The following is a 72,089-nucleotide window of genomic DNA, read 5'->3' on the forward strand; positions in this document are numbered from 1 at the left end:
GGTGCCTACATCCATTCAGCTCTGCTAGAGGGCCTCTTAGTAGCAGTTGTCTTTATAAAGGTACTGCAAACAGGAAGCCAAAGAGAGATGCTGAGGTCCCATAATCTCTTCCAAAGTCACATCTCTAAAACATGAGTACCCCTTGACAGGCTCCACTTCTCAAAGGTTTTGTCACTTTGAACAGGTCCATTTTGAGAACCACACTTTCAATTGTGATAGATCTTTTATGAACATGATTAAATAATTGAATGACATTCAAACCATAGCACCCCCATAGTACAGTTTTATGTGAATTTTTTCTATTCCTACTATTTTCAGGTTATCAATTTGAATAGGTATGGCTCCCAAAGATTCATATTTGAATGTTTGGACCATAATGAGTGGCACTATTAGGAGCTGAGGTCTTGTTGGAGTAGGTGTGGCCTTGTTGGAGGAAGTGTGCCACTGTGGAGCTTTTAGCTCTCACATATAAGCTTAAGCTACACCCAGTGGGAGAAGATCCTGGCTGCCTTTGGATCAAAATGTAGAACCCGTGGCTCCTCCAGCAGCACGTCTGCACAATGCCATGCTTGCCATCATAATGATGCTGGACCGAACCTCTGAAACTGTAAGCCAGCCCCAGTTAAATGTTTACAGAAGTTGCCTTGGTCATGGTGTCTCTTCATAGCAACGAAATCCTAAGACATGATTATAGAGATCATATTCTAGTAAATGCATATATAGTCTCTATGGTATTTTGATTCTGCTAAGATTAATAAGTGTGCAATTGACATTATTATTAATTACACTGCTTATTTATTTATTTGGACAGGGTCTCACTGGGTAGTCCTGGCTTACCTGGAACTCACAGAGATCCACCTGCCTCTGCCTTTTAGATGCTAGAATTAAAGACCTACATCACCACAGCCAGCTGATTAGCCACATTCTTGGCAAGACATTTATTTAATCATTAGAAACAAATGCTCTTACAGGTTTCTTTGGAGATTTTTGATGTTATTTAGTTGATAATTTTTAAAAAAGAACAATCTTACAAATGTTTGTACTGTCTGGTCTGAATTTTGGGCAGAGTAAATGTGGGGAAAAGGAACCAAAGAAAAAAAATCACAAGATTGATTGACCTACTTGACATAATTAGAAAAAGTCTTCCCAAGGCGGTTGACTAGTTGGTCTCTTACCCACGTCTCCCTTAGGCATGAGCCGTTCAAGTCTTGGTGATGTAAATGTGAAAGGTTTAAATGCTGGGTCTCTACGTGGTAGCACCATTTTGGGATGGTCTAGAAACCCAAGGTGGTGGGGTTTAGCTGGGATAAATAGGTTGCTGGTTATTGGTCCTGGTGGTTATCTGTTCCTGGGCCCTTCCTGACTCACCCTGAGCTTATGATGAAGCCTTAGTCACATGAGCCCACAACTATGACAGTCACCAATATTACAGACCCAGAAGTAACAGAGCCAGCCATGGTGGAGTAAATAGTCTGAAACCAGGAGTCACTCAGTGTCTGTACTAAATGGGTGTCTTAACGTCATGACTCCATGCTCAGGTCCCCCAGGACCTCTAACCTTCCATCTTCCTCCATGTTCCTCACTGACCTAGCTTCCTTTTTTGTTGCTGTGATAAAACACTCTAACCAAAAGCAGCTTAGAGGAGAACTTATTTGGCTTTGACTTCCAGGTCAAAGTCTATCATAGAAGTAAATCAGGACAGGAACCCAAACAGGAACTTGAAGGTAGGCTTACTTGCTAGCCCATGCACCATTTCTTCTAATCAGGGAGCTCACTCACAGCCAAGGAACCATGGAAGGCTGCTTACTGGCTTGCACAGACTCACGTTCAGCTGGCTTCCTTACAGGACTGTCTACCGCAGAACTCTACCAGCTACAGTGGGATCATAGGACCCTCCTATGTTTTTTTAAACAATGAAAATAATCCCCTACATGCATGCCCATAGGTCAGTTTGATCTAGGAAATTCCCCTCTCAGGTAATATATAGGTTGAGTCAAGATGACAGTTAAAGCCAGCTCAGATAACCTCTTATTAATGTCAACTCTCCTAGGGTTTGAGTCTCCCACTGACATCCTCTCCTTCCTACCTCCCCTGAGTCTCTGCTCAAGCACTTTTCAGCACAGAAGACACCTACTAGTCAGCCGGATTCTCCTATACACATTAGCTACAGCTTTGCCTCACATCAACCTAAAGACAGAGCATAGATCTTTAACAGACCCTCTCCTCTCCAGGTAACTTCCTAGTCTTTACAAAGTCTTAATGGCTTCCAAAAAGAGGCCTATTCTAGGTATGACCCCAACGGTTTCATTCTATAATGGATTTCTCTCATGTGTGTCACCTCTTCAGTCTCCCTCTATATTAGTCATTCCAAGAGAGTGTTTGTCCTTTCTTGTTGCTGGGCACCACCCTTTATAGCTTCCCCTTCTTTCAAGCTTGTCAGATACATTTCTGTCAGAGAACGCAATGCTTTTCCCAAAGGACACTGTACCAGCAATAAAAACAGTGAGTAGACCTTTTTGTTTCTGGGGTATGGGTTCCCTCGACCCCACTAATCTTGGACATTTCCTCACTTACCAATTCATTTCAGTTTGTCAACTCATGGGCTCATTAGAAAGAATGCAACGTTTGCCTGGTGGTCTTACATTTTTCTTCAACTCATTGTTACTGGTGAGCAGAATCTAACACTGTTCTGGGATTGCATTTGAAGACAGGCGGATAGCATCCTTCTAGGAAAATATGCTACTTAAATGGGGCATTAATATCTGCTAGTAAAGAAATTGAATAGACACTTAACAGGATGCACAGTGCCAGCTTTATCTTGATTATTTTGATAAATTCCCCAAGAGTCTAAGGGAAACAGCAGCTATAGCCACGAATGTGCTTCAGAAATGTATTTTTGTAATTGACTCACATAATTATGGAAGTTCCACAGTCTTCCATCTGCAGGCTGGAGAACCAGGAAGGCTGGTGGTAAAACTTGGTATAAAGAGAAAGACTTGAGAACGTGTGCAGAGTTTGGGGAAGGGTCTACATTGGTGTGGTCTTGGTCTGAAGAAATCAAGACCCACGAGCTCCAGCATCCCAGGCAAGGGAAGGGATGTGTTGGCTTAAGAAGAGAAAGCAAATTTGCCCTTTTTCTACCCTTCTGGTCTATTCTGTTTCCCAAATGATTGGGCAATGATGTTCAGTTCTCTGCTCAGGCTCCTGATTGAAATGCTTAATCTCTTTCGGAAATACCTTGGCAAATGTAGAAAGAATATTAGGGATCTAGACAAATCCCAGTCAAGTGAACAAAAAAAAAAAAAAAAAAAAATTACCACCATATATGGAACTCCCAGAAGGCCCCATTGACCTTGACAGCATATGAAGAAAGGTCTGATTCTTCAGTAGGGCAACAAGCTAAAAGGACTATTTTATTTGCTCACAGCAGCAACTTAATTGTAAGAAGAAATTTTTCTCTTCTCAAAAAAAAAAAAAAAAATTCCATCTGGTATAATGACCTCTATGGCACCTGCAGTCTGATGACCAGAGCAGTGATGGCACGGTACAGGTAGAGGTGGTACTGACTGAGCTTAAGAGTGTGGGTTTTGTGCAAACCGGCCAGCTTTACAGCTTCGTTTTGGTATCAGAATATCTAAATCGGTCTGGGAATTATCTGACTGTAGTGACAGAAACTAACCCTGGCTAACTTTTCAAGAAGAGGAGACTTACTTAACATTTAGGGGGTGGGCATCCAAACTTGTCAGACAGTCTGGAGAGCCTGCTCAGACACTAGACATCTAAGATGACACCAAAATCACATGTCTGCATGGTCCGAAGGCCGATCCCTGGCTGTGTCCTTGAGCATTATGGGTGTGCACAAGGTCATTTTTGCTCCATTTGTCTAAACCCCCAGCCACACTGAGATGTCTGGGTCTCTGAGTTAACCATCTAGAAATGTCATATTCCAATATTTGTATGAACATTTCAGTAGATGAGCACAAATCTCCTCTGTGAGGATATAAACCGTCACTATAGATAAATAAGAAAAATGGAATATAAAAATCACCTAAGTCTTAAAAATATCAGAGAGACATGCTCAGACCTGATGGAGAAAAGTACCACACAGTGACAAAAATCATTAATCTGCTCCTAAATCCATTCCCATAGGAAACTCTGATATGTTGTCATTTCTTTCTGGCTTAATGTTGGGCAAGTCATCAGGATGGTCACAACCTGCTATTTGCACATTAGCTCCTGACCTTGCTAAATCAGTAGGTCATTATCTGAGAGTGCTGAGCCCTCTGGAGAGGCTGTGGGCATGGTTTCCAGTTCCATTCAGAATTACCTTACTGGTTTGGCAAATAAACCCACGGATAGACGGGGCAGAGTCAGCATTAAACGAGCGGCAGATGCAGTTGGAGCTGGTCTGCTGGAGCTGGCATCCGCTTCCCAACTGAACCACTGAGATGCTTTTCACATTTGCCAAATTCCAGAATTAGAAAGCTCAGCCTGGGCTCCTGTTGTCCAATGAATTTAGCGGACGATGGCTAGATTCGAATGCGATTCAAACACTTCAGCACCCAAGCATGCCATTGGGAGAGCAGATTCTGTCACACGTGGGATTTTCCATTCTACTTACAAACCATTAGTGAAATGTATTTACCGTCTTGCAGATGGTAAACAAATTCAAATCTTAATTTTCATGCTACAGTTGGATGCGGGTGAAAATAGGGATAACTGTTCCTCCCAGATTGTCACGTCTGCATCTGTGAAGCACCAGAGAGATCAGAAGAGGGCAGGAAGCCAGACTGCTTCTCTGGATGGCAGTTCATTTGATGCTTAGAATAGGTTTGTTACGTTTGCTTCCCTTTAACCTTGAAACTTTACAGAAAATGACTTTGAACTGGTCATAAAAAATAATAGCAATCAGGCAATTTCTGATACCACAAAGGCTGAACGTATCTTACAAAACTAAACAAACTATGGCTTATTCATGAATACAAATACAAAACGCCTGTATTGGGGAAAAGATCTCTATCCAGCACACCTAATGCCCACAAATCAATCAGATATTGACCTCATGGGATTTCTATTAGCTTGGCAAACCCTTTGGTGTAAATCAGAAAAGGGGAAAGGAGGGAGTGATTGATGGGGAGAGGTGTAGTTGGGAGGGGGCAGTGCTTTTAGGTTGCCAAGGCCTTGAAGAAATCATCTCTTCATTGGAATAAAGGTGGCTCATATGGCATGTTGTGCTGTCTCTACCACCTTGAGCCAGTTACCTAGGGTCATCCACAGACTGAGCCTCAGGTCAATCTCTTTCTTTCTCTCTCTGTGTCTCTCTGTCTCTCTCTCTCTCCCTTCCCTCCATCTCCCTCTTTCCCTTTCTCTCTAAGATTTATTTTTTTTTTAATTTGTATGAGTATTTGCCCAAATCTATGTAGGACATGCATGCATCATATATATGCATGCCAGGCACCCATGGAGGCCAGATGAGACGTTGGATTCCCTGAAAATGGGGCGTTATAAACGGTTATGACCCACCGTGTGTGCTGTAACTGCTCCTGGGTTCTCTGCAAGATCAGCAAGTGCTCTTAACCTTTGAGCCATCTCTCCAGCCCAAGGGCGCTCTCTCTCTCTCTCTCTCTCTCTCTCTCTCTCTCTCTCTCTCTCTCTCTCTCTCTCTCTCTCTTTCTCTCTCTGTTTCATTTGTTTGAGACAGGGTTTCTCTACATAGCCTTGGCTGTCCTGGTACTTGCTCTGTAGACCAGGCTAGCCTTGAACTGACAGAGATTCCCCTGCCTCTGCCTCCCCAGTGCTGGGATCGAAGGCACCACTTCCCATCAAGACCAGTTTCTTGATGGGGTTTCGTGATCCTTCTCTGAAAGATGACTGTGAGGATTGAAGCCCATAGGACTATTTCATGGGTTTAGATTGTGCTCCCAGTGTTTACAAGAGTGACCTAATTTAGAAATGGGATTGACCAGTGATCAGAAAATTAAGATGAACCCAACCTTCTTTGTCCATGTCCTCAAATGAAGAATTTGGACACAAAGGGAGACACAAAGAAGATATACAAGGTGTTACAAGAGAGAACTTGAAAAAGCCATTCTGCCTTTCTCCTCCTCCCCCTCTTCCTCCCCCTCTCCTTCCCCTCTTCCTCTCCCTTTCCCTTCCTCCCTCTCCCCCTCCTCTTCCCCCTCCCTCTCTCCATCAGAGAGATCACAGCACTGCTGACAGGCTGCTTTCACAGTTTTAGCCTAAAGAGACAACAAGCTTCTATTATTTAAGCCAGCCAGTTTGTGACACTCTCTTAGAACAGAACCAGAATAAATAAATAAATAAATACATAACCTGGAGAATAACACCAGAGGTCAGCAGCAGAAGGCAGCACTGCCCAGGTGTGACCTTAGTCAGGGACTCAGCAGAAGGTAACACCAAGCATGACCTTTAGTCAGGGGATCAGGACTCAACAGAGGTCATAAAAGTTTCCTGAGGCTGTAGAAACAGCTGAGGCATAGAAAAGTGTTGTAGGAAGGTCTGTGTGCGTGCAGAATTGTGAAGATCACTCTGAAGGAAGGCAACAGGAACTGATGTGAACTGGAGGGTCTGCAGGCTCAGAGCCTTTGAAGAGAGCATTAAGGACACCTCATGCTAACACAGCCATTACTAAATGAAGGGGGCAGTGTCTAAAGACAAGGGTCAAGGTTAGGAAAACCATGTTTAGAGTCAACCAGTGGGAGTGAGCCATTAAGAGATGGAGAAAGTTCAGATCCATGACATTAAAAGGAAGCAGAAACACAGTTTCTTAAATATAAAAAATACTAATATTCTGTCAACTTTACTGCATAAAAAAAGTAATAGACAGGAAAATTCAAACAGGTTGCAGACTGGAGGATGGTCCAGTGGTGAAGAAAACTGGCTATTCTGCCAGAGAACTTGAGGTCAGTGTCCAGCACCCACATGGCAGCTCACAATTGCCTGGAACCCAGTTCCAGGGGATCTGACTCCTGATTTCCATAGGCACTGGACATTCATGTGATTCACAGATGTACATACAGGTAAAACAGCCATACACAGTTTTTTTAAAGCAGCAAATGTATTAATGGTCATTCCCTGGGTGGGTACAGTTGTTTTACTGTGTATAGAACCAGTAGAACATTGAAGGTCGTTGGAGGGTTTTCAACTCGAGGCAGAGAAGATAAGGAAATACCATGTTTCTATATGCATGTGTCACACAAAAGTTTAATTGGCCCCTTTACACAATATTTCTGAATGTTTTCTGGTCCCTGTGGGTAAACACCAAACTGTAAATGCCAAGCTGGATGAGAACCAGCAAATTCATTGAGTCTTATGTTACACTTGTGGAAAAATAAATAAACTGAGCCCTCGAATAAAATGGAATGAGGTTTCAGAACAGAAATAGAATCATGTGGAAGCTCTGCCCGCCCACCCCCCACATCTGAGGAGAAGCAGAGGCACCTTGTGTTTATTTCTATTTATCATTCTTGACTTAGCCATGCATAAATGAACTGGCTAACTGCAGTATAATCACAGGGTCCCAAGTGGGTCCATTTTTTCTAGACAGCTTCAAATCATCTCATAACCACAGTCCGTCTAAATGTGCCTTTCCTATAATCCTTGAGGGGGATGTCACATTCCCCTGTCACACAGAACGTGAATATTTTCCAGGCCTCTACATGCTTGAGACCATCCAGATGTTTGTCACTCTGAATCCGTCAAGTCAGGGAAACACACACTTCTTTTGTCTTCTGGGGAAAACTGTTTCTGACTATTAGAAGACAGAGTCATAAACATACCACAGGCTGCAACAACAAGAGCCACAGAGCCATTGGCAGCACAGATAGTGACACGAAATGCTATCTCCCAGCATTTTTTGCCACAGCAGAAAAGATTTCCTGACACGCTTGCAGCATTTATCTTCTGTTAGACGTGAAATCGGTCCATTCAATGGGTCCCTGAAGAGTGTTACCTGGGACTTTTGTGATTTCCCAGGGGTCTTAAGGAGGCCAAAGGTCACCAAGAACCTATAGAGGATGGTAAATGCTTTGTGTTACTGTTTGGGTAGGATGAAAGGTGCTTTACAAATCATGATGCTGTGACTGGGTGGGACCACCAAATCATTCAGCTGGGACACATTTTAATTAGTGCCCAGCTAGGAACCAGTCTGACCTTGGTGTTGAAAATAATGGAAACACTTAATTGAGCACTTGCTAATCTGCTGTTCGCTACCATGAAGACATGAAAAGGATTACAGACACACACACACACACACACACACACACACACACACACACCAAACTCAACCTGTGAGACAATCGGATCGGAACTAGTCTGTGTCACAAAGGATATAGGGACATGGTGACAGCTTCTGTTGAGAGGAAGAATGGGGGGCTGGGTGTTGGGGCTGGCTTACATTCACCATCCCCTTCTGTCCCCAGACTCTGAGGGGCAGATGTTCTCTGTGCTTTACAGTTAAAGGTTGGGTGCTGAGGACAAAGCCCAGCAAACTGCTTTCCATCAGAACTGTGACGCTCTGCCCAGCGCACAGAGAGTAAGTACCCAGAGCTTCAGGCCTGCAGAAGGCTCAAGACTGATGCAGGCAAAGGCACAGCAGACAACGCGAGCTTCGTGCACAAGCCAGTTTGTTAGTTATTGTGCCCAGCCTTCCCAGCGTGCTCAGGACTGTTTCAGTGTGAACACCGAAAGTCCTGGGCACCCTAGGTCGTCGGTTGGTCACTTGTGTCCCCCACCCTGGGCTCCCACTGTGAGTCCCATAAAGGCATCAGGGAGCAGCTCTGGAGAAGAATGCTCTCTCAGTAGGCCTGACTCACGGCTTAGAAACCTGAGATTAGAAGGCCGAAACTTTATAAAGTGCTTCAAAATAAACACAACCAGCTTTTGCCCTGAAGGAGGCTTTTAAAAAATCATATATCCATCCATCCATCCATCCAATAACTCATTTACAGTAGTAACTGGTCTTACCCCAGTAGGTGATGGTGGGGACAGTGTGTGTTGGCGTGCACATACTCATGTACGTGTGTGTGTGTGTGTGTGTGTGTGTGTGTGTGTGTGTGTGTATGATTTGTGTTTGTGAGTATGGGCCTGTTTACTTGGATGTCAGAGGACAATGGTTGGAGTTGGTTCTTTCCTTTCAGCTCTAGTTCCAGGACCCGGACTCAACCTGTCTGTCTTGGTGGCAAGTACTCTTACTAATGAGACATCTCACAGGCCCAGGAGTTAATATTTTTAATGTCTACTTTCACAAAGAAATCTTCCCACCGCTGAGGAACATGTTGCCTCACCTTATAAAGACTGCAAGCATCCTTGAGTAGATGCAGAGGCTGCCCCCAGGACGTTCAATATAAGGCCCTCATGGACCATTTGCCCCCAAGACGTAGGCTAGCTCATAAGACTGTGTTCTATTTGAAACTCTTCATCTGGGGAACCATATTTGCTCCCCCACCTTTTAAGTCATCCTCAGGCTTATAGACTTAAAGCTGAATGAAGCAGGCTTTGGTTTCTGTTGTTGTCTGGGGAGGGAGCTTTTCTTTTAATTCAAACTTTGAACTCTTAGTCATATATTTAATGTATGTTACTGTCCATATCACCTGCATTTGTGGGATAAGTTTGTCGGGATGATACTACATTATAAAATAAAATGACTGGGTTAGGTGAGTTAATTGTCTTCTAGAAATCCTATTGCTCTCCTTTATCCTTGTCACCACCTGGGATTTTATTTCTGCTGGAATGTGCAGCAAAATGGGAGTGTGTGTGTGTGTGTGTGTGTGTATGTGCATGTGTGTGTATGTGTGTATATGTGTGTATGTGTGTATGAGTATATGTGTGTATGTGCATGCATGTGTATGTGTGTATATGTGTGTATATATGTGTGTATGTGTGTGTATGTGTATATGTGTATATGTGTATGTGTGTATGCATGTGTGTATGTGTGCATGCATGTGTGTATGTGTGTATGCATGTGTGTATGTGTATATTATGTACGTGTATATGTGTGCATGTATGCGTGTACATGTGTGCATGTTTTTTCATCCATCCAGAACAAACTTGAGCTATGGATTTTAAATCTAGGGTAATTTAAAAAACATGTTCTATTATCTTTTAAAAGTAGCTAAGATTATTGCACTGAAAACCCATTTTTCACAGAGTTTTATTATTCCAGGCAGTTGTTGACCACAGCATCAGATGGGCACAATTATTTAGGCAGATTTTTAAAGTCTTTTCCCCCAGTAATTTCCAGATAAAATTTCTTTTGCCTTTTTTTTCATGGTTTTTTTTTTTTTTTTTTTGGTTATTTTGGTGTGTGTGTGTGTGTGTGTGTGTGTGTGTGTGTGTATGTGTGTTCCATTTGTTTGTTTTGTTTTGTTTTTTGTTTTGCACAAGGTGCCAGTCTGGTGCAGATATTAAGCTTGCTTTTAAAAGTTTATTTTCATTTCCTTTTTGGGTGGAACTAGTTCTTTTATCTGTTGCTCTCTGAAGATCAAAGGAAAAAGAGCCAAGGAAACAAGCAGAGACAGAGGTGTATATAATGAGTCTCTATACTGACTCCATACTGACTGACAGTTGCCCTTAAGGACACTGTGGCCCCGCGTGTCCCGGACAAAGCATGAGAGCATGACAGACACGGCTGAGCCTTTGAGAGAGTTGATGATTGAGACACCCTTGGACCTGAACCCAGACGCCTCATGGAGGTGCACTTATGACGGCCTCACCCGTCTGACACTACCAGACAGGTCATGGGTTGTGGTGATTAGAAGCCAGGAACAGAGGTATTTCCAAGTCATTCAAAACATCAGCACCACCTGCAAACTTTCTTCTCTGATGGGTGCCCTTGGGAGCCCTCCGTTTCAGTGTATGAAGGAGAAGAAACTCCACAGGGAGCAGGGCGGCTTTTGACAATGACAGGCTATATGTCCCATCTAAGCGTATTCAAGCTCAGTTTTAGCCAAAGATTGTGGCCTGGCTGGAGTCTGATTTTCACTATCCCCCCAGGCTACCTCACACTCCAAGATGTTGCCTGGTACTTTAGCCGAAGTCAGGAAATCCCCATGCAAAGCCTTGCTTTGGATATTTGATTAGGAAAGGTGAAAATATGACTTGGTCTCAAGTGCAGTTTGGCAGACAGATTCTTTCAAAACATGGACTCTGTGGGACAACAAACAATAGGAAAGATACTGGGTGTTTTTTCCAAATGAGTCAGAACCTGGCGCTGGAAGAGAAAAACCAGATCTCACTTGGATCATGAAAGAGAATTTAATAAAACCTGATTTCCCATAGCCTTTTCCCCCCAGAAGAACTACTCTTTTGAGACTCGAAGGCCCTGTTTTCTACTGCCTGACACAAAGCAGACACACAAGCCTCGTTGACATTTCTAGTTCCAAACTCAATGGACGCAGGCACTGAACAGCGCAGGGGATGACAGTCTTCTGGGAGATTTCCCTCTGGCTCCGAAGCAAGGATGCTGGCATTTCCAGTGGGCCCACTGTTCTGTGTGGTTCGCTCTTGAAACCCGCTCCCCTCCTATGCCTCATCCTGGACCCCTCCCAATTCCCAGTTTACACAAAGCATTCTGAGATGCTGCTCCCTTCACCCCCAGCTTCTCTCCTGCCCAGCTTCTGACATTTGCACCCTCTATCCAACCTTTCCCATAGCTCAAGATCCCTCATCTTGGCATTTCTATTTTCTTGGAATATGTTTTGATACCAAAGAACCCTTAAACTGACTTTTACTAACTGCTCGGTGACCAGCATGGGTCACCGTCATTTTCTGAAGTGGATTTTTAGGAGCGGGTATAGCTGGCGTTCCTACTGTCATTTCTCCTGTACTTCTAAGGTTTAGACACTTTCCTCTAGTTCCTCGGCACTGCTGGCAACACACAATGATTTTGTACCAGCTGTATACCATGTGATCTGGATACAAACCTCCTGCTCTCCTGATCCCTAATCTTTCGGAGGGCAGAAACCGAAAGCTAATGTTAGCACAGGTTAGCCAGTGAGAAGTCCATTTAGGGGTTGGTGGTAGACAGCTAAAACTCTCGCCTTGACTGTTGCACATTTAAGACCCGAGGCTTCTAATTTATGCCTGTGATACCAGAAACATCAAGGTCCCCTCCTGGGATTCTTAGTGTCATTAATTAGAAGAATTCAACAATAGACTCAAATGGAAACCCAAAGATGGTTTTATTAGCTTTTCAAACAAAAAGAACCCCCAGGACAGGCAAGTTGTGTATCTCAGCAGCTGCCCAGAGATGAGAAGCCAGCACAGAGGTCAGCCACATGGTGGGCAAGCAGGCACAGGGAAGGGAGGGAGGGAGCCTTAAAGAAAGACAAAGTACCGGAAAGGGCACACTGGGGCTCTGAGAGCATCCAGAGGAAAAGGACAGAAGAGAACAGTTCTTCCCCTGTGCGGGAAGACAAGCAGACCAACCCAACAGGACCTCATGGCGACCGTAGGGACCTTGCTAAGAGGCAGGAATTCTTGGAAGAAAACATACAGGGTCTCATTAAAGGTATGATTACTCCACCTGTGTCTTTAACGTGGCTTAAGTGAATCTGCCTTTTGAAGCATGGCGATCAGAGAGATAGCCCAAGAAAAACACGGTTAGTCTTTTGCCTGGTATCAGACATAAGAGGAAACAGAAACATGTTTCTTGCCACACTGTGGAATTTGAGCCCAGAGGGCACCCAAGTAGAGACTCTTGTGTCTCCTGATTGTTGTCATGGTTAGAAATAAAAACAGCCTATAAAGAAAGGGAAACACTCCCAGGAATGGGTGGACTAAGGAAGGGAAGGGCCTCCGGCCCCCAGAAGCTGGACCTGTTAGGACATTTATAGAGCATCCTTGTAACCCCGGCTTTTCTTGGGCACATTGAATGCATTACAAGCTCAAGGGTTCTAGTCTTCCTTTGAAAACTGCATTTGTCCTATGGAGGCCAGGTCATGAAAGGTTTCTGGATCTTTCTTTGCCACCTGGATTCTTCCATGTGCTAACCCTTCACTAGCCTCTACACTTCCATCACACTTCCAGGCATGGGGAGCTGAATGAAAGGACTGTTCTCATACATACGGTCAGCTCATGATTGAGACTGTATGAGAAAGAAGTGTTTCTCATATGCTTGATCATTAGCTCCCAGAAACCAGGCTCTTGGGTGATATACTTCACTAACTCCATTAATAACGGGACATACAAAACTTAAAGCTAGGAGGCTGGAGAGATGGCTTTATGATGAAGACTACTGGCTATTCTTCCAGAGGACCCAGGTTCGAGTCCCAGCCACACATACAATGGCACACATAGCCATCTGTAACTCCATTTTCCTCTTCTGGCTTTCTAGGGAACCAGGCATGCACATGGTACAGAGACATGGGTGGGTGGGCAGAGAAGGAAGGAAGGAAGGAAGGAAGGAAGGAAGGAAGGAAGGAAAGAAGGAAGGAAGGAAGGAAGGAAGGAAGGAAGGAAGAAAGGAAGAAAGGAAGGAGGGAAGGAAGGAAGCTTAAAACTTAACTGCATATCTAAAATTCCAGCACTCAGGAAAAGGAAGATCTCAAAGTTCAGGATAACCTCAGATATACGGTCTATATAATGAAACCCTGTCTCAAAATGATTTGTAAAAATATGTCTTATACCATTGTTTAAAGCCTCCAACCAGTGCTATTGATAAGTGGTTTTGAGAAAGTGGACATTTTCTTCTAAGTTCTCCGCACAGCACCACTGAAATCAGACCAGTCTTCATCTTTGAATTTTTAGTTTTTTTCCAACCAATGAAGAACTATCAGCCATTTGTATAGGCAGAGCTACACATGCCCACAGGACATATACAGAGGGAACAGGGCATGTCGCTTCCTCTCCACACCCATCTGCTCCCCAGCCCAGCAAGAATGGGTCCACACTTGAAAACAAACTTGCAGTTTTCTTTGGTGCCCGCAGGAAGGGAGGGAGGCCCAAAGATGGCCATTTGAGGCAACTTTTCAAAGAAAGAATTTTGTCATTTCATTCACTTATCTTTAGAAATCTAAGGATTGACAGAATTTTAAAACCTTTTACAAGGTATTGTTGGTGGTTATGGGTCTCCTTTATTTGAAAAAAAAATAGGAAATTCTCTCATCCAAGATGTCGGCTTCGATATATTCGTTTCATTTAAATGGACAAGAAGCTGCAGATATCATACACTAGAGAAAGCAATCTTCCATCGCGGGACTACTTGGCCTATTTGTCTGAGAGAAATATATATGGAAAGTTACACAAAACCAAGTTGATTGCCTTTAAGCAAGTGCTTCTAAGAGACGTATAGGTTGATTGGATCCCAAGGCCAGTGAGTTCATCATTATCACAAAGTGTCGTACCTGGAACGAACGGATTGGTACAAGGCCATTTTACAGACTGATGGCCCATGGATGTGTGGGACTTGATCAGTGGAGGGATGAGAAAGGCAAAGACATAAAACCACAGAGAGCAACAGTCATTAAGAAACTGAAAGTCCAACAAAGCTCACTGTCGAGAAGATGGGCATAGCCACAACCCTTGTGGGGGGTGCGTCCTCCTCCCCTAGATGCTCGCTGACATTTGAAAGGCAGCTCACAGAAACATTTTAAAAAGTGAGACACACACAAAATTAAAAAAAACAAAAAACAAAAAAAAAAAAAAAAAAAAAGAACTTTCATTTACTCTAAATGAAAGGAAAAGCACCAGAGAGGAGAGAGATGCCCAAAATCACAACATATTTAGTTACAGTGAGCCAGCAAACTATTCCTCAGAACACCTGACAGCCAAATTCTAAGGAGCCAGAAGGAGCTCCAGGGAGATGTGTCTTTGTCCCCCCGAGCCTTCTGCTGAGTCAGATATAGAAGTCAGCTCTTCCTGTTAAAAGTGTCTGCCAAAAAGCAAAGCTAAGGAGTTCTCCGCTGATGCTCCACTTTCTACACAAAGACAAATATCGTTTTCTATATCTAACGTCGTTGTTTAAACACAGTTTGTGGACTGCAGTGGCAGATCAGCTGTAACAGTGCATGAAGACAGCCCATAGAGACAACTAGGCTTTATGTGCCCCTTGATATGATTCAAATGGAGTATCAAACAACCCTGCTGATGCTCACCAAAGAAGTCAAACGTGAACCCTGTTATCCAGCTTCTAGATCTAACGGCCACTTTGCAGGAACTAGAACAGGAAAGCATATTCAAGCACACCCAGCAAGAGCTGAACACAGCAGTTCCTGGACTAAACACTTGGGACCTTCATGAGTATCTGCAATTTTTCTTTTCTTAAAGTAAAGGGTACAGACATATTTCCCTGTGATTTAAGCTGCAGCTCAACTGAACAAATGTTGCATTTTAGGAGGCCCAGAGTTCAATCCAAATTGGAACACCCCAAAACAAATTACCTAAAAAGAATAAACAAGGCGGGAGGAGGCAGAGGCACACATCTTTAATCCTAGTACTAGTAAGGCAGAGATCAGAGGGGATCTCTGAGTTCGAGGCCAGCCTGGTCCACAGACTGAGATCCAGGATGACAGGCAGGGGCCACACAGAGAAACCCTGTCTGCAAAAGCAAAACAAAAACAAATGGACTCAAAGAAAGAAAAAAAAAACAATGCATTGTATAGATCTCTTTGTGAGCAGTTGTGAATCAAACAAACTCAAACACAGACTAATACCCAGTGACAGTAAATAAGGACTTCTAGGGGCTAGAAGTGGTTAAGAACAAGTTTGGTTCCCAGCACCCAAGTCAGGCATCTTACAACCACCTATAACTCTGGCTTCTTGCAGATGTGATGCCTCTGACCTTCACAGACACCTCACTCACATGGCATAGCCACATACAGAAGACAGGCATGCACACATTGATATGCTCATCCTTAAGAGTAAATTTCAGAAATACTTTTTAAGGATGGCTCATTTTGTATAATGACACCATAATTCTTTTGAAATGATGGCAATAAGCATTACTGAAGTATATATATATGTGTGTGTGTGTGTGTGTGTGTGTGTGTGTGTGTGTGTGTGTGTGTATACATATATACATATATATACATATATATATGACATAGATCTTTGCAACCAAGGACGAAAGACAACTTTGTGAGGAGTTTGTGAGCCACTCAGGAAGAGAATTGCATGTATTAAAACAGCATTTCCCCATGTTTGCAAAAGGGGAGGGGCTAAAAAACCCACCACAAGACAAGAAGGAATTGGCAACCGATGGCTGTTGGAGGAGAGAACTTCTGTTGTGTGACTCCAGAGAGGCTACGCACACTCCTGTAGATGGCCCCACACACAAGTCCATACACACAGCCCTAAATGGACTCAGTAAATTTTAAAACAAACAACATGAAGTTGGGGATGAAAGAGGAGAGGAGAGAAAATAGAGGGGAGGGATTGAAGGGTAGACTTGATCAAAACACATTATATGGACTGGGCATGTCAGTGAAAACCTTTATTCCCAGCACTCGGGATGCAAAGGAAAGTGAGTTTGCAGCCAACCTGGTTTCCATAGTGTGTTTCAAGCCAGCTGGGGCTATAAAGTGAGACCTAGTGTAAATAAAACAAATAAACAAAAAACTGTGTGTGTGTGTGTGTGTGTGTGTGTGTGTGTGTGTGTGTGTGTGTGTGTACATATATATGTCAAGCAATAAAAAGAAAAATTAAAAGTTGCAAATAACTTCCTCCTATAAAGAGAAACTCAACTTAGAAATAAATAAAATTAAGTGCTTATTTTTCACTTAGTTTTACTGAGAACACAGGTGACACGTAGCAAGGGAAAAGACATTCATTGGTTTCTGGGCTATAAGGCAACTCAGCAACGCTGAGAGAACTATGCACATGTCATGTGACCCAGCAGTCTACTCCTAGGGATTTCTCTCATAGGCAATATGCCACATAATGTCTAATTTGTATTTATAGGTAATTTCTCACTGTGACAGTTTTTAGAATTGAAAATACTTAAAGACAAATTTTCAACAGAAAGGCGCTGGGAAATTTGAGTTCATCCATGATACAGAAGGCTGGAGTCTCTGCGTCAGAGAGAAGCTGTTGTCTGATGAGAGCTGTCTTCAGGGATTCTGAGAGCAAAAAAGAAGTTAGACACAATTAACTGGAGGGGAACATAGAGTTCTCACTATAAACTCCATTTTACCTTTATGAGCCTTAAATTATATAAATGTATTACCTGTTTGTGGTAGATTAAACGACCATGGGCCCTAGAGGGTCATATATTTGAATTCTTTATTACCTGTTCGTGGAACTGTTTGGGAAGGATTAGAAAGTACAGCCTTGTTGGAGAAGGTGTAGCTTCATTGGAGGAAGTGTGTCACTGGGGATGGGATTTTGTGTTCCAAACAGCTCAAACCAGTCTCTCTCTCTCTCTCTCTCTCTCTCTCTCTTCTCTCTTCTCTCTCTCTCTCTCTCTCTCTCTCTCTCTCTCTGCCTAATGCCTGCTGATCAGATGTGACACTCTCACTTCTCCTCCAGCACCATGTTTGTTGTTTGTCTGCTTCTTGCCGTGATGATTATAGACTAACCCACTAGAGATCTAAGAAAACCCCCAACTAAATGATTATTTTTATAAAAGCTGCCTTAGGTCATGGTGTCTTGTCACTGCGATAGAAGTTACTAAGACTCTATATCAGTAAGTTAAAATGTAAAATGTAAATGAAGGTGCTAAGTTGGGGGGCTAGTTGACAAGAGACTTAACTCACAGATTTGCTAATACGGAGAAACAGAAGTATTGAAATCATGAGAGAATGCTTACATTGTTTGCTTACCCAACATGAAAAACGGACTTTGGAGAAACAGGGGTCAAAAGCAAGAATCTCCAGACCCAGAAATCTTGGTTACTGGACTCCCTGTAACCAAGAAAATCCTTTACAACCTCCAGCCAAGGACTAGAAAAATCTTTTCTCCATAAAACTGCCCCCCCACAGCCCACCCCCCAAAGCTCATGTAATAGAGAAGTAGCAAAGTCTAAAAAACAAAGCCCAGATATACACAGACTTCTGAATTTCCATCTGGAGATTTTTCTTTAACAGGAAGGGAAGGGCACCTCCCCACAGGTGGGGGCAAGCTGCCAATGGAACAGATCACTGGGCCACCCAAAAAAGCCAACCATTGGTCTTCAAAAGGCTGGTGTCTTTCAGCCTTTCAGGCTCTCTCCATTACTTCCTCTCCCCCACCTCTTCCATCTCTTTACTCAATCCCTCTCCTCTCATCCCAGTAAGCCATTGCACTTCTTTTCAGAATCTTGAGTCTCTGAGCCTTTCTGAGCCTTGGGAGAGGCGAGCATCCCTGTGACACGTCGATATTACCATCCATTACTCAGTGTGTGCTATTCCTTGGGGGTCTTATCTGGGTGTTCCATACAGACGTCAGTATTACTTCTCAGATTCCTGAAGAATGTTTCAATTCCTTCACAATGATGAAGACTGGATGAAGAAAAAGCTGATTCCAAGCTTGCAGACATTTCTCCGCTATCTTGTTTGTTTTTTCCTAACTATACAATGGGATAAAGAAATTTTATTTTATGGGATGTGGAAAACATAATATGACTGCAGAAATCAACGTTTTCATAGATCTTCCATGATGAATTTCTACAAACAATCAATTATTATCTTCTAATTAAAGTTGTCTGCTGGTCCTAAGGTCTCAAGAAAAGAATATATATATATATACATTGTTTACCTTAAAGGACTGGCTAACTTTACAACTGTGTTCATATGCACACAGTTGAGATTTGCTTTATGGCAGGGGAAATCCCTTGTATGCAGTGTCTGACGGTGTAGGGACTGAGAGGGAAGGTCAGTACATGTGGTCCCTATTAGTAGTGGCTTTTTCATTCAGGTCCAGCGAGTTAAGACAATGATCATTTGTTTGTTTTCTTTAAGAGTACTAGGAATTCAATTGGGCGTGTGGCCTGTGCCTTCTAATTCCAGTAACCTGGGAGGCTGAGACAGGAGGATTGCCACATATTCAATGCTACCCTGGGCTATAAAATGAGTTCCATGCTAGCTACAGAGTAAGATTCTGTCTTTAAAAAAGAAAAAAGCAAAGAAGGAAGGAAGGGAACATGTGTGTGGCTCGGTAGGTTGGGTGGGGGTTGTCAGGCTGAGGAAATGGCTCAGTCAGTAAAGCCCACACAGTGTAAGTGTGAGTACCTGAATGTTATCCCCAGCACTCACATCAAAAGCTGGGTGGTGTGGGAGGTAGTAGGGTGGAGACAGGCCAACCAGCTTATCAGTTAATGAGCTCCAGGTTCAGGGAGACACCCTTTCTCAAAAAACTAAGGTGTTGTCAGGAGTATAGGGTATAGACATGATCAGGATACATTATATGCATGCATGGAACTGTCGGAGAATAGGTATTTTTAACTTTAAAAATAAAATAATGTGAAGAGTAACAGAGGAAGACACCCTGCATCAACCTCTCTGGCATCCACACCTAGCTCCACAAGCACACTCACACATACACACGCATACACACACACCAGCTCATGCACACATGCCAGCCATACACATACACCAATTAATAAACAAAAAGAACATTAGGAATTCAAAGTATCTCTGGGGTCTCACATAGTGAGTGACTCAGAGGGCAAAAGTGTTTACCTTCAAGTACTTTTAAGAAGCTAAGTTCATTCCCTAGGGCCCACATGGTGGAAGGAGGGAACTGATTCCCATAGGTTGTCCTCTGATCTCCACACGTACACTGTGCCACACACACACACACACACACACACACACACACACACACACACATAATGATAGCAGTCAACTTACATTTTCATTTCATTATCTATCCTTAAATAAATGTCTGGAAGAAAGGGAAATCCAAGTATTTAGGAGAAGGCAAGAAACATCTAAACACAGATGGGCGTTAGAATTCCAGGCATTTTACTAACAGGGGGGGGGGCGGGGGGCAGGACCCGAAGGAGGTTTCCCTCTAAGCTACCCCAGCATGGGAGTCACCACCCTTGTGGACATAGTTTTGTGGTCTGAGAGTTAAATGGTTTCTGACACAGATTATCTGTACTTTCAGAATTCAGCATAGGATATACCATGTGACTAGCACTAAGGGAGAGAGAGCCCAGTGTAAAATGAGATGCACACTGCAAAAATAAAAGCGCATGAGACATGTAGTAACATCACCACACACACACATTAAGGGAAGAAAGTGACCTCATGAAAGTGAATCCTGATTAAAGTCATTAACGCTATCCTGGCCTTTCATTTAAAGGCTGTCTGGAAACCTCGGTGTCGTGAGAATGCATTTTACTAGGCTTTTAACATTACTAAGCACAATTCCAAAGGCTTCGGTCCTACAAGGACTACTCTTCCACTGGAGTCACCCACACCAATGCCTCCTTTTAAAAGAGGTTTATAAACCCACCCCATGGGTAATGACATGTTGCTTTTCTTCAGAAAGACTTTCATCCTTATAGACAGTTTAGCAGCGTTTTTTCCAAAGCAAATAACACTGACTCCATTTAACTCTCAGATCACAAAACAGATCTGGGTTTCTGGTGACTGACTTAGAGGTAGGACATTGGAAGCTCTGGGGCTTCTACTGCTGGGGGCTAACTGTGTATCAGGGCATTCAGAGAGGATGCATGACTCCAGCTATAGGAACAGAGATGGCCAAGGCTGTGAGACCACCCAGCAGTCAAAGCACAATGACCTGGCTTTCTCCCTCCACCCCTTCCTACAGTTCAGCAGGTGGTCTGTCTCTTCATGGGTTATGACTCCCTTTTATAGCTCACTTTTACAGTCCTGTTATAAACTCTTAGTTTATTTTCTTCTTACGGGTAAAGAAAAGAGCAAGTGGTCATGTTACCCCTTATAAGCCGAGTGGCCCTTATCTTGGGAGGCTCAGAACCAATGTGTCTAGTTTGTGTTTTTACAAATCTTGGACTCTGCACGTGGGATCTCTTTTGAGATGGGTCCCAAGTCTAAACATGAAACTCATTGTGTGTCCCATATACTTATAAGCAGAGCCAAATGTACACATAATGTTCCAATAATTTTATGCCCATGAATACATACACAGTTAATAAAAATAAATTTTAAAATAAATTTTTAAAAAAATCAACAGGTAATATGCTACTTATAAAAAACATCTTTCAACATTTTATAGTACACATTCTTCAACTTATTTAATGAGCAGATATTCATATTGTTTATGATGTATTTTCACATGTAGTAATATCCGTCATTTTTATAGAAGGTATAGGTGACCTGTGATTTGTGCAACCATGCCTGTAATCAAGAATCAACACAGCCCCACCTCCCCCAGACAGCCCCTCCCACCCCTTTGTGGTTTAACCTCCTCCCTTCTCTCCTGTGCTGGAGATTGAATGGGTCTCCTATATGCTATGCAAGAGCACTGTTGTTAAAAAAATTTAAGTGTATGAATGGGTACCTTGGGTGTCCAAGGAGACCTAAGGAGGTACCAGGTCCTTTGGAGCTGGAGTTACAGTAGGCACCTGGTGTGGGTACTGGGAACTGAACTCTAGTCCTCTATCAAAGCAGCATCCTTTGTGGTTTGACTGTTTGTTTCAAGAGCATTGCTCTTAAGAGCTGAGCCATCAGCCCTTTTGACTTTTATTTTGAATCAGGCTCCTATTAAATTTCTCAGGCCAGGCCCACGCTTAGTCTTTTTTGTCTTAGTCTCCCCAGAGTTAAGATTATAGGGGCGTGTCATCACCTCTAGGGGGCGTGTCATCACATCTCTTCAGTTAAATGCCTCTAACTTCTGTCACTCTTGAAGAGAGGTACTAGAGACACCTGTACACAGAGTTCTGTTATATAAGAGTCTTTATTTCTCTTAGGAGAATTTCCCAGCAATTAGATTATTGGTTGCACCATTGTGCTAAGTATGTTAAATTGACTTCTAACGTTTTACTTTTTTTATATTCTCCTAACAGTGTGTAGGAACTCTGATTGCCCCAGCATCATCACATACATTTTGGGTTTTTGCATGTTCTTTTTGTTCTGTTTGTTTTTGTAGTTGGGACATTCTAGCACGTAGGTCCTCAGCAGAGTTCTAGTCTGCATCTCTCCAAGGATGATGCCGACCACCTCTCTCCGGGTGCTTGTGATCCTCTACACCGTGGATTTTGTTGTAAAAATTCTTTATATACTCTAGATGCTGGTACTTCATCAGAATCATATTCTATAAACATTTTCTCCCATTTCACTGTTTTTCTTCATTTTCTTCTGTGTGTCTTGCTTTGCTTTTGAAACAGGGTCTCTCTACATAGCTCTGGCTGGCCTGGAATTCACACTATACACTGGGTTGGCCTTGAACTCACAGAGAACTCACCCTGCCTCTGCCTCCCAGGTGCTGGAATTAAAGGCATGCGCTACCACACCTGACCAAAGGGCAGTTTTTGATGGAAGAACAGTTTATCCAAGTGCTACCTGTTAAATGTTGGCCCTGGAGATACAACACCAAGCTTTAATTCATTTGTTCTTAGCAAAAAATTGCAGCTGTTGGTTCCCAGACGATTCACTCCATTATCACTGATAATTCTGCATCTCTAAGTATTACTCTTGAAACATGATCTGGAATGTGCGCTACATAGCATTCTCTCGGCCACATCTTAATTTAGCTAAGCCTCTGTTTGGTGGGTATTTACATTAGATGTGATGACACGTTCCTAGAATCCTAACTCTGAGGATTCTGAGGAAGCTGAGACAAAAAGACTGGCCTGGCTTGAGAAATCTAATAGGACCCTGTCTCAAAATAAAAGTCAAAAGGGCTGGAAAGATGGCTCAGCTCTTAAGAGCGCTGTTTTAAAACAAACAAACAAACAGAAGAAAGAAAAGAGATGCCTACTTAATATACTTGCACCAGGGTCTCTGTGCACACCTACAATTCTTTTCTTAGCATGTGTGCGAAACACTGGGAAGCCCTTAAAACGGCAACGTGCTAACTTGTATTGTCTCCTAGAAAGACCACAGCCGTCTTAAAGTAAAGACCCTGTCTTGTCCTCCGTGATGTGCGTGGATGTGGCAAGAGCCTCACACTGTTACACTGCTCTTACCGGAGAGAATCTTCGATGTTGAAAAGAATTCATCCAGACTGGATCTTCACTACGGTCTCCTCAGAACTCCCTCTGTCCTGTAAACATCTACCTGGCTTTCCCAGGCTAAAGAAAGAAGAGAAGGCTTGCCAAGAAGACTCAGGTTCCAGGGCAGCTTAAAGACAAGCCCGGTTGTTGCTCAGCAATGCCCTCCAGGGGCCCCGCCCCCAGCAGCTATATAAAGCTTAGTGAGGTGAGATGAGCCAGTTACAACTGGCACTCAGCCTCAGAGCACCGGCAAGGCATTGGCACACAGGCACTATGGCAAATGAAGTGCAAGTTCTGCTGTCCCCGGTGAAAGGGCGGCACGCTCCAGCAGGTAGGTCCCCCCCCCCACCTGACCTCTCTCCCACAGCAAAAGGCTACCTGCGCTTGCAACCTTCCTCCCACAAGCCGCTCAACAGAGCCGAGGTTGACAGCCCATCACTGTTGCTGTAACCTCCAGCAGCTGGAGCTCCTCCATGGTTGTAGATTCGCTGTGACAAACCCTCACCTGGGTGTTACCACCTTGGGGAGCCCTACAGGGTTTCCTACCTTCCATGCTGGGGTTTCTCCAAGATGCCCATGGTTAGCTGACCTCATGCTGATTTCCATTCAGAGAACAGCGCCCCCATTTCTGCTTCTGGAGTCTTTGGATTGGGCAAAGCTCTCAACCCAATAAAACGGAGTATTTTTTAATAAGCATCCAGGGTCTGCGGGAGCTCTAACAACTAGAGAATCTTTTTTTTTTTTTTTTTTTTTTTTTTTTTAATCTAAGCTATTGACATCAATTCTGTGGACCATAGGAAGTGGTTCTCCTGTAACTAAGCATGTGGTTACACAGTTTGGCTAGCATGAACAGGCCTATTTTTAGTCACTTTTACTTTCTTTCAACTGTTATCCTGCTCCCCTGACATCTCAAAAGCCTGGCTGCTTTGAGCTTGCCAGTCTCCATTTACAAACCCAGCCGTTTGTATAATTCCTTGTCATACCTAAGAGCAGGTAGGACAGGCACAGACTTTGCAAAGGGTGAGGATCTGATACAGACCCAGCGCGGTCTGGAAGGCAGCCCAGTAGGCCCGGAGTCTTCAGGCTTATCCTAGACACCATGACCCACCCCCCTTTGTCAGTCTACCGACAGTCCACACTTGTAGTTGAATTTAGCCATTTTTAAAGGTATTAAAGGGAACAAAAGGAGGGTTGCTAGAAGAGGAACTCATATACTGCACAGCTAAATCTGCCACTCTCTTCCTGCTGCCTCTGCTCCAATCCTTCAGGAAAAAAAAAAAATAGCCACTTAAAAATCTAATTTGCTACAGAACAGTCACACACAAAGCTTAAACTTAAACGAAAGTTTGAACGATACCACCAGGGAACTTCCTGTCCCCATCACTAATGATTGCTAATTACTCTGTGTACATAGCATGCCATGACACCAGCAAGCATGTCACGATGCCTCTGGCATGACAATGAATTACTGTGAACTGTGACACTGCAGATAAGAGCTTTGGGATAATTGGGATGGAGATGAAGGCAGGCTTGCTTTCCCACTGAGCTCAGGAGAACAAAGAAGCATCCTCTCTCTCTCTCTCTCTCTCTCTCTCTCTCTCTCTCTCTCTCTCTCTCTAAGTCTAAACCCGTTTGCAGTGATGCAAAGCTTTATTTATTTTATTTATTTGGAACTTATAAGGTGCCAAAAGTTCTATTAAATCGTCACCTGATATATAGAAGCTCATTACAGATGCCTGACATCAGAAAGCTAACACCATACGGTGGGAAGAGAAGGCATGGCAGTCAGAACCAGACAAGGGAACTTCAGTCTCTATCTCTGAGCCTCAGTTTTCTCACCTCTGAAAGGGGACGATAAACAACATCAGTCTGGTAAGGCCACTGTGAAAACGAAAATTAAGATAAAGTTAATATAAAGTACCTGACTCTTGGATGTTGACCCCTTCAAAACTCAGGCCTCGTAAAACCCTCGGCAGAATGATCTTTCTAGACTCAGATGTGGGAGCCTCATTGGTACCTGCTGCCGTGGTCCAGGCAGAAAACATCCTCAGTGGGAAAAGACATTAGAGCTTACAGCATTCAGCCAGCTGGGACTCTCACACGTATGCATGTGTGAGGGACACGTCCTTTATGTGTACTGATGTAATAGATCACCCTGCTGTTAACCTTGATCTCACATCTATGCCCTGAAGCAAGACAATATTAATCATGAAGTAGACTGCATTTCCTGCTTTCTTAATTTACCTATCTCTTAGGTTTTTTTCTCTTTTTGTGTGGAGAAGGGTTGGTTTTTCAAGACAGGGCTTCTCTATGTAGTCTTGGCTGCCCTGGAACTCACTCTATAGACCAGGCAGGCCTTGAACTCAGAGATCCAATTACCTCTGCATCACTAGTGCTGGGCTTAAAGGTGTGCGTCATCAGCGCCAGGCGTCTCCTAGTTTTATAAGAACTAAACATTATATGAATAGCAATACCAAAATTTTGTGAGTAGGAGGTGGTCCAAGGAAGCTAGATGCATGACCAACAGGAAGACTAGCAGTGACTTCTCCAGGCTGGCACTTTTTACATTGATTTTACCCAAAGGAATGGGAGCTGTACAGAGATTCAGCTGTGAACTGCTGTACGAGTTTTCTGGCTCGTGGGGAAGGGGTATCATGAAGAACCCCATAGGAGATCATAACTGTCTAAGGACCAGTGTCACTTAAGACAAAATGGAGGGCAAGAGAAATGGGGTCAGGCAGTGAGGGAAGGAGACAAGTAAGAAACACAGCATAAAAACATGTACTCGTAAAAGGGTTATAATAAATGTGGAATGGGAGAGGTTCACTATATATACCTAAATACATAAAATGCTCTATTAAACAAGCCATGGCATAGAGGTGCACGTCTTTAATCTCAGCACTCAGGGAGCAGATGCAGGCAGATTTCTGTGCATTCAAGAGCAGCCTGATCTACAAAGAGAATTCCAGAGACTGCCTAGTGAGATCCTTTCCCCCAACCCCCCCCAAAATTAATTTTGAAACGACACGAAAACTAAACAGAAGGAAGTCTTTATTTTCGTCAGTCCGACTGGTTAACTCATGCAGAGTAGGGAAGGGGGACCGGAGGGGGAGGGGCTAGAAGAGAACTGTGTGAGATCCACTGCCCAAAGTACAGGGAAAAGAGCCCGGTAACTGCGTGGGCTCTTGATAGACAACCAAAAATTCTCTGACAAGTGAATCCGGAATGCACACCAAGCATTCTGTGAGCATTTGCCTTTTAATTAGATCTTCAGATTAGTTCTCATAAAGCAGAGTGTGCACAAACTTTGTCTTTTCTTTCTTTCTGATATACATTCTCCATGGTTGAGGAAAGGAAAGGGTCAATTTTTCCTCAGGCTGTCTTCTTGACTACTCTCTACCAAATACTGAAAAAAAAATTTTTTTTCATAACAGGAAATTATGTAGAATTTGAAACTACAAGATCTATTTTTGAAAAATTACAAACCACAACTCTATCACAAGAGCTCGGCTCTACCCCAGAGGCAGGCAGGGACCAACTTAGAATTCCTAATGAAAAGACCCAAAAGAGCACCTTTCTATACTTCTGTAGATTCTAATTCAATCTACTCACCAAAAGTTCTGAAAAATCTATACTTATCAGGTTTGTACATATTGTCCTTTAAGGTAGTAAACCTATTCATATTTTACTTCATTGAATTGCAGTTGGTTTTACACAAAGATTCTAAAGAAAATATACTCTGAATATGAAGCTAGAGTATGTTGGGGGGGTGCGTGTAAGTTTAAAAGGGTTGATTTAGACACATGGCTCCTTGGAAAAGACCTTCCAGCCATACCTGGTGTCAACAAAATGGGCCGGGGTATGATTGTTTCAGGCTCTAGTAGTGATTTATCTAGATCTTGGGAGACCAGTGAGACCAGTGAGACCAGCAGAGTCTCAAAGATGACCCTCCCACAAACTGGTTCCAACTGGTTCATTCACAAGTTTGTGAGAACCTCACTCTATAAATCAATATATCCACCCACAGAATGAGGATGGCTTCTGTGTCTTCAAATTGTCTTCCCTGAATGTTCCTGTGTTATTCTTTAAGAAACGAAGAACTCCTGTGGTGTAGGTTTCTAGCATACCCTTTGCTATTTGTTTCTCTGTTAAGTGGTTATGCTCTTTCCAAAGGGAGGCAAGTGATGGATATTCTTTTCACAGTAGATTAGAAGGTTTAGGATCACAGACAGGATCTCACTGATGATTACTGTTTGCTCCATTTCTCCTAAGTTCCCCAGAGTTCTCCTGGGATGCTCATGACAGAACAACCTCTTTAATACCCCAGAGGCACTGACCATTGTACCATCAATGTACTTCACACTGAACAACACAAACTACTTGGAAACCTTTCTTATATGATATTCACTCTGCCCTCTCTTTCAGGGGCAACCTAAAATAAATCTAAATAAGCCAGTGGTGGTGTACATCTTTGGTCCCAGCACTAGGAAGGCAGAGGTACTGATCTCTCTTGAGTTTGAAGTCAGATTGATTTTACAGAGTGAGTTCCAGGATAGTCAGTGCTACACAGAGACACCCTGCCTGGAAAAGCCAAAAATCAAACAATCAATCTAAATAATAACTACTAATTATCAAATGTCTACCATGAAGCAAAGATTTATGTATCTTGTTAAAATATTTCCCATTTTAAAAAGTTTTTAAACTTACATGTTTACATATGTATGGGTGGTACACCCTATAGCACATGCATGCATGGAGAAGACAGTCTTCAAGAGTCATTTCTCTCCTTCTACCATGTGGGTCCTGGGGATCAAGCTCTGAGGCTAGGTGACAAACACCTTACCCACCAAGTCATTCAGCCAGTCTGGGTTATGTGTCTCTGTTCTTAAGAATACCTCTGAACAATGGATTTATTCCTCTTTGAGGAATGTGGAAACCAGGGCTGAAAGAAAACTAGATATTTAGGTCACAGTCACGTAAGCATTATAGACTTAGCAGGCTAACTCTATAAATCAAATGGGTTTGTTTAGCTCTCACTTCTGAAGGTTGACTCTCTGGTGAAGACCCTATGGTAAAAGAGCTAGACTCACCCAGCAGAGGGCAGGAGGAAGATAGACTGGGGTACCTATATCCCCCACAAGGGCCACTTCCAACTGACCTTAGGATTACCCAGGAGGCCCAACCTCTTAATACATCCCACTCCCAATATAGCCACACTGGGGACCAGTTTCTCAGATCATCAACCCTTTGAGGACAACTCAAACCACAGCAGTCTCATAATATCGGGGGAATGGAGATGCCCTATTATGTCCAGCATTTCCTTAGGATCACCCCAATGTGACACACACCCTTCAGAACTTTGGTGATGGTACTCTCACCTCCTTTGTGGCCTGACTCCACAGCTCCTCCTGTGACTGAAATATCTTCCCTCTCTGTAGGCACCCTCCTTTGGAGTTTCTATGAGTCCTTCCATATGAAGTCAACATTGCCAAAAAAACAATGATCTAATTAATGAAACACATTAAGGAAAAATGTGAACATATTTTTTGAAATTCAATAGTTGAAATTCAATATTTCTTCAAATAGAATGATATAGAACAATAATAAAGAACATTCCATAAATGTGATGAAAATGTATAATATATGTGTATCTATAAATAAAGATGTAGGAAAGGTGGACACCCAAAGGATATATTACATTTAATAAGTAAACACAAGCCTTTAAAAATAAGAAAGACAAAGATGTACACTATTGAACATTTTTCTAAAGGAGATATATTACTCTCTGTAAATTAAATGCATTTTTTCACCTGGAAAAAAATCTAAGAGAATTTATAGAAAGCCAAAATAAGCAATAATAGAATTCACTATATCCTAAATGTAAGATCAATTAAGATAAACTCATTGGTGTTCAATTTTTTTTCAGCTCCAAGCTCCTAGTCTGGTCATGAAGAAGAACCTGACTTACAGTAGTGTCAACAGAGAGAAAGTGCTTGTAAAGGCTGAGCCTCAGCATAAATGTGCATGACTAACCTGAACAAATTCCCAAGAGACTCAGAAGAGGCAAACAATAGAAAGCCACATGTATTCTCAAACACAGAGCCACCAGGGGTACAACAATATGAATGGCCCCTTTAAAAAACATTCATAAATTTATCCAGGTGTGGTGGTGCACATGTATTGTGTGTGTGTGTGTGTGTGTGTGTGTGTGTGTGTGTGTGTGCATGCGCGCGTACCACTATACATGGATAAAAAAAATATATCTATATCTATATATCTTAGACACATACATAGAGAGACATATGTGTATGTATAAGAACTCAGTATGCAATAAAGGTGCATTTCAAATTGGTAGAGAAAGGATTAATTTTCAAATTTAGATCATCGATAAAAACTTACATTGGCACATAGGAGGTGAAGCAGGAGAACTGTGAGTTTGAGGCCAGCTTGGGCCACACAGAAAGTCCTGTGTTTAGCAAAATCTGGTCCCAGCAGCCTCAAAACAAAACAAGAGAAAAGATGGACTGCTCTTCCATATGACTTCCATCAAACATACCACTGAAAGACCAAGCACATAAGTATAGAACCAGAAACTGACTTTCCCGGATGAAACCACTGAACTTGTACAAGACAGCCGAGAATGCCTGTAAAACATCACATTCCTCACAAATCTATATGAAACTGACAAGTCCACATCAGCTTAAAGTTTTACAATGGGCAGACATTATCAATAAGTTAGAGAAAAAAAACCGTAAATGGTACAATTAACTATTTTATATTTGCAATGCATTTCACAAACAGCTCTTGAAATTCAGTAAGGAAAAAGGAAGAAGAGAAAACTAGTAGTCCAACAGGGGTGGGCAGAGAATTGGGCAAAAACTATGCACAGCTCATAGAAAAGTAAATACAATTACCTCCTAAGGGAAGCTTAAGCTCTAACAACAAAAAGGAAATGCAAGTTAAAGCAATGAGTTAGTGTATCCTGGAGTTTTAGGACACAGGCTTTGGCTCTGGAAGCCCCAAGTAGTTAAATTTGGCCATTTTCCCCAACATGCCATTTAAAGTCATAAATGGTGATCAAAAGCAGAGAGGAGATTTGATCTATGTGTATTAGGAAGAGGACCAGACAACATGGTACAGGACCCCCAACTTCGTCTTCTAAGAACTGACATGAGCTTGAAGCTTAAGATTTAATTTTTTTATATTAATGTGCGTGTGTGTGTGTGTGTGTGTGTGTGTGTGTGTGTGTGTGTGTTAGATCCCCAGGAGCTGGAGTTCTGGGTGAAGGTGAGCTACCATGGATGCTAGGAAGCAAACCAATTCTCAAAAGGTCAGCAAACACTCTTAACCACTGATCCTTTAGATCTAAATACAAGAAGAATCAGGGAGGGTAATGTGGGGTCATCTTCTCTCCCAGGCCAACTCATCTGCTTTCCTCCTCTTCTCTAGCCCCTAACATGTAGAAGTAAGCAGGTGGCAAAGATGAAACCAACAGCAGGGAAATGAAGGCAGGGAGGTTGGGCCTCTGACTGTTTCCAGATACTCACAGGATCCAAGGCAGCTTCTCCATGCCCATTATAGTTCTAACTTTAAGCTAAGTGGTCTATAAGATGTAACTTTTTCTAGCTCATTGTCTGGAGAAACGACTGTTACTTTGGCAGCTGATGAGACTGTAAACTAGTGTGACCTCTGGGGTGGGGTTGGGGACAATTCAGCATGATTGTACATAATTCCAAATGCACCTAACAAAGTCACTTCTAGAAATACATCCCACATATAGACTTAGGCTAGTACAAAGTTATTTATTAAGATGAATACTCTCGGAAGCTTTGCTTATGAACACAACAAATTGGAAACACAGGAGATGCTTAGCACTAGCAAAGTAGCTAAGTAAACACAGAAGGTTTTCATAATAGAATTGCAAAGCTGATATTAAGAAGACACAGATAAAAATAGCGAAATGTTGAATGCTCTATAAAATGTGCGGTTGGCAGGTGGGGGTGGTGGATAAACCAAACACAGCACAATTAGTCTCTTATGCTTCCATTTAAAGCAAATAATGTCTAAACTATCTGTGGGTAAAGACCAGGAACTGGGAACTAGAGCTGTGGGAAGGGTTTCACAAATCTTTTCATGATTCCTGACAGCACCCCTTCTGCCTGTATGCCTGACCAAAAAGAGTTAAATATTAATATTTATAAGAACGGTGACAAAGTCAGCACACACAAGCTTTGAGCAAACGGTTTTCTTTACTTTTTTACCTTATTGGAATTAGTCTTAGCAAACCACCCACAAAAAGAATTATCAGGGCCAAACAAATCAACGTCCACGGAGCCACTTCTTCGAGCCTGTCAGATTGGAGACGTGTGATTTTTCTGGGAAAAGAAGAAGGAATTTGTTTTGATTTGCCATCTGAAACAGGCTGTTCCTTTTCAACTCTGATTTCGGCTGACATTGTTAAACACTCAAATTGCTTTTAGGTCATCTGTAGCCTAATTAACACTAATTGAACTCTTGAATGGCATGACTAGGAACACGGTTTAATTACTCATTAGGATGGCCCAGCTCAGCCAGCATGGAAGTTTGGGGTCTGAGAGGAAGGTGGCCAGCCTCCAGAGTTCAAAGCCCCGAGTTTGAATTAAATGTCTGTCAGTGCCCTGAAATTTGGCTCCTCTCTCAGAATCTGGCTTTTGAAAGCTTCCGTTCAACAAACAAAAGTGCAAGACATGTGAAAGCTTTAATCTCGTGGGAAAACAAAGGGTCCCATTGTAATTATGGGTTGCTAACTTAAAGAATGTAATTGGTGTGATAACAAGACACCCCCCACTTCCACTGCCCCCACCTCCACTCCCCCACCTCGGCTAAATGCCTAAAGGAGTTGGATTCTTCCTAAATTCAGGTGTGACCTTCTGCCTTTCAACCTTGACTCCACCTCTCTGAGCATAAAAAAAAGCAAACCATAGACCTTCCTCCTCCCTCCCCTGGCTCCCTTGGGTTTTTTAATTCTGTTGTTTAGATAAACATTTTTTTCTATGTAAATTCAAAAACTTGGATGTGAGTTCTGTCTAAGAAACAAAGCTGTTCTAACTCCAGTGTTGGTTTGTGTTTGTTTGTTTGTTTGTTTGTTTTCCCCAGTGAAAGCTGGAGGGATGCGAATTTCCAAAAAACAAGAGATGGGCGTTTTGGAAAGACACACAAAGAAAACAGGATTGGAGAAAACAAGGTAGGGATTGCTCAGAGTTCTGCTTCCAGATGTTATTTGGGAACAAACCAAGGCCCCGAGAATCTCAGGGGAAGCAGCCAGGCTTAGGCAGAGGTGAGCACCATATTCTGTGATACCAACAGCGGTGTTCCCCAAGTTCCCATCACACCCTACCCACCCTGCTCTCTGCAGCCACACAGCCGCCTTCTACTAAGTGGTCCTAAGCACCCCTGATCATGTCTCACCATTCACTTACTTAAGAAACCAATAGCCACTTTGTCCTGGCTGGTTCTGTGTAACTTGACACAGGCTATAGTAACTTGGGAAAAGGGGAATTCAATAAGGAAAATGTTCCCACCCCATAGGCCTGTGGATTCTTGATTGATCATTGATACAGGATGGTCCAGAGCCACTGTAGGCAGAGCCACCCTTAAACTGGTTGCCCTGGGTTCTATGAGAGAGCAGGCTGAGCAAGCCATGAAGAACAAGCCAGCAAGCAGCACTCCTCCATGACCTCTTACTCAGTTCCTGCCTCCAGGTTCCTGCCCTGCCTGAGTTCCTGTCCTGACTTCCCTCAGTGATAGGCTGGAAATATAAGATGGAATAAACCCTTTCCTCCCCAAGTTGCTTAGGGTCACAGTGTTTCTCCGAGCAACTGAAACCCTAAGTAAGGCAAAGCTTGAAAGCATACCACTACTGAACTGTTGGCTCCCTGCTTCTTCTACCAAGACTTTGACATTATAAAGTTAGAGTTATGAGTTGGTGTATTCTATATGCAGATATACCAACCACTCAAAAACTTGCTTAAGGAAAATGGGTGCATTTGGGAAAAAAAAAAAAAAACATGGACAATTAACCTAACTCCTCAATGTGCCCAATGAGGGCTGCTTCAGAGACTGGTTTCCATAGGGCACGAGTAAGTCATTCAAAAAGAGTTGATAAAAGGATGTTCAGGACACCTGCTTAAGTCTCACAGGGAGAATATAGAGGGAAAGAGACTGTAATTGCTTTGTCCCTTTCATCTTTTATACTGGGCTTTTGTATGTGTGTTTGTGTTTGTGTGTGTATGTGTATGTGTATGTGTGTATGTATGTGTGCGCTGTTCATGTACATGCATGTTCACACATGTAGAGGCCCAAAGTTGACCTCAGGTGACTTTCTTGGTCATTCTCCACTTTACTGAGATCACTTCTTTGGCTAACCCAGAAAGCCAGTTTGCCCCCAGGCTACACTGGACTGGGGCCCAAGTGAAACCTCCTACAACACAGCTTGGCCAGAGAGAAGAAAAATAGACACAGTGAATATACCCTATTGGTGGCTTACTGGTGAAAGCCAAAGACAGAACTTACCCATGCGGCTTGGTTTCAGGGAACTGATTTTCCCCAAAGGTCACTGAATTGACAAGTGTTTTCAGTTTATGGTGCCATAAACTATATGCCTAGAGTATGTTCAATGAAAAGATAAAAATCAATTATAGTAGCAACTTGGTTTACAAAGCTTGGTATGGCTCATGGGTTCATGGAGGCAGAACATTGTTCTCTAGGTGTTGCTGAACATACACGAATGATTTAGTCTCTATAGTAGAGATTTTTTCAATATATATATATATAAAATGTAATATATATAATGTAAATATATATTTATATATTTAATATATATATCCCCCTTTGTTTATAACAGGCTTTCTCATTAGCCTGGGCCTCACCAAATAGTCTAGGCTAGCAGGCCAGCCAGCCCCTTTCTCTGCCTCCCCAATGCTGGGATAACAGATACACACCTCCAAATCTGGTTTCATTTATTTATTTACTATTTATTTATTATGGGTTCTATAACCCAAACTCAGTCCTTAGGCTTGCACAGCAAGCACTTACTAAGTGAATCATCTCTTTAGCCCAAAATGTAACTGGAGGGTGGGGGTGCTGGGATTGAGTCCAGGGTTTGTGTATGTCTGGTACACACTCAACCAACCACTGAGCTCTACTCCCAACCCCAAGGTTTAGATCTTATCTAAAGTTTTTCCTGATCTTCACAGTGCCATCACAAATGTTGCCAAGATACAGATGTTGGATGCTCTGACTGACACTCTGGACAAGGTGAGCCATGCTTAAGGCAACACAGACAGTGATCTAACTAATATATATATATATATATATATATATATATATATATATATATATATATATATGTATATATTTGTATAAAATATAATATATATATATATATATATATATATTATACAAAAGACAACTTGTGTGTTACAACTCCAGCCATAACTGGCCTCCCTCTGCACCTCTGCATCTCCATAGGCAATACTTGATTTGTGGCGATGGTGAGGACAGGGCTGAGTGACTGGGGCTGGAAGCAGCCAGACACTGGCTGGCTTATCAAGTAAAGTACATTTATAAGGAATCTTGGCTGCTACTATTTTTCCTTCTAGAGCTTGAATTTCTTCCAAGTAGCTCAGACAGCTCAAAAAGAGTCATATTGGGCAGACAGCAATTAGTGGTTTGGGATTCTGTGATTGCCACCTTTTTTCTGTGCCCTAAACTCTGTAGGTAAACTCTGTGCACCGTTATTCTATTTTTGGGTGACAAGCACATTTATCCTGATGGTGTTAAAGAGGGCCATTCTGTCTTCGACTTACCCATTAATTGAAGGAACAGAACAGAGCTGCCTCTGTTTTAAGACTTAAGGTTTAAGGGAGTTTCCACCTTCTCTACCACACTTCAGCATTTAGTCTGAAATAAGCCAGTAGACAAATTAGCAGGAGAAAAGGGCCTAAAGGTTTATGGCATGCCCAGTATCTAAGCAAGGAAGAAGTGAGTTTGCAATAGCTGGTTCCAGAGCAGGTACTTCTGTACTTGCAGCATAAAGGGAGGAGAGAAGAAAGTGAGCCATTTAGTGAAGATAAATCACTTTTAGGGAACCAAATGACCTGGAATGACAGTTTGCAGCTAAGTCTGCTCTCTGCTCTGGGTGTGGGTCAATTCTTGTCTTCCTTCCTGGGATCTGTACCAGTTGGGTTTTTTTTGTTTGTTTGTTTTTTGTTTTTTGTTTTTTGTTTTGTTTTGTTTTGTTTTGTTGGTTGATAGACATGGGAAAGAGGTTCACAAGAGCAGAGAATCTTCAGAAGGTCTGGCCTTTGGGTAGAAAGAGGGACTCCTGCACAGGCTGCCTACGAGGCTTTCTCAGTGTCAAAAGGCCACACTTTGAAGTTCTGTGTTGCCAACACTGGGACCTGGGATCTTCAGCTTAGCTCTAGGAAAAGAGCAGAAATTGTGTGGCTGCCCTTGAGAAAAGGTGTGTGTGTGTGTGTGTGTGTGTGTGTGTGTATCTCATTCCACCTGGTTCTTTTTGAGGCAGCCATCTTTTTTGTCTTCCGTTGCACTTGTACACACAGTGCACATAAGAATAAAACTCAATGTGCAGGACATAGTGGTACAAGCCTTTATTCCCAGCACTTGGGAGATAGAGGCGGGTGGATCTCTGTGAGTTCAAGACCAGCCTGGTCTACGTGGCAAGTTTCAAAATGTTCAGGACTACATAGATAGACAAAACAAACAAATAAACCCAAAGTAGAGCTACGCACCTCTTCTGATGTTTTCCCCAGTATTAAAGTAGTTCCTCACCCATACTATATGTTACCATAAAGACACAACAGTTGCTCAGAAGAAATGGAGCAGCGTAATTGAGGATCATATGCCTTACATTTGTTAGCATTCTTTCCCACTTGCCGATGGTTATGTCTAATCCCGGGAACACATGATATTTCTGATCTTGATTTCGGAACTATAATAGTCTAAGATGACCACTTCCTATAAGGTCTCATTAACCCATCAGTCGTGACAAGAAATTTCCATTGGTCTACCCACGTAGGTTTGAGACTTGGGAGGTTGAAAACACTCTCCAAAGGGCTGGGACAGGATTAACCTAAGTGAGGGCTATCCTGAGCACTCGCCTCCCTCTGTTTTCCTTTCTTCTTCCCCACCCTGCTTCTCCTCCTTCCCTACACAGAATGTTTGCACTGTCCACTGGCTGTACCCATAGCCCTGTCTCTCTGTAGAAAAAGGCAGCAGATAACCCGTGCTAACATCAGGAGATATGGTCTTGACTAACTTCTACTGGCCACTTTCAAAAGCAACTTGACCTTTAAGATGTTATGTACTTCCTCAAAGTTTTGTAGTTGTTGGTGTACTTTAATTTTTTTTCTTATTTAGACAAAGGGTGGGGGAAGATACTGAGTTGTGTTCTCAGCACACAAAGGTATCTGGTTAAACATTAAAAATGCCGTTATGTAAAGGTGTGATTTTAGAATCTAATTAAAGTCTTTTTTCTCCTTTTTAAAGATTTTTTCCAAGCTGCCAGGCATTGGGTCATGCTCTAGCCAAAGTTGCCCAGTTGCCTGTGAACTGGGACCCTAGAAAAGAAAGGCATCTGTGAAATTAGGAGGGTTCTTCTTGTTCCTCAGATTAGCATCTTCATAGGAGCGCCCTTGAATGTCACTGATATGAAGTGGGCATATTGCTTTAAGTGCTCGGCTTAATGGGGTGTGGAAAAGTAAGGGCCAACATTGGGGTTGGAACTAACAGCTCAGGAAGATGAATGGAGCCACGGGCATCCGCTCACACCACCATGATTCAGGCTCAAAAGCAGAACCTGCCCCTGATCTCTCTCCATCTAGAGTTTATTTCAGAGCTCCAGGCAGACAGACTTTGATCAGACTTCTTATGCTGTTCTCCTGAAAATAAAATTAGAGGCTTTGAGCTCGTGGGTGTCTACAATGAAGGAAGTCAACACAAGGCTTTCTCTTGATCTGTTTTTCATGTCACTCCTGTAATGGAGCCATGGGACAGAATCCACATAGAGATACACACATAGAACACACACTCACACGCACACACACAAAATCTATCTCTCTCACTATCTCTCATACACACACATACACCTCTCTCTCTCTCTCTCTCTCTCTCTCTCTCTCTCTTCCTCTCTCTCTCATACACTCCCCCCCCAAATCTTGAATTCTTCCTCATGTTCTGTTAGACACCATTACCTTAGTGACTCAGACAAGAATCAAGTTTCATTCTACTCACACTGTGATACTAACACTGTCACCTTACGATGACCGATGATTAAAATGATAGAACTTTCCCAACTTAAGATTCTAGTCTGAAGTGATGAAGCTTCTAGTCCAGTACCATTTTGGCTTCTGCATTTTCTATGACTCAAGCACACAGTGTTTTCTGCAATAAACTATTGTTGTTAAGTTCCGGAGGATAACCAAGAGCAATGCTAAAAGTTAATGTTTGATGATCTATGGGACCCTACTAGCCAAGAACCCTAAAATAGGCAACCCACTCTTAGGCCTGTGCTTTTATTTGCTAGTCTATAGTGTTTAGTAGGGCCATCCATACCCCTCCCCCTCACAGGATAACTCTACTTAAACTCTTTCTGTATATGCATGTGTATGTGTATATATAGATTTTAGAAAAACTCTATATCAGAAAGTTTCTATATGACTTTTCAAAAGGTCTTTTGTGTTGGTACCCCTCCCTAAATTCTCCCTTTCACCCTGCCCCCATTCCCCATCCTATTTAACCCTTCCTGTTCTATTATTCCTCTTTGACTCTTTATACCACTGTATTCTGTTTCTCTCCCTTGAAAGAGTCACCTCTGGGCTCCATACTAGTTTCCTGACCTCTAAGTGAACTACACGTATGTAACAATTCAGAGTTAACATCCACATATGAGAGAAAACATGTAACATGTGCCTTTCTGGGTCTCCATTATCTCACTATGGGTGATTACTTATCGCTCCGTTAATTTTTCTGTAAGGTTCATAATTTCACTTTGAAGAGGCAAATAAGACACCACTAGGTAAATGCACCACATTGTCCTTCATCCAGCCATCAGATGACGGACATCCATTTCCTGGCTATTGTAAACACAGCATCAGTGAGCATAAGCGAACAAGTATGTCTGCAGTAACATCATCCTTTGGGTGATGCCCAAGAGTGGTACCGCTGGGATGAGTGGTAGATCTCTTCAGAGATTTTAGAGAAACCTCCATACTGAGTTCCACAGTGGCTGGACCAGTTCATACTCCCACAAGCATTGTGCAAGCGTTCTCATTTCCCCGCAGACACACCAGCATTTGTTGTCTTTTTTTTTTTTTTTTAATTTTAGCCATTCTGTTAGGATGGAATCTCAAACTTGTTTTAATTTGCATTTTTCTGGTGGCTTAAGAAGAACATTGAACATATAAAAATATATTTCTTAGCCATTTTTTTTTCTTTAGTTTCTCAGGACAGGGTTTCTTTGTATAGCCTTTGGCCTCAAACTCATTTCTTAAATAATTAAACATATAATTGCATATGATCTTATAACTCTTTTTTGTACACACACACATATTTGAAAATAGAGTCTTGAATAGACATTTGGACCCCAGTGCTCATTGTAACATCATTCCCAAGTGCCAGAAAATAGAAACGACCCCTCCCTGAATAGCTATGGAATCATGAATGGAAAAGTAAAATGCCATATAAAATTCAGTATTGTTTCCTTCAAAGCAAGGAAATTTTCACAAGCACTATCACGTGAACAAACCTTGACTGTATCATGCTAACTGTAGTAACAGGAAACATACTGCCTGAATTTCACTTATATGAGATATCTAGAATAGTCAGATTCATAGAGACACCATAAAGCAGGGTTGCCAGGGACTTGAAGAAGAACTGTGGAGTGTGCTGGCTGCTTTTATGTCAGCGTGACACAAGCCAGAATCATGTGAAAGAAGGAACCTCAACTGAGAAAATGCCCCCACCAGATAGGCCTGGGATGCATTTTCTCAGTTGATGATTGACGTGGGAGGGCTCAGCTCTCTGTGGGTGGGGCCACCTCTGGGTGAGTAGTTCTGGGTGCTATAAGAAAGCAGGCTGAGCAATCAAGCCAGAAGAAGTAAGGCAGTGAGCGCACTATTCCCTCCCATGGCCTCTGCATCTGTTTCTCCCTCCAGGTCCCTGCCCTGACTTTTCTCAGTGATAGACTTACCTGAAGGTATACAATGACATAATTGGTCATGGTGTTTTACCACTGTAATAGAAACCCTAACTAAGACAAGGAATACTGATTGGTTTGAGGGGACAGGGTTTCTCTGTGTAGCCCTGGCCATCCTAGAACTTGCTCTGTAGACCAGGCTGGCTTTAAACTCACAGAAATCCACCTGCCTCTGCCTCCCGAGTGCTGGGACTAAAGGCGTTCATGACCACTGCCAGGCTAAAGGACTGTTGTTTAACAGGCACTTTGTTTCAGTTTGGAGAACAAGTTCCATAAATGGGCAATATGCTGATTGTACAACGATATGAACACACTTAATGTTATTTAACTTTAAAAAAACACTTTTTTAATGGATAAAATGATCAATTTTACCTTAATTTTTAAAATGACCCCAGAGACAAAGTCCTTAAATTTTTCAGATCATCTAGGACGCAGACATTAACAACTTAATGCTGAGCCAAGAAACTAGGTGTTCTGGCACTGCCTCACCTTCCGGTTTCCTAGCTCTGCCCACTGCCTCTCACACTCCAGTGATGGTTGGTGGCTTTCTCTGACCTGTCCCAACCCCTCGTTCTGACTGACCTCCCAGACCACAGATCTTCCTCAGGGGCAACCATTTGTCTCCTAGCTCACCCCTTTGCCTCGCAGTTGACCTTCAGTAGCTTGCCAGGCTGTTCCTATCTGTGATTTTTATAGCGTGATTTAAAGTCAACCTGAAATAGCCCATCTATTTTAGATAAAGCCAAAAATGTCACTCTGGAACCAAACCACTAAAGTCAGTGACCCCCAAAATTACCCTTGGGCTCTAATGTTAAAGATAAACAAATCACTCCCCCTTACCATACAGAAAAAAACACACATATACACGAATGATAATTGCTCTGACTTAAAAAATAAAAAAAGTACCCCATTCTTTTTCAGACTTTAAAGCAATGCTTATGATCAATATTAAATTATTTTGATCCCTTCTGCTGGAATGTCAGCTGGAGATCATCTTTGGTGCTTATTAGCATATAATGTACCTGTTCAGGGTAAAAGACAAAGTAAAAAAAAAATACTTAGAACTAAAACACTAAGAATTTCCCACAATCCTATCCCTCAGAGGTAGGCCTTCTGAACACTGTTGGGTGTCAATTTTGTGTGTGTGTGAGTGTGTGAGTGTGTGTGTGTGTGTGTGTGTGTGTGTGTGTGGTATATGTATGTGTGTAAGTTTGTCTGTGTGTGGTGTGTGTGTAGTATGTGTGAGTGTGGTGTTTGTATATGTGTGTAGTATGTTTCTGTGTGTGTGGTGTGTGTACATGTGTGTTTGTGTGTGTGTATGTAGTATATGTATGTACAAGTTTGTGTGTGTATGTGTGTAGTATGTCTCTGTGCAATGTGTGTATGTATGTGTTTGGTATGTATGTATGCAGTATATGTATGTGTGTAAGTTTGTCTGTGTGTGGTGTGTGTGTAGTATGTCTGTGTGTGTGCAGTGCATAGGTACATGTGTGTATGTGTGTGTGTATGTGTGTGTGTGTGTGTATGTGTGTACATGCACATTTAAAGACCAAGAAGACTTTTCAGAGTCAGGTTTTACATGAAAGTCACTGCTGTGTACAACAGTCTGGCCAGGGGTATTTGAGAAGAGATGTAAGGCACATGTTTTTCCTAGTTTAGAAGAACACAGTCCAACCATAAACAATGTGCTCCTTACAGTCATAACAGTTTATCTCTGCTTTTATTTAGTTTGAGTGTCAAAGCAAGGGCATTCAAATTCAATAGTGATAAATTCAGTGCTAGCAAGCCAAGGCCCCACTTCCTGGCCGGCTAACAGCCCATCTTGAGGTACCTTAGAACAGTATTGATGAGCTTAAAAACCCAAAACTGAAGAGGCCCAAAGGTCACGGAGTCCAAACTCTTCCTAGGAGAAGTGTGTAAATCATTCAGCAGCTCCAAAACCCTCCCATCTTAAGCATCACTAGATATAAATCCCACAGGACCTTTAGTCAAAAGGAAATCTCTCTTACTGGCAGCAAGTCTCCTGGTCTGTGTGAATTTGAACAAATTTAAGCCTGCTTCCTCACAGCTGACTAATGGGAATTGTTTTTACCCGGAGCTAGTAGGTTTTCAGAGTTCCTTTAGCAAGCTGTCTAGTTTGAACTGGGAGGAATAGCCAACGGCTCACCTTACTAAAGAGAAGTTACAACTTCTAATGTGCGGCCCTAACAAATGAATTGACACTTTGTAACTTCTCTCAGAGGCTCTTTTTCTCCTGGTTGTTTAATAATTAATTGAAGGATTTTCCCACCCTCAGAACCTCTTCTTAATGCCTCAGCAGGCTTCACAGAATACAATGCTCTATTCCACACACAAGTGCTAGAGTCACTCTTAACCTTACAACACAGGTATGTCTCACCATTTCTGCTTTTCAAAATGGGACCGCAGAACAAATAAATATATAGCATGGGGTGATAGCACATGTTTCTGATCCCAGCCCTTAGAAGACTAGGGCAAGAGGATCATGAGTTCAAGGCCAGCCTAGACTTTTACTTATGTATGTCCTATACTTGTGATTATAAAAGCTAAAGACACATTACGAAGGAAACAGTGGATCAGACACACATTCCCTCCCATAGGCTGAGGACTGGCAGTGCTGTGGAAAGAGGGTCTCAGCAAAGAAGTAAAGCGGCTGCAACTTGACCAACATATTGTTGTTTACTAATGTACTATACTGTGACCCAATGAATCCAATATGCATATTTCTTCTTCCCTTTCACCTTTAGCTCAGCCATAAATTCCCAGCAACAGTTCACACAGCACATCAAAAACCCACGCCTGCTCTGGAGAAGGCTGCTCCGCTGAAGAGGGCCTACATTATCCAGCAGCCTCGAAAATGTTAGGCCAGGATGGAGAAAGCTCAGCCATCTGGTCAACTTCTCCGTAATCTGACAGCTCAGCAAAAAAAAAAAAAAAAAGAAAAAGAAAAAGAAAAGGCCAACACTTCCTATAGGCCTGCTGCCCTGGCTTGGTAAATAAAACAACTTTTGTATCTTCACTTGTCACGTTAGATAATAAAGTTTTCAAGATTATGAATCCAATACGTTCCTGTGCTCCTTTTGTTATGAATCAGGACCCCACTGGGGTTCTGCATGTAATTCTACAGAATGTGAGGATGATCCAGGACACCTAACTAGTTTATCTACCATCGTGGCTCAGTGCTTACCCCCTGGGTACTGACTCTGACTCAACACAGAGACGCTTCTCCTTACAGACAAAGGGGATGCGGTAGGGGAAGCACACCAAACATGGCTGCTGTGCTGAGGGAAAGATGTCTTCTCCCACCCTTGCTTCCTAAGGGAGGCAGGTGAGCTGGCTCTGGGGTCATGAGAACAGAACTGGCCTTGCCTCTCGCCTGCTACAACACTTGGAAGAGTGACTGCACCTCACCTGGGCAGCACAATAGAGCTGTCCCAGGAGCCAGCCCCAAGGGCATGAGCATCGGAGAGCTGGCCGTGCCCCTTGTCTGCTGGGTGGTGGTGAGGGGGAGACACCCTGCTCCCCTCTCTCGTCCCTCACCATCTACCAGGTAAGAGCTGGCCCAGAGTCATGAGAGTGGAAAAACTGGCCATGTCCATCAGTAGTTTTAATACTGACCAAAGTGGGCCCTGCACCTCACCTGGTATCACAGTAATATTGGGAGCATGGGTGAACTGGCTCCAAGGCCATGAGTGTGGGCAAGCTGGCCCTGTCACTTGTCTGCCATTTGGTGATATAGGCAAGGGGGAAATACTATCCTCACCTGCCACCTATAGCAGGCAGGAGACCTGGCCCTGAGGTCACCAGAGTAGGGGTGCTGTCCTATTCCTCAACTACAGCAACACTTGGGAGAGCAAGCCATGTACCCCAACTGGGCACAGGGCAGGGCCGGCCCAAGGGTGAAAGAATGGGAGAGCTGGTGGGTTACCAGCCCAGATACCTCCCAGGCCCAGACCCAAGGCTTTGAGTTGGCCCACCCAACTTCTGTCCCATTGATAAACTGCCGAAGTGCATGAAGGGGTCAGTCCTACAGACCCAAAACTACAGGATGTCCATGACACAGGAGAACAACAGGACATCTGAGAGGAGTCTCAGTGAGGATCCAGTACTAACAGAGCGGCAGAAAACAGAGGCCTAGAACCAGACTCGTTGCAATGATCATTTGCAAGCAAAGAAGTGTGAACAAAAATGTGTACTGCAGGATACACTGTGACCCACTACAGCTTCCACAATGAGATCTTTTTCTCTGTTGGGGATAAGTTACAAAGGCAGAGGCAGGCATAGAGGGGAGGGGGAAATGAGTGGGATTGGCGGGCCTAATGTGAAATCCACAGAGTCAATACAAAGTTTTTTTTTTTTTAAGAAAAGAAAATTAATTTGAGACATAGCAAGCTTTCAGGCAATATCAGCATGCATCCATAAAATAACCCTAACCACTCCACCTAGGATTAGCCCCAACTCCCAGTACTCTGAGCTAGCGTCAGGAAATTCTAAGATTTGGGAGACAGGGCTCTGCTTCTATCCTCTGATGGTTCTGAAACCTTCAACAAGCCACTCACCCTCTGTGACCGTCTTCAAAGGGACATAATCACACATGTCTCCGCAGTGGAAACCTTCAAGACAAAGTGACCCCTAAGATTCATCAAAGCTATTTAAGGAAGAAAAGTGAGCATATGGCAGAAGCTGCCAGAACAAGAATATTAAGAGATGAACAGCAAGGGATGGAGCCTCACATAAAGAACCCAGGGGGATGCCAAGGATTTGGGTCTGATAGGAAAAACATGGGGCCCAGAAGAGAAATGACAAAGATGGGACGAGAGGGTCCTATCACCCAAGAGGTGTGAGATGACAGGAAGGGAGGGCAATAATTCTCTCTGCTCAGAGATGAAGGATATCTTAGGGTTTTATTACTGTGAATAGATACCATGACCAAAGCAAGTCTTATAAGGACAATATTTAATTGGGGCTGGCTTACAGACTCAGAGGTTCAGTCCATTATCATCAAAGTGGGAGCATGGCAGTGTCCAGCCAGGCATGGTGTAGGAGGAGCTGACAGTTCTTCGTCTGAAGGCAGCTAGGATGAGAGTCTTAAAGCCCAGGCCTACAGTGACACACCTACTCCCAAAAGGCCACACCTACTCCAACAGGGCCACACTTTCTGATAAGTTGACCTTATACAAGCCATCACAAAGGATAGACTAAGACGGGGAATGCTCAAAGTCATGAGACACAGTCGGGAGAAGGCATTAATTCCCATTCACACGTGAGTTATTACACATCACTGGAGGCAACAAATCTGCTGTGACCTTTAGATCTGAACAGAAACTGGAATTAAGAAAAGGGACCAGACCTATGAGAGAGTCTGTTGTTGTTTTGTTTTTAAAGAAAAACTTCCCAGCAGTTCGATTTTACCAACGAAGACTTAGGAACCAGATGGGGTTAAAACCTGCCAGCTCAGAGAGGCAGAGAAAGCACCTATCTGACCTTCCTCCTCCTATCAGAGAAAATAAATGCCCCTTCTCCTTCTCCACACTGTCTTAAATACCCTTCAACTCAACGACCCTTCTTTCTCTTTTCTCATGCTCACTTCCTGTTAGCTGTTTGCTTGCTGTGCCTCTTGACCTAGAGTTGACTTTAGTTGGATTAAAGGTGTGTGCTAGGGCTGAGCCACACCACAACAAGATTTTCCCAGTTCACAATCTTGGGGTTCTCAGTGTCATTGAATATCCTGCAACAAGAGTCCCACAGTGATATGGCCATGAATACATATAGCCATAGGGACTTCTCTATTACCCGGGGAGGACAATTCTGCATGGATGCCTCGTGGCTTCCCTCAGAAGCTCCTGATGTCAGTTTCCAGACAGACTTGCAGCAATGGGGAAGGAGTATCAGGGGCTGGAGATTTCCTGGTTGATAGCCTTTCAGATCACTTCAGGTCAATAAAATACAATGGGCCCAGAGATGAGAGTAAAAAAATATTCCTGCCACCAGGCACTCCCAAGACAGCGACGGAGCTATGGCAGTCCGTCAAGAGAAAGCAATGGTTGGCACATGTTTTAAGAAAGGACGTTGTGGATGAAGCCCATGAAATCTCCTGAAGGTCATGTTCAATCGACAAATCCATAGTGCCTGTGCACACCATTATAACCCATGTCTAGGAAGTTAATAAGACACTTTAGTTACACCTTCTATAATGGAATTTTCCAAGGTCCTCAAAGGTACAGCTATTGAAACTTTATGTGTTCATTACAGAACAGAGCTCCAACAATGTGATCGGTATTGTTTTCGTCGTGACATCTGGTTCCTTTCCTGTCTCCCTCCTATCCTCCTAAGTTATTTCATAGCATGGTCCAAACATACAATTTCCTCTAGCAATGTTTTAGTATGTTATTTCTAAAAATGGCTGTCTCTTCCTTTCCCTCTTTCCCCATTTCTTTTCTCTGCCCTGTACTTAGACAAGGCTTTTCACAAAGACTATGGAATAGAAGATAGTACTTTTGTAAACCACCAGGAATCTTTTACCATAAAATGGAGATTGCTGCTGCTACACTAGATGCAAGAGCCAAACCTAACAATCAGAAACTGGAGCTGCAGCGGGGAGAATTCAGGATGGAAGAAGTGAGCAAAGGAAACAAGAGGTAGCAGCAAGTGAACTAGAAGAATAGAAAGAAAACCCTAGAGAAAAGGAATTCTTGCTGAGGAAAACAATCTAAAGAACCACATCTGGGGCCTCTCAAAAACCAGGGCTGGAACAGAAACCAACGTAAATAAATGGATGGCGAATAAAACCATCTTTCCTCCATAGATACTTGCAAGGCTCCGTGTGAGATGTACTCTTCAGAAGGGTTCCCCCAAAAAACAAGCCTTGCGTTTGTCTCATGTGGCATTTGAAAAACTAACATCTCTGTGTCAGCTGAAGTCACTACCCACTTCTGAGTAGATATGATTACCTCCCATCTACCCTATGACACACCCCCCAGGCCTCATCCATTCCATCTTCAGTGAAAGTTCAAAATGTCCTCAAGATGGCTGGGAATTTCCCAGTAGGTCCACTGTCATTGTCACCTCTGGTTCCTGATAAATTCCTTCATTGCTTCCTGCCCCTGTCTACCACCCTCTTCTGGGTGCCTAGCTTTTTTAGCTTGGTGTCTCACAGTCTCCCTTTTCCCTCTTCTCCTCTCTCCAACTCCAGCCAAATCAGCCATCAGCTATTTCTTGGATACTTCAGGGAGTCGCTTTGTCCCAACATAGCTTGCCAGCCCCAACAAGTTTACCATCAACTGTCAGAATGTTACGATGGTGTTCGAATATGACAGAGTGACTAAGTGATGAATAATTAATTAGAAAAAGCGAAATGGGGACAAGAGGCTTGTGCGGGCCAGGGAGGCTTTCACGAATAAGCTAAACGACTTTTGGTATCCAAAAGGGCAGTGCAGAGATGGCGGTGGTGGCTCTGTTGGCTGCGGTGGACAGGAACCAGTTGCGGCGGGTACTGATCATGCTGTTGCAGCCAAGGGAATGGGCTTGGAAGCAGAGAACCAGGAAGTATGGAACAACCCCAGGAGGAAGCATTACCAAGATCCTCATTGCAAACAGAGGAGAGATTCCCTTCAGGGTGATCCAAACAGCCAAAAAAAAAAAAAAAAAAAAAAAAAAAAAAAAATGGGTGTGAAGTCTGTGGCTGTGTATAGTGAGGCCGACAGGAACTCCATACATGTTGATATGGCAGGCGCGGCATATTCTATTGGCTCTGCTCCATCTCAGCAGAGCTACCTCGCAATGGAGAAAATCATTCAAGTGGCCAAGAGCTCCGCCGCACAGACCATCCACCCAGGATATGGTTCTCTTTCAGAAAACATGGAGTTTGCTGAACTTTGTAAGCAGGAAGGAATTATCTTTACAGGTCCTCCTTCGTCTGCAATTAGAGACATGGGTATGAAGAGCACGTCCAAGTCCATCCTGGCTGCTGCTGGAGTACCTGCTGTGGAAGGTTACCATGGCAAGGACCAGTCTGACCCGTGCCTGAAAGAGCATGCTGGGAAAATCGGGTATCCTGTGATGGTCAAAGCCTGGAGGGAAGTTAAGAAGTCTTTCAGTAATGATGCAGTGTTGATCAAGAAGTTCGTGGACACACCAAGGCATGAGGAAGTCCAGGTGTTTGGTGATCACCATGGCAATGCAGTGTACTCGTTTAAAAGAGACTGTAGTGTGCAGAGGTGACGTCAGAAGGTCATTAAGGAGGCCCCAGCGCCTGGGATTAATCCTGAAGTAAGAAGGAGGCTGGGAGAGGCCGCAGTCAGAGCTGCAAAGGCTGTCAAATATGTGGGAGCAGGAGCTGTGGAATTCATTATGGACTCAGAGCACAACTTCATGGAGATGAACACAAGGCTCCAAGTGGAGCACCCCGTCACTGAGATGGTCACGGGGACTGACTTGGTGGAGTGGCAGCTCAGAATTGCAGCAGGAGAGAAGATCCCTTTGAGCCAGGAAGAAATCCCTCTGCAGGGCCATACCTTTGAGGCTAGAATCTACGCAGAAGACCTGGACAACAATTTCACGCCAGGGGCGGGACCGTTGGTTCACCTCTCTACCCCTCCAGCAGACATGACTACGAGGATTGAAACTGGAGTCCGGCAAGGAGATGAAGTCTCCGAGCATTACGACCCCATGATTGCAAAGCGTGGGCCTCAGATCACCGGTCAGCCCCGTCGAAACTGAGGTACGGCCTCCATCATTACAACAATGTCGGCTTACGCACCAGTGTGGACTTCCTGCTCCGGCTCTCTGGCCACCCAGAGGTTGAAGCTGGGAATGTGCACACTGACTTCATTCCTCAACACCACAAGGACCTGCTGCCCACTCGCAGCCATAGCCAAGGAGTCTGTGTGCCGGGCAGCTTTGGGGCTCATCCTCAAAGAGAAAGAAACGACCAGCGCTTTTAAACTCCACACTCAAGATCAATTCTCTCCATTTTCATTCAGCAGTGGGAGAAAACTGAGTCTCTCTTACACCAGAAACATGACTGTGCAAAGTGGTAAAAGCGATACTGTCATAGCTGTGACGTATAACCATGATGGGTCATATGACATGCAGATTGAAAATAAGCCCTTCCACTTCCTGGGTGATCTTTCCAGTGAGGGTAACTGTACCTACCTGAAATCTTCTATTAATGGAGTAGCCAGTAAATCCAAGTTCATCCTCCTGGACAACACAGTTCTTCCTATGGAAGGCAGTATTGAAGTGGGCATTCCAATTTCTCTGGGCATGCCTTAGTCCAAAGTCTGCAGCAGCCTCTTCTATTCCATAAAAACAAAGGCTAGAGGGGAAGCTGAGAATTCTCCAAATAGACAGGCTCTGCTGTAATTTTGACAAGACGCAGGACTGGATTTGGAGAAAGAAATCTTTGAGTGAAAAGACTGACCGGGGAAATAACCAAATTCCCCCACAGGGCAAGAGCCTCACAAGTTCAGACTTTCAGGGCTTTGTTGAAAGGCAGGTTGGGAATAGAAAGATCAAGAAGTGAACAAGAGTTGAGGGAAAGAGCCAATGCACTGATATGAGCCCTCAACGGGACACAGAAAGATAAAGGAGAAATTTGAACAGGATTCCTTGCCTGTGTACAACGAAAGGCATGAGACAGGGAGAAAGGCCAGGCACAGAGGAGAGGAAAGGTCACCTCTACATTAAAGCCTACATCTTCAAAATGCAAGGTGTAGTGACCGACTGTAGTGTAGCGACATCGTTTGGGTGACATTGGACCTAATATGCCACTGTTGCCATGATCAGAAACTGATGAGAAAGTGAAAAATCTTCCCAAGACTTTAAATATGAAACATGAGTCATCCCAACCTTACTAAAGTCAAGAGACTACGCATATCAGCCAGCGTCTGACCTGTGTTACTCATTATGAGTAAAATTACATCAGTCAATACTGAGGGTCCAGGGGAATTTTTTTTAAAGAAGGGTCCATTAGTTAGTCAAGTAAGAGAATAACTAGGGTAAAAACATGTGGAGTAATCCCAGAATCTACCTGGAATCCCAGAACCGAGGAGGCTGTAGAGGGATGTCATATCCAAAGCCAGCCTGTGCTTCCTTTGCTCAAGAAGTAAAACACCAAATAAACAACAAAGATGCAAAGTAAGAGGCTGTGTTACTTCTATTCGTGTGCTAGCAGGGGTTAAGATTAATTTCTTAAAGCACAGAAAATCGGGGAAAGGAGCGGAGAAGGGAAGCCCTTCTAAACTTTAAAATCCCTTTTAAACTGCAGAATAATGAAACATTTTTAGTGTCATAAAGAGAGCTTTCCAGAGGAATATAGCCAGAGGCTTTCACGACTAAAACAGATATTGCTGCAAATGCATTTAACAGAAAGCATAGGGAAGAAAAATGAAGGTGAGGGACCCTGGGGGCAGAAATAGCAAAATCAAAGAACGGGTGCAAACAGAACAGGGTGGGGGGAAATGAGAGCAGAGAAAGGTCACTCAAGAACAGAACCATTCCCTCTGACAGCCAGGGCCACAGGGAGAGAGAGCTGAGGAACCGTTACAAACGGGCAGAATAAGAAGGCAGCCAAAGATGGAGATATCCGAAGGTTTAACTCGGTGCAAGGAAGCCAGAGAACAGACCTTGGCTGTGCGCTGACAAGAAACAAGCAGAATGAGACTGGCCAAGCGGTTCTGGTCCAGCTGGCTTTCAAAGCAGGAAAGCACGCTCTCAGACCCACAGATGTTTCCCAACAAAGAGAAGATGGGTGCATGCCATCCGGTTTCAGTAGATATTAAAAAGGTCTGTGCTACCGGTCCCGTGGTCTCACTCTGAGGGAGCCGCTCCAGTGTGGAACCGGGCACCCAGTCCCGCATGGTCCTCTAGGTGGTTAGTTACCAAGCCTGGTACCCACACATCTCGTTCCACGGGTGACATGTGTTCTCACTTCGCACGGGCAACAGATCTGAAACTGTGCGCTCCGCTGCCTCTCAGCCATTGCTTTCACACACTGCCCTCCACGGCCTGGTAAGAACATGATTTAACAATCAATAACTTATATAAACAGATTTATATGTTAAATTCTCAATCCACGTTACATTCAAACAATACATTCCCTGTCAGTTAACAAAGATATAAACCGCCCACCTAAACAAGATAAAACCGACCTAGTTCACCTTGATCTGAACCATCCTCCTCTGCCGCCTCCATCTTGAATCTTCCACTTTTCCTCCTCTTTGGCTTTATCGCCTTGAAATCAACCTATACCATTTTTTTTAAAATAATAATATGATTGATTGAGAATTTATACATGCAGACATATCCTCATCTTCCCCAACTCCCCTGTTGCACTCCCCAGATGCCCCCCACCTTCATAGCTTAGTTTTAACCCATCAAATGAACCCTGGCTAACTCCCTCTCCCCAGGAGAGAAAGTGCCGAAGGAGGTGGTGTCTCCCAGCGTCTTCCCCACCCGAGACAGGACACTGGTGGGCCTGTCAGGTGATCACAGAGAGCAATGACCATGACATGTCTGAAGACAGTAGTTCACACTCTGACCAGCCCACTACACAAAGAAACTCACTCGGGGGGGGGGGGGGGGAGAGAGAGAGAGAGAGAGAGAGCGTTGTTTTGGAGAATACAGGATGATGGCTAAGACATATTGAAAAATTACTGTGCAACCGGCTGCCCACTGTATCCAGTCTCTAACATTTACAACAAGCCCTTTTACAAATTCTGAAGGGTTGTTCAGAAGGCCTAAGGCTTACAACACCCACTCCTAAGGGCTGATATTTCTGCTCTTTCCCTGTGGCTGCAAATCTCTTCATTAGTGATTTTTCCAAGATACCCACGGTAATATTACATATAATATTTAAAAGCCAGAAAGTGGAGCCAGGGTGGTACTGCTTACCTTGAATCCCAGCCCTGGGGAGGCAGACACAGGCAGATCTCTAAGTTTGAGGCCAGCTTGGTCTACAGAGGGACAGCCATGGCTACACGGAGGCAACCCTATCTTGAAATTAATTACTAGGTATTAAGACTGGTCCACGAATATCCATAGTGGTGTTCATAATAAGCCCAAATTGGAAACATCTCATATATCCATCACATGCTGAATGGTTACGTAATCTGCAATCTCCCCTTGCAGTGGGATATTATTTGACAATGAAAACAACAGAGGGAGATGAGGGTACACATGCACTGTATGCACAAGTCCCCAGGTATGATTCCAGGACCCAACGAACAAATAAAACAAAACATAATAAAAAAAAACCCTAAAGTACCGACATGTCCTGTACACAGATAATATTGTTGTCCGAAGGATGCCGGTCACAAAGGAACACACATTGCATCTAAGCCAAATGTCGACCATAGGCAGATCCTCAGAAATAGGAAACAAGTTAATGGTTGCTGAGGGCAGGGTGGAAGTTATAGGTACTTATTAAACTTTTTTGTTGGTTCTTTATGGATTTCACATCACAAACCCTAATTCCTCCCATCTCCCTGTCCCTTCATATCTGTCCTCTGCCCTTGCAACCTCCCAACAAAAAGCGGGGGGGGGGGGGGGGATCTTACTATGGAAGCTAAAATATGTCGCGGTGTGTTCCACAGTGTACACTTTTGTCCACACTTCCGGGCTTGCTACAGTTCATTGCAATGAGTCACTGGCTTCTGCTACTCTACCAGAGGTGGATCCTCACTGGGACTCCACTCGAACATCCTGCTGTTGCCCTGTGTCATGGAGGTCCTGTAGTTTTGGATCTGTGAGACCGGCCCCTTCACACGCTCCAGCAGTTCATAGATAGGGCAGATGTTGAGCTAGGCCAACTCAAAGCCCTGGATCTGGGCCTGAAAGGTATCTCAGATGGTCAGCCCGCCAGTTCTCCCGAACCCACACCACCCAGGTGAGCTCTCCTGCTCTGCCCCGGCTGGCCCATCCTGTGCCTCAGCCAGCAAGGGGCAGAGCCAGCTCACCCACTCTCCTGCTGTCAGGACTGCCCACACCATCAGAGGCAGCTCTACCCTGCTCCCCAGGTGAGGTGCAAGGCCCACTCTCCTGATTGTTGCCAGCTCCCTCCCAGAATTTCCCCCAATCAGGAACAGCTCTACCGTGCTTCCTGGGCGCTGGGGGTGAGGAGCAGTTGGCTGAATACTGCAGCTTGCTAGGGGTGGGGTTAGCCCTTCTGTTTTCACGCTCCCAGGGCGGGTTAGCTTTCCATCCTCCCCCCCCACCCCCATGCCCAGACAAGAGGTGGGGCCGGGTCTGCACAGCCCTTAGACATCAATATGTCACCAGGTGGCAGCCCAAACCAGGCACATCCACCTGGCATTTGGTGGCAACAGACCCCGTGATCCTGCAGGGCCGCGGCCCCAGAGATGGTCCTCAGTGGCAGCACAGGCGAGGCCCTCTCACTACGGTCCCAGGTGGCGTCACCAGCTTCTCACAACAAACTGTCCCCTGCTACCCTCCAGCCTCCAGTTCTGCCTCTCTCCAATGTGCACACATCCATCTGCTTCTCTTTCTCCTCCATTTCTCCACCACTTACTCTCCTTCGTGGCGTCTGGGTCTATAGGTGTCTGAGGTTGTCTCCGGAGTACTATGCTCTGCCCGTGCAGTACGGGGGTCACCTCAAGGATGCTCTGCCCACCTGGGCTTGCGAGGGGCAGGATTGGTGGGTGGTCTCCGGCTAGCGTCCTGTCAGAGTCTCAAGGCTCCGGACTGATGGTTGTCTCAGGATCACTCCGCCCCCAGGTCCCCTGTGCTAAGGTAGTGATTGTCTCAGGCTGGCTTCCTGCCTAAGCCGCACGGCCCAGGCGGGTCGTCTCATCTCACTTTTACGTACCATTTTTAAACCTAAGTTGTGTGGGAATCTCTTTGGGGATGGTGAGGACGTTCTCTGACAGAATTAGCAGATGTAAAATCTCTCTGAAAACACTAATACAGATTATATTCTTTTGTTGATGCTGTTATATCTACCTATCTATCTATCTGTCTGTCAGTCTGTCTGTCTATCTATCTATCTATCTATCTGCATGCCTGCATGGGGTGTGCATGCTTCAGCACACATGTGCAGCTCGAGGACAACTTTCAGGAATCGGCTCTCCCATCATTTGGATCCCAGAAATCAAATTTAGGTTGTGAGGCTTAACAAAAAGCTCTTTCATCCCCTAGGCGTCTCCACGGCTTCTTTTGTTTTAGTTTGTTTGTTCGTTTGTTTCTTTTCAGACAGAGGAGCCTCAGTCTATTCCCCGCACCCGCAGGGTGCCTCACAACCATCTCTAACTCCAGCCTCTGCCCTCTACTGGCCACTATAGGTACTGCATAATATGGTGTATTTACAAACATGTAAGCAAAATATCCAAACTCATATTAAAAACAATTTTTAAAATATCGAAGAGGGGCTGCTGTGCAGATGTGACCCTTGGTTTGACACCAAGCAGGGTTTGCCTAGAATTCCAGCTACTTGGGAAATTAAAAGTTCAAGTGTAGCTTGACTAATTAGCAGGATTCTGCCTCAAAGTTAATGTTCTTTTTAAAATGTATTTATTTATTATAAGTACACTGTAGCTGTCTTCAGACACACCAGAAGAGGACATCAGATCTTATTACAGATGCTTGTGAGCCACCACCTGGTTGCTGGGATTTGAACTCAGGACCACTGGAAGAACAGTCAGTGCTCTTAACCACTGAGCCATCTCTCCAGCCCGAAGTTAATGTCCTTAAAAGCTACAGATACGGCTTAGTTTTAGAGTTCTTGAGTCAAATACTTGACGCCCAGGGTTGAATCCCCAGTGTCTAAAATAAATTCAGAGGGGGAAGCCCTAGTTCAAACCAGGTCACAAGCCCAGTCTCGCTGATGATTGCCACCCATTGCTACCAGCCAAGTCTCTGCAGGGATTGCAGCACAGTATCTGTCCAAGGCAGAATCGTTTTTCCTTTCATTTACCCAAATGGTGTCTGGCACTGAAGCATCTGTGGAATGTTTCTGAAATGGTGTTTTCAACACCAGACATCACAGTGCTGTCTCTAGGAGTCAAAGCAACTGTGTGAGGCTCAGGGTCTTTGGCACAGTGGAGGGGAAGGTACCCACTTCCCTTCTTTAAAGCTTTCAACATCATCCAGTGGAACATTGCTTCCCTTTCTCAAGATCATCTATAGTTGGAAGAAACAGACTCCAGCCCTGACCACTCTGACCATGGCAGTCAATGGAGGGAAACAAATGCTCTTGGAACAAAGCGCCATTTATATTTTTAAATTACTTTTAAACAAAGTGTAATTGAAGAATCTTCTCCCAATTCCCCTGCAGAACCAGGATGTGAATCTGGGTGACTTTTTCATTTAGAACGTCGGGGAGCTGCTGGCTGTTGGAGATGAATGGCTTGGTTTGTAGCAAAGGGAAGAGAGAAACATCTACTAGAAACTGAGTAATGGTCCCATTTGAAGTGTTGACTAAGCTCACTGATCTCCTCGCCTGTAGTGGCAGCTTGCTCCCAAGCCATTTTATACATTATAGATGTCCTGGACGGTTTTCTGTTTAGGAAACATTTGTTTCCACAGAGAGACCATTGCCCTCGGGTGTGTAACCGAAAACTCATAAAGTTGATAACTGTAGCATTGTTACATCCTTAGGAAATTCTGTGCTGGTTAAGATCAATTGTCAGCAGACAGCATCTGGAAAAGATGACCCTCTAGGTGTACCTGTGAGGGACTGTTTCTCATTGATCAAGGGGGGGAGAAGACTGACTGTAACTGAGGGCTGCACCCTTGCATGGCCTGGGGTCACAGACTGCATAAAAAGGAGACAGTGAACTGAATGTTCACATCCATCTGTCTCTGATTCCTGACCAGCTGCCTAAGGTCCTGTCCCTGCTGTGATGAACTGTATCCCCTCAAACCCTAAGCCAAGATAAAAACTCCTCCCCAACTTCAAAGTGGCTTTTTGTTAGATACTTTGTCACAACTGCTGATACAAAACAAGATAAGCTTTTAAACATAGGAGAACAAGACCTCAGATTGTCCAGAGATGCAACAGGGTCCTCTAGATAAAAAGAGCTCTGCCGCTTTGTATTGTAATGCTAAATTCTATATCCCAAGGTCTAGTTGCCCCAAGACAAGTGAATTCTCACATATGCTAGCTTTTGTTGTGCAAATCTTTGGTCCTTAATTTAAAATTATTGTTTAATAAAGATGACTAGAGCCTGTAGCTGGACAGAAGAGAGAGGTAGGCAGGGCTTGGGTTCCCAGGCTTTGGGTCTGAGGAAAGACCATGAGGAGAGAGAGGAGGAAGGAAGGAGTCACATAAGGGAGGTAAGCACATGGCCGTGAGGGTCGACCTGTTGGAGTAGGAGCAGCCCAGCGGAACACAGCAAGTGATATCTCAGGGTGATACACAGGGAAGAAGACAAATTAGTATAGAGGGTTGTTTTTTCCAGCTCCAGTGCTTTAAGGATTATTATAAACATAAAGGCCTTGTGTCTATTTCAGGAGGAACTAAATGATGGAAGATGGGGTAGAAAACCCCAAATAATATTTACTGCAACAGGATAACCTCAGATAAGGCGAGACACCAGCGGGTGGCTCTGCTACAGGATCAGTAGCTCTTCTTTGTGCTTTTGTTTTCTTTTTTCTTTCTTGCTTTTGTTTTCATAGTTGCTTTTGCGTTTACCCTGAAGTCATTCCTAAAGGCTGGAAACTAAGCAACATTAATGCTTCTAAAACCATAAAACAGCACAGTGGGACTACTACTGGCCACACCTCCTAGTATATTATTTTTCAAATGGATTAATTGTGTGTGTGCATGTGTGGAAGTCAGAGAACAACTTTTGAGAGTTGGCTCTCTACTTCAAATGTGGATTTTGTGGATTGAACTCAGGTTGTCAAGCTTGGCAGCAGTTTCACCCACTGAGCTAGCTCGCCAATGCCTATTTCCCACTGTCACTTTAAGGTGACAATATCTGATTCAAAATTTCAAATATTATACGTGACAGAGAAATCTCACTCAGTCTCTATCCCAGCTACCCCGGGCAGTCTCACGTGCTCCGAACATCTGTAGTTTCTCATTTCTGACGTCACTCCAGTGATATTTGGACAAGTGTGAATCTATGTCATCCTTTGTTTCCTTCAGAAACTGGAGCACGCTGTACATGGAGTTCTGTGTGGCTCGCCCGCGTGGGGACGAGCCCAGCACAGGTCACCGCTCTGCGGTCACTGTGGGGTGCTGTCCCTTTCTTGCCATGTAACAAGATGCGCATACAGGCTGATTCTTTCATGTACTCAGAAACGAATCCCAACCCTAAGTAAGACTTGGCTGTGAATAAAATAAACTACACTTTGCATTCACACTTCACTAACGATTCAAAAAGTCGGCCTCTAAGGTTGTCAAAGGGCAAATCCAAAATGTCTAGACATTTAAAAAAAAAACATATTCCGGCTTGTTTTGAACATCAAGGAAACATAAAACTCCAAATACTTTACACAAAAGCACACAGAGAGGATGGGTTGACCTCAGGGTTTATTAACATTTTCATTACTTTTTCTTTAAAATTTAGACAATATTCACCTGGGATTTCTGTTCACCCTTCTCCTTGGCAACAGCTTCCTAGTACATCCACGGGAGATTACATTTACAAAGAAAGGTTTTTAAATGTCAGAAATATTATGACCAAAGAAAATGTTTCTGGTGCAGTCTGCAATACAATTTAGTTCAATTTCCGTCGATACCCAGGAGGCCTTATTGCAAAGCTTTGAGCTTCTGCAGACTTTAATGCTCAAACAAATCACCTTTCCATGTGGACTGCTGTGCACTGTGTGGCCTGCCCGGAGCTTGGACTTACTCTAAGTAGTGGCTGCAGGCAGATCTTGGTAAGCTTTACCTTCTAGAAGGTTCCTGGAAGCTTGGATGTGGAGAACTAGACAAAAGAATAGACCTGCAAGAGGAGAACCTCAGGGACAGCGGAGTCAGAGTAGAGCGTTGGAGGAAGCATTGGGCAGTCAACAGAATGAGACTTCATGACTACTGTGTGTAGATAAGTGGGGCCCGGGAACACCCTGATACTCACTTGTGAGACACAAGACGGTGGCTTCGTTCAGTGACGAACAGGAACATGTAAAGGAAAAGGAGATGGCTGTGAGCTCTGTTCGGGTCTCACCAAATCTGAGAACAAGCACGTGGCTCTAATGAGCAGAGTTCCCGTCTGAAAGACAGAAATGGGAGAGTGTTGTGACACTTCCTGAGGTGGCTGTAATGAATAACTATAAGCTTGGTGTCCTCCGATTTATTCTCTTATGGTTCTGGAAGTCAAATGTCTAAAACCAGTCTCACTGAGCTAAAGTCAAGATATCAGTGTATCGGCAGGACTAGAGCCTTCCAGAGGCACTGAAGAGAATTCTGTCTTTGCATGTTTTTTCTCTTTCTAGAAGCCACCTGTTTCATCCCTGGACCCCTCCTCCATCTTCAGTGACAGCTGCACTGTTGCCCTCTGCCTTATAATTACTTTGGGTCTCTGTGGATAATCCAAGGCTTATTCTTGTCCAAGGTCCTTAACTTAGTCATATCTGCAAGTTCCTGTTTGCCATATAAGACAACCTTCGCAATCCTGGATCTATTAGGACAGAGGCAGGAGGATTACTGTCAGTTTGAGGCCAACTAGCCTGCAACAACTTCATACTGAAACCCTATATCAGAAGCCAAGGATAACTGGCCATGGGAGCGCATGCGTTTAATCCCAGCACGTGGGAGGCAGAGGCAAACGAATATCTGAGTTCAGATCTCTGACGTCTTTCATCTTTGCTGACTGTAACACAGTTCTCAATCTTGGGCTGGTTCCTATTAGCCGCCTTCTCAGAAGGTATCCCATGGCTCTGGCATCTGTAACATCTGCGGTCTCCAAGGCGATCGAGATTGCATCTTCACAGCTTCATACGATGGCCTCTCTCGGCCCCGTGCAGGGTCTCCTGCCATACACCTGGCCTCAGCAACTTCTCTCATTCTCAATAGCCCCTTTCACACAATGGCCTCTTTGTGCCTCTATGCACACCCGGTTGAGGTGGCTTTCCTTAGTTATAGAGGGAAATTCCATCCTTGATGCTAAAGCCAGAACCACATGGCCATATCCACCAAGCTCTGCTGGTTGCTGAGACTGGAACAGGTCCCCCTCATTCAATTACATCTTCACCGTCCTTCCGGTTTTTATCAGTTTTTTTTTTTTTTTTTTTTTTACTGCCTAAGCTTAGCTATCCTGGAACTTGCTCCATAGACTGGGCTCACTGAATTTAGAGGTCTGCACGCCTCTGTTTCTGAGTGCTGGAATTAAAGACGTGCACCACCACACCTGGACCTAAGCTCTCCTTTACTTCCTTTTCACAAGATGGAAGCTTAGGTGGGTGGGATCTTGCCCTGAACTCACCACTCTTTTCATTCCATTTAATATCTTTAATCTGCTTCTCTCATCGAACACAGGATTTGACTCTGTCCCACTTCCTGGTGCCTCCTTAATCTTTTTTTCCTCCCTACGCTTGCTTTGTTTCATCAAAATGTTCTTCGTGAGGTGGATCTAAAAAATAGAGTTTAAGCTAGGCTGTTTTGAGATTTCCTTTGCCAATATAGTTGATCAAAATCTCTTCACCTTAGCCTTAGGCAGACTCTTCAGACAAGCAGCCACATTCTTCACCAAAATATCACGGGAAGGAGCTGTAGGCAACATGCTAAAATTCTTTTCCTCTGAAAGTTCTTGAGCCAGGTTTCCACAGTTCGAAGCACCCTCAGCACCCTGCTATGGTTCATTAAGCCCCAGGTGTAGAGCATTGCACTGTTTTTCTAATCTAAAGTCCCAAAATCCACATTCCTCCACACAAAACCATAGTTACCATGTTTCTGCCTTGATGATAATGGACTGAACCTCTGAACCTGTAAGCCAGCCCTAATCAAATGTTGTCCTTACAAGAGCTGCCTTGATCACAGTGTTAGTTAGCAGTAAAACCCTAAGACAGCAATTGGTACCAGCGTAGTGGGTATTCCTGTGACAACCTGACCATGTTTTGGGAAGGACTGTGGAAGGACTTTGAAACTTTGAGCTAGAAGAGCCACTGGGATGTTAAGAGCTCTGTGGGATGCTCTGCAGGAGTTTGGAAGATAACATTAAGAACAGTGCAGAAGATGGAGGCCTGGCTTGTGAAATTTCAGAAGGAAGATTAAAGACTCTTACAGGGCTGTTGCTGTTTTGATTGTGAAGATTCTGTGGGTTTGGTTAGCTGGGGCTGAAGAATCAACTGTGGTTAACAAAATACCAAAACTACTGAAGTGAAACCTTTACATTACTGGGACTATTGAAGCTGGTCAGCTGGAGCTGAGAAATTAGTGGTGATTATAAAAAGACCAACATCATTGGGTTGAACTCTTCTGTGAAGTGTTTTCTGAGAACACAAAGAAGCTGTTTTCCAGAGATAACCAACGTTGTACCTCGTGCTGCGGCTGGACTTGGTAATGTTTAAAAGTCACCCAGGTGGTGCTGGTATTGAAGGCATGAAGGGGTCATGAAGAGCAGCTAAGGCTCGGCACTGTGAGAGGCCATGGAAGGCCATTGTTGAAGGTGCAGCCTCAGTTGCAATTAACAGTCCAGGACTAAAGGGATAGTGTAAAGGATTTGAGGCTTGGTGCCATGAAGAGAACCGATGAGCCTAGTTAATGAAGCCTAGTTGCAGCAGAAGGCACTCGTGTATTGGAGATGCCAGTACCATGGGATGGTCATCAAGAACAGCAGCGTCAGTGGATCGACCTGAGCTTAGAGTGCCACAGAGGGCAGAGCTGGAGAAGTGATGCCAACCCTCTGGAGGAGCCCAGAAGATCGTGTGTAGATCCCAAACATTGAGTTTGATTTTGCTTTTGATTGTGGCTGTGCCCTGATATTTCCCCCTCTTGAATTAAGAAAGTATTTTAGTGGAACCCACAGTTAAAAGACTTTGAATTGTAAAACAAAACAAAACAAAACAAAACAAAAAACTTTGAATTTTAAAAGAAATTGGCTATTTTTAAGGGATTGAAATTTTAAAATGTAAGAATTTGTAAAGACTGTGGGACTTTTAAAATTATTTAGACCTTGGGGATCAATAAGAAAGTAAGAGTTGAGGCTTAATAGTGATGTGATTATGTGTCAAGTTGACAAAGGGTCAATTGTACTGGCTGGTTTTGTGTGTCAACTTGACACAAGCTGGAGTTATCACAGAGAAAGGAGCCTCCCTTGAGAAAATGCCTCCATGAGATCCAGCTATAAGACATTTTCTCAATTATTGATCAAAGGTGGGAGGTCCCATTGTGAGTGGTGCCATCCCTGGGCTGGTAGTCTTGAGTTTTATAAGAAAGCAGGCTGAGCAAGCCAGGGGAAGCAAGCCAAGGGAAACATCCCTCCATGGCCTCTGCATCAGCTCCTGCTTCCTGGCCTGCTTGAGTTCCAGTCCTGACTTCTTTTAGTGAGGAACAGAAATATGGAAGTGTAAGCTGAACACATTCTTTCTTCCCCAACTTGCTTTTTGGTCATGATGTTTGTGCAGGAATAGAAACCATAACTATGATATACATAGATTTTACAAATTCACAGACTGTACACTACAAAGGTGAGTGTCACTGTCCTAGTTAGGGTTTTACTGCTGTGAACAGACACCATGACCAAGGCAACTCTTATAAAGACAGCATTTGATTGGGGCTGGCTTACAGGTTCAGAGGTCCAATCTATTATCAGAAAGGCATAACAGCATCCAGGCAGGCATGGTACAGGAGGAGCTGAGAGTTCTACATCTTCATCTAAAGTTCACTAGCAAAAGACTGGCTCCCACATGCTTAGGAGGAATGTCTCACTGCCTACCTCCACAGTGACACACCTACTCCAACAAGGCCACACCTACTTATACTGCCACTCCCTGGGTCAAGCATATTCAAACCACCGCAGTCACAAATATGAATTTTACTTCTATAGACCTTCAAAATCATTTATCACCAGGTATGGTGGTGCTCACTTGTAATCCTGGCTATGTAGAAGACTGAGGTTGAATTACTGAGGGTTTGAGCCAAGCCTGGGCTACAGGGCACCTAGATTCCATCTCATAAGTCAGAATGGGATCCTTGGAAAAACAGCAAGAATTTTCATGTTTCTTTTCCGTGTGATGTAATTCAGTTAATTTTAGTAAGAATGTGCTTCTTAGTGGTTTTTAAAAGTTTTTCCCCGCAACATAATATTTTTATTGATCATTTGAGAATTTCACATGATAAACCCTGACCACACTCACTTCCCCATCCTTCCAGATCTGCCCTCCACCCTTTGTCTCTCTCCCCACAAGAAGAAGAGGAGGAGGAAGAGGAGAAAAGACACAGAAACCCAATGTGTGGTGCCCATATGCTCACTGAGGTGTGGACAAACTCCCAGTAGCCAGCCTGTTAAAGAAAACTGAGTCCTCCCCCCACCCCATCCCTGCCAGAAGCCGACATTTGTGGAGAGCTGCATTTCAGCATCCTTATCACAAGTTTTAAGGGTTCTCTCTGATGGATTCCTATCTAGGACATTAACTGTGGGGTGGAGTTGGACAGAGGTTGTCACCGAAGCCTTCCATGTCCCTTTCTCAACTGTGAGTCTGCAGTCACTGATTCCACTGCAAAAGTAGCTTCCTTGCCTGGGACCATGGACTTCCACGTGGCTTCTGGTGTCAAGCACATGCCACGGACCTCCGTATGGTCTCAGGTGGTAGTGTAGACTAGTGCAGTGTAGACCACAGACATCCACCTTGCCCTCAGCTACAGCATGGGCTTACAGGTACCATCCTAGCTCTCAGCGCTGCACAGGAAAGGGCATCAACAAGGCCCCCTAGGCAACACCGGCCAAGGACACCCGTATGCTCTCTGGTAGCACAGGCCACACACATCAACATGGCCCCTAGCAGCCGCACTGCCTCCGGACGGTGCATCAACATGACTTCAGGGAACAGCACAGATCATGGAACATCAGCATGACGCTCAGTGGTAATATCAGCCACGGACATCAACACAGCACCCGGCCACAGCAGGACCACTGGAGCCAGACACCTCAGCCCCTCAGCAGCAGCTGCACCACAGACGTCAACCTGGCCCCAAGTGGTTACACGGGCAACTCACCTCAACATGGCCTCTAAAGCAACCTAGACGACAGACATATGTCCTCCAGGAAAAGCACAAACTATGGAAGTCTTCCCGGCCACTGTGGGAGCAAGGGCCTCGGACATCCACATGGCCTTCAGTGGCAGCCCTTACCACAGACATCACATGCACCTCAAGCTTCAGTACAGATTGGGGTCTCTTAGACACCACAGAGCTCCCCAGGAGGTGCTGGCAGCTGACGCCATCTCTGTTTTCTCTCCAATTTTTTAAAAGGGTTTTAATAAATAAATTACCCATGAAACACTTGAACTAGGTTTTTTTTTTTTTTTAAGTACTAATACAAAAAACATTCATAGCCACCATTCAGGAGAAAAAGAAAAGTATACAATGGCACACAAGAGTGATTTGGGGAAAACGTAATTAAAATGTATGCAAATGAAATCTGTTCAGTGGGTGTCTGTGTGGAAACAGACAAGGAATGTAATCTCTGAAATATTTAGCAGTAATTTAATTTGCGCGAGGACTTCGGTGTAGTGGATTTGTAGGAGTGCCATTTTTAACTTTTGTTAAATGATTTGAAACGATATAATTTCTGTAATTATATTTTATAAAGGGTGTTTAAGTAGAGTGACTGAAGAGTTTCCTTTCGGTAAAAGGGGTTTGGGGTGGGGGGCTCCCTTTCTCTGAGAGGCCAGATCCGTACATTTAGATAGAAGTGTGAAGGCTGGAAAGTCGACCATTCAATAACTAAGGTCCCGTTTTCTCAGAGAGACTGACCATCTTGTGAGAGAGAAGTGAACCTGCGTCAGAGACAGCGGGAGCTTAAAGAAGAGGCAAAGGTCAGGGACAGCTTGTAAGAGGAAGGACAGTAATTGAGAAACTCCTGTAAAGTTCCTCCAGGCACCACTGAACCAAGCGGCTATGCTTAAAACGGCCAGCAGGGGGCACCAGCAAACTATGGAAATGATCTTGGTGATTGCCACCGACCTGTGCCAAGCCTTAAGAACGGACAGAAATACGCTTTTTGGGTAAAATCGTCCTATTTAAGGCACTGGTAAGCAGTTAAATAGTGTTTTGCATACTGTCAAACAAAATGAGATTAGGGAAATGAGAGATGGTGTATATTCACTTTTCTAAAACTTCTCTATAACCACAGGATTTGGTGGTGGTGGCATCGGCGGCAGCGACCGTGTTGACAGGGTCTCTCCATGTAGCCCAGGCTATCCGAGAGCTTGTGACCCTCTTCCCTCAGCCCCTAAAATGCTGGATCACAGGTTTGTGCCACCATGTCCAGCTCTTCCTCCCCTTTTCCAGCTCAGTTTTTTTTTTTTTTTTTTTTTTTTTTTGTTTTGTTTTGTTTTGTTTTGTTTTGTTTTGTTTTTTGTTTTTTGTTTTTTAACTCACTGCAGCTCGATTGAGGGGAAGATGGGATACAGTTCAGAACGGTAACGAGAGTTATTGATTGGATGCGGGGTACAAAACCGGCCTTAAGAAAAGCACAAGGCAGAAGCGAGGTTTTGAACCCCGGGCTTTCCACAATAAGAGTCGGGTTCTTAGACGGTAACGGTCTGTTGAATTCCAGCAGCCAGCTGCTAGGGAGGGACTGAGAAAGGCTGCAACCCCTGGTGCACTGGACCAAACAGTGAGCACACACACACACACACCTCACAGTGCTGGGCTTTGTGTGGCTGGAGCAAGAGTGGGGGGTAGGAAGTGGGGGTAAGAGGAGATGGGGAGTGTGAAGAAGTTTCACTGGGGATGCTTGTAAAAGAACAGATCTGGAGCCGTGTGATGGAACTTCCAAGCAGGCTTGACTCTCGGGAACAAGGCCCTGGGCTCTGTTTTCAGCGCCACGTCAACTGGGTATGGTAGGACATGCCTGTAATCCTAGCACTTGGGAAATGGCGGAAGGAGGGGTCAGAAGTTCAAGTTCATCCTTGGCCACATAGCAAGTTCAAGGCCAGCCTAGAACACATGAGACACTGTCTCAAAAGAAAGTGGGAGCTGGGAAGATTCTAGTTACCCAAAGAACAATCCAAACCCACACATGTGGTATAGAATGTGTCAGGCACCCCCAAAATAAAATAAATTAAAGCGTATCATATTCTTCCTAATCTACCTCCCGGCCCCTGATTCTAAAAACAGTAATACCACAACACAGCAACAAGAAAGGGGACACGCCCACTCCCTTTCTCACTTCCCCAAGGGACTTCTTCAGCACAAAGGACATTTAACCTAGCACTGGCTTCCTGGATAACCCAAGACAAGGAGAACAATGCCAGATGAAAGAAATGGAGGCCTCACCTCAGAGTGGGGAGGGAGTGCTCTCTGGGACTAGAGATCTGTCACAGAGGTGACCATGGTGTGAAAAGACTGTGGTTTGAGAGTCCTAGAGACGAGCTCTGTACTGTGGCCTTGTGCTGTAGAGACAGATGCATGGCTGAGAGGAAAGAGGGGGACACCAGACTGTTGCAAAGGTCCTGCAGAATGCGGCGGTCATAGGATGAGGTGAGGATACCAAAGTTCTGTGTGAAGCCACAGAACCTTTTGGTACTGAGCATGCAGTGTTAAGTATTCTGTTTACTGAAGGTCTCATAGCCTGGTAGTCGAGTTTACATTGAGCTCTGAGTTTGTGCTTCTTTCTGACCGACTGTGGTTCCAAGTCCTACTTTTTTTTCTTCAGGTATCCAAATGTCCACCGTTCCTCACCAGGCTGGAAGAATGAGGAGGAGTCGGGGGGGGGGGGATGGGGGTTGATCTTCTCCAAGGATGTTAGCATTTTAGCTCCTTTAGATGATACTCAATAAAACAGCTCTCTTAGATGATCCTCAGTGAGACAGCTCATGTGCATTTTTGGGGGGGGGGTGGAAAAGGGTTATATATAAACACTGGCGAGTGGTTAGGGGTTTTTAGGGCGAATAAAATCATTGGCTGGAACTTAAAGTACCGTCGACACCTCTTGTATGACGAGGCATTCCAAAAATTCCAGGTAATGCTGGGCGGGTTCCTATCGGGATAGAGGAAATCAAACTTGTAGGTTTCCCAAGTACTGTGTGACATTCCTTAGGTAGAAGACTGGGGTCGGGCTCCCCAGGTCAGGAGAGGAGGAGGTCCCACTGGAAATGGGTGACCTCCATCTTGCATGATCTCAGAGGAACTAGGTATGCAGTGGTGGCAGGACGTCACCTTAGTAGCCTGGTCTAACACCTCTTCATGAACTCAGGCTTTGTAAGATGTGCCGGGAAACACACATTAGCTCTTTCACTACCGAAAAAGTAGGGGGCACCATGTGTATGTACCCCACCGTTTCCTGTCAAACATACAATAAATTAAATTCCTTTCCAATCGTTTCATCTGACAAAAGTTTTGTTTTCAGGGAATTGAAGGTAGAGCCGAGCTGCTGGAGTCTGCGCCGGGCATTCTCGATTGACATCCAGAATGAGGCTGCAGAGCAAAGCTTTCATCCAACACAAATGTCTTTTTTAACTCTCCAGAGAAAATGAAGCCAGAAACGATTTTTTTTTTAATTTGCTTTCATTTTCCTTATGCCAAACTAAGTATTCCTGAGAGAAAACAGACCTTTTCAGGGAGCCTGTCCCCTGCTCCACAGATGTAATTCTGAATGATTACTGGTTTTCCTATCCAGGGGGTGGAGGTGGGGGGAAGGAGAGGGTGGAGGTGGGGGTAGGGAGAGGGTGGAGGTGGGGGTAGGGGGAGGGTGGGGGAGGGGGAGGGGGGAGGGGGGGTAGGGGATAGGGAGAGGTAGGGGGAGCAGTACCCGGCTCTGAGAGAATTCATGTTGATTCTTAGCTAATCTTCGCTTTTACAACCAGCTCTGCGTTTTGTTCTCTTTAATGGTCTAAGAATCTGTAATGAAAGCTTTCTTCCAAATAAACAGAAGGCCTGGCTTTATTCTGTTGTGAAGTTTGCAGATATTTATGTATGTTCTGGGGAAAGACAGGCAACTACAGTGCCCATGGTAGAACTCCTCGGGTAATGTTGAAACGGCCATCAGCCTCCCTGACCTGTGGATGCAGTGGTCTGCCCCAGTGAAGGAGGTGTTGTTTATCAATACCATCCATTGAATTTTCTCTAACTTTTACTTTGCTAGTCTCAGCTTTTGAAAGATCTGAGACTGCATCGGATCATGCACACATCCTTGAGGTGAGAGAAACCCTTGAAACTTCAGTGCAACTGGAGTAGCACCCTGTTTTCCACACAAAGCAGCCAGACTACATGAGAAAAACTGTAGGTGATACAGAACTCCCTTTGCTCTTCTGGATTCTTTTACTGCACACATGCATTTATATCATGAAGTCCTGGGCCATGGCTGCAGGCTGCTGACAGCTGTAGAAGAAAATATCCAGGCCTACTTCACTGTCTCCTTAGAAGCCTCAAAATTGCTTTGCTACGGCTTGGAGATCCCTCAGGTAACACACTTTGACCTTCCAGGACCTCCTGAGAAGGAAAGCTTCTATTACACCTTAAACCAGGTGTGTACTTCTAGAACATTCTTAGTGCTGCTGTGGCAAATTGCCACAAATGTAGTGTACGTGTTAGCACACACAACAAGCATACAAATTCATACACACACAATCTCTCTTTCCCTCTGTGCATCCCAGGATTTTAAATTAGTCACACGACAGCTACCTTGCATGAGCTAGTTCATACAGAGACTTCAGAGACTGAGAAACAGAGATGATTCAGTCAAACACACCAGGACCAAGCCAGGTTTTCTTAGCCTGAGGCCAATCCTAGAGTTCAGTCAGCACAGCAGATTTAAGCCTGGCCAGGTCTTCTAAGGCTCCAGGCTTCAATCAGTACATGAGTTCTTTGTCCAGCTTCATGGCCTGCCACCACCTCATCCCTGCGGCCTGGCAATCTGAGGAGCAGAAAGAGTTCATAGGTCAGCACAGCAATTTCAACCTCAGTGTCATGGACTCGGTAGATAAGCACAAAGGGCGCACAGTTAAAATGTGCTTTTTCTTTGGTTAACCACCATTTTTCCCAAAGCCTGGCTTCTGAGGGTGGAGCTCTGTGGGGGTAGAGCTGTTCAAATTTCATGCAGGACAATTCTAGGAATTCTAGGATGCTTAGTGTCCCAGGCATTTGCTCTATAAAGTCTTGCCGCATCCTCCCCACCAACCATTGTGACAATCAAAACAGACTCCCAGGCACTACCTAATGACCACCAGTGAGGCGGCATTGCCAAAATCCTGAGGCTGGATGATGCTCATCTGTATAGTTGAAGGTCCTCAGGGAGAAACTGTTTCTTAGGACACACCCAAACACTTGCTCAGGTATTAAATGCTAGGTCCCAAGTAAAACCCTAAACTCTGAAGGCTAAGGCTGCTCTTGGGGAGGTTTGTGGTGGGAAAAGGAAACTGTCAACCTCTCCATGTCTCCACGGTCAGCTTGGTGATCTGAGTTCATAAAGACCCAGGGGAAGGAACTCAAATGGTACCAAACAGTACTTGGGAGCTGGAGGCAAGAATAGCAGAAGAAGGCCATCCTCAGCTACTCCGTGTTGTGGTAAAAATAAATTGGAGATAACCTTTACTCCCAAGCTAGTGCCAGCTCCTGTAGAACCACATGGCCTGTGGGACATCTTTATCTTAGCAGCTCCATGCCAACTCAAAGCACTCACAGGCCCTGGCTTCTTTTGACACAGGCACTGTCCATTCCACCCGGTTCACTTCCCAGGCGGCTCACTCTGCCTGCCCTGGAAGCTTCTGTCCCAGCTGGTCCACAACTGCCCCAGTGTGTTGTTTTCTGCTTTCACACACTGTCCTCCACAGCCCGGTAAAGTCATGACTCAACAACCAATAACTCATCAAATAGGTTTAGATGTTAAATTCTCAATCCACAAACCCTCTACACAAAAAGCTTACAACCAGTTGACAAAGATGTAAACTGCCCACCTAGATAAGATAAATTGACCCATTAAAAACCCCTAGAAACAATCATAACAACCTTAACCATATAGAGATGCGCTGAGAGAAATATCCATGTCTACCTCCACATTGCCTCCTCTCAATTTCCTCCTTATCAGAACTCTGTCCCTGCTTACTCACTAGTGTCCAATCATGTATCACCTTGACATCAACCTACAACTCCGTGAGTTCAAGGTCAGCGTGGACTACTTGAAACCACACTAAGAAAAAAAAACACCCAAAAGCAAATAGTTACTTCCCACACTTCTTGCTGATGGGTTTATGTCATGGTTTCAATATGGTTTGTCCATCCTAAAACTCCTATTGGAAATTTGGCTGCTACTGTGGGTATCTAGTGAAGGTTTTGATGCAGTAGATACCAAGGAGAGTTATAACCTTTCTTGAGGGACTGGGTGTATTTTTGAGTGAGTAAGTTATGGTAAAGTGTACCCACCCCATATGTTCTGTCTCTTGCACAGGCTTCCTCTTGCCCCTCAGTTTTTGCCATGTGGACCCAGCACCATGTCCACACCTGACCCACACACCTGGTCATGGATTCCAGAGCCACAAACTATATCCACCACTATATCTTTTTAAGCCACTAGGTCTCAGATATTTTCTCATAGCAGCAGGAAATGGACTAAGACCTCCTGAGGGGATTTTGTGGGTTATTTTAGAGTTCACCCTATATCCCAAATCCTTGGCAATGCACATGTGTGTTATATACATACAGAGAGGGTTCCTCTTTCCATGGAGAAGAGGGCAAACGTTGGAAGGCCATCTTTGTTCTGCAGGTGCTGTTCACAGCCTAACTTTGGAATATTATCTCTATTGCAGCTCAGCACGGAGCTGAGTCTTCCATTGCAATATCCTGTGACAGTTACGGATTCAGAGAGCATTTCTAAGGCAAACAACGCAAGAGATGATGCTCTACGGCCAAGAATCGCTGGGTCCCTGAGTTTCCACAGCTTGTTTGTTTGTTTTGCTTTGTTTCTCTGTGTAGCCCTGGCTGTCTTGCAACTTGATCTGTAGACCTGGCTGGCCATAAACTCAGAGATTCCCTACCTCTGCCTCCCAAATACTAGGATCAAAGATGTGCACCATCACCACCCAGTACATTTCATAGCTTTCACAAGAACATTTAACCATGTTTTGTTTCTTTGTTTTTTTTTTTTTTTTTTTTTTTTTTTTTTTTTTATGATCCAATATATTTTCAAGCCAAATGTTGGAGATCTTCATATTTCCTTTTCTGCAGTAAAGCAGTTAACAGGACTTTTTCTTCCAGTCAAAACTCTGAGAAGCTAGGCATGGCAGTACATGGTCATAGTCCCAGCATTCAGGAGGCTGAGGCAGGAGGATTGTGACTTCAATTCCAGCCAGGGCTGCACAGTGATACCCTGCCTCAAAAGTAAAACAACGAAATGGGTTCTTTTCTTTGCTACTTAAAGTCTTAAAGCCCAGAAGCTTTCTACATTGTATTCCTCTCCCCTCCAAATGGCTTTTGGGGACCAAGTAATTTGCCTTTCATCCTGTGTATGGAACATTTCCAGGATGTCTGGAACACAGAGGAGTGACTAACTCAAATGTGATCAGAACAGAATGTCCTGCTTCACAACAGTGAGCTCCGCAGCAGGACTTCACATGCCTAACACATCTGAAGACATTTTCCCCCATTGAGCCCAACAGGAAGGGGAGCTAAGACAAAAGAGAGAGACTAACAGTGGGAAGGAACTATTGGGTGCTGAGTGGGATTCTGTATAGACCTTCTGTTGTCTTACTTAAGACGGAGAGTGATTAGAAACAGCGGACCTTGTTATCATCCCCATAGACCAGGCACAGAAAGGGGCGGTGGCTGCCTAAAGCCACACAGCATCGAAGTGTCTCCTTTTACAGTCTTACACATTTAGTTTTCTCTCCTGAACTAGAATTTGATCAATCACTTATAAAATGCTCTGCTATTCACTCTATGTCTGGGGAGGGGACTTAGGGAATTATTTTTACTCAGCTCTTTTATTGAATTTTAATGCCAGAAGAAGGCAGAGGGCTAAAAGGAGTAGATGCTTATGGTTCCCACTGTTGGCATTTAAGGGTGGGTGAAAAGAAATGAGGGTTTGAAGAAACAGCCTTGCATCTCATTTTGTAAAATTAGTGCTTTGGGACCAATCAAGGCGAGGTAAACACCAAGGCATTTCAAGTGAGACAAACCCCATCTCCTGGTGCCTATTCTATATTAGTCGTTAGGAGGCCAGAGCACACACCTCACAGGAGGCTGAGGGTGTCAGGGTCTATGCTGGCACTGTCCTGTAAACACTTCCAGGGCCTTTGCCCTTTGCCAGTTGCACATTAAACACCTTCCTCGGCCCAAGGGGCCCCTCTGGCAGCTCTCCTGCTGCCCAGTTCTTTCTACACCGTGAGTTCTTTAGGAAAGCTCAGCTCCCTCCTTTTGCTGAGTGCAGAGTTATATGCGTGCACACGCGTGCACAGACACATACACACACACACACACACACACACACACACAGAGAGAGAGAGAGAGAGAGAGAGAGAGAGAGAGAGAGAGAGAGAGAGAGAGAGAGGTTTTCCTCAGTCCTTTGTGTCCCCAACCTCAATACCTGGAATCCCAGGGTAGCAACCCCAAGCCCTCCATCAATATAGTTTTTATACACCTAGTAATGGGTGGGCTATAATAATGGTGATTAGGCAGGCAAGCATGGGTGGGTTTAGTTGACTTTTCGATTGGCTGCTGCCAATGTGGGTTGCATCTCAGGACCTATGCCCTACATTCCAGGGCTGCCCAGATAAGATACTTCTCCCCGGGAAGTGCTGTTTGATGCCTGCCTGGGTCATATATTAAGGTTCTTCCCATACATCCCAGGGGCTGCCCAGATAAGGTTGAAGCACTCCTTCCTGGACTATGCGGGACCGCAAAAGCCCTCAGTGGGAGAGGGGAGTTGTAAGACACTAAGTGGGAGAGGGAAGCTGTAAGGAGGGTGTGGGACTGTAAAAGCCCTTAGGGTCACTCAATGGCACACACCTTTAATCCCAACACTTGGGAGGCAGAGGAAGGCAAGTCTCTGACTACCAGGCCAGCCTGGTCTAGAGAGTGAGTTCCAGGATAGCCAGGGCTACACAGAGAAACCCTGTCTTGAAAAACCAAAGAAAAAGAAAGACAGGGGTAGGGGGTAGAGAGAAATAGTTTTAACACCCTTATTTTTGCTGTTGTTTTTATTTATTTTTAATTATTCACTTTACACCCTGCTCACTGCCTCGGTCCCAGTCACACACTCCCACAATCCTTCCCTCGTCCCGCCATTCCCTTCTCCTCTAAGCAGTGTCCAGTCACAGCCTTACTCTTAACAGTTCTAACGTAGAAACAACTCAAACAGCCACCGGCAGGATAAAGGCAGATTGTAACCACCCCTGCAAGGAAACGAAAAGACAACAAAAAGGAAGGTAACGGTTATGTTGCACAAAAAGCAGCCAGACTTAAAAGGACACTGTACACAAAAATAAGAACAGGCATACTGGTTTGTCAGAGGATACAGCATAACTTTCAAGGGTTGTGAGAAAGACCTCTCATGTCCTGGTTGGTATTTGTATGGCTAGACATGCTTTTCAAAATTCTAGAACTTAATCACTTATGGTCCATGCAGAGCTGAGAGTGTAGTTCAGTGGTAGAACAATTGCCTAGCATGCTCAAGGCTC

The 72,089-nt window shown here is 44.1% G+C and overlaps 1 protein-coding gene and 1 pseudogene across 2 annotated transcripts; both read left to right on the forward strand.

Moving 5' to 3' along the window:
• Positions 1–23,350: 23,350 nt before the first annotated feature.
• DAPL1 (death associated protein like 1) lies at positions 23,351–42,227 on the forward strand (the record flags this gene model as incomplete). Its single annotated transcript, XM_080927184.1, has 4 exons — positions 23,351–23,408; positions 32,213–32,300; positions 34,312–34,372; positions 42,098–42,227. 4 exons carry the CDS (start codon positions 23,351–23,353, stop codon positions 42,212–42,214), a joined length of 324 nt encoding a protein of 107 aa, XP_080783310.1. The 3' UTR covers positions 42,215–42,227.
• A 4,561-nt stretch (positions 42,228–46,788) lies between these two features.
• LOC308429180 (methylcrotonoyl-CoA carboxylase subunit alpha, mitochondrial-like) lies at positions 46,789–48,623 on the forward strand (annotated as a pseudogene). Its single transcript has one exon. The product of its transcript is annotated as a methylcrotonoyl-CoA carboxylase subunit alpha, mitochondrial-like (transcript).
• Positions 48,624–72,089: the final 23,466 nt, after the last annotated feature.

Source organism: Micromys minutus, assembly GCF_963924665.1.
Source record: "Micromys minutus genome assembly, chromosome: 13".
Classification (NCBI taxonomy): domain Eukaryota; kingdom Metazoa; phylum Chordata; class Mammalia; order Rodentia; family Muridae; genus Micromys; species Micromys minutus.